This window comes from Pimephales promelas, chromosome 5 (assembly GCF_988280905.1).
Source record: "Pimephales promelas chromosome 5, fPimPro1.hap1.1, whole genome shotgun sequence".
Taxonomy (NCBI): domain Eukaryota; kingdom Metazoa; phylum Chordata; class Actinopteri; order Cypriniformes; family Leuciscidae; genus Pimephales; species Pimephales promelas.
In genome coordinates, this window is record NC_142773.1 from 9,154,463 (window position 1) to 9,220,285 (window position 65,823).

The 65,823-nt window shown below is 38.9% G+C and overlaps 3 protein-coding genes across 10 annotated transcripts in view; all 3 read right to left on the reverse strand.

The window, feature by feature from the left end:
- Positions 1-8,980: 8,980 nt before the first annotated feature.
- On the reverse strand, positions 8,981-48,224 carry LOC120467090 (NACHT, LRR and PYD domains-containing protein 3). 8 transcript variants are annotated; one of them, XM_089130937.1, is made up of 14 exons: positions 48,087-48,224; positions 45,026-45,133; positions 44,641-44,745; positions 43,175-43,279; positions 29,818-29,902; positions 29,434-29,629; positions 27,849-29,339; positions 27,377-27,716; positions 23,825-23,995; positions 20,155-20,328; positions 11,754-11,927; positions 11,348-11,521; positions 10,955-11,116; positions 8,981-10,178 (listed from the first exon to the last, which is right to left on the reverse strand). In XM_089130937.1, the coding sequence occupies exons 1-14, from the start codon at positions 48,143-48,145 to the stop codon at positions 10,169-10,171; spliced, it is 3,354 nt and encodes a 1,117-aa protein (XP_088987063.1). In that variant the 5' UTR covers positions 48,146-48,224; the 3' UTR covers positions 8,981-10,168. The 8 variants fall into 8 exon arrangements, 6 of the variants coding, with proteins under 6 accessions (XP_088987063.1, XP_088987066.1, XP_088987061.1 ...); XM_089130940.1 differs by lacking the exon at positions 43,175-43,279; XM_089130935.1 differs by having other exon boundaries at positions 27,377-29,339.
- Positions 48,225-53,244: 5,020 nt separating this feature from the next.
- LOC148981361 (zinc finger MYM-type protein 1-like) lies at positions 53,245-54,429 on the reverse strand. The gene has a single exon (XM_089131674.1). The coding sequence runs from the start codon at positions 54,427-54,429 to the stop codon at positions 53,245-53,247; it is 1,185 nt and encodes a 394-aa protein (XP_088987800.1).
- An 11,362-nt stretch (positions 54,430-65,791) lies between these two features.
- Positions 65,792-65,823, reverse strand: part of LOC148981362 (uncharacterized) — a 2,724-nt gene continuing 2,692 nt past the window's right edge. Inside the window, exon 1 of the mRNA XM_089131675.1 lies at positions 65,792-65,823. This exon is cut by the window's right edge and continues 2,692 nt beyond it. Coding sequence (XP_088987801.1) covers positions 65,792-65,823 — 32 coding nt within the window.

Sequence of the window (65,823 nt, forward strand, 5' to 3'; positions counted from 1 at the left end):
TGTATCTAATGACAATGTTGTGATTGGTTTCTTATTGTTGCTTGTAATTTTAATCCTGCTATCTGACCCTGTCTTGACTAGGTCTCGCTTGTAAAAGAGGTTTTAACCTCAATGTGATCATGTGTTAGATCAAAGTCAAGAGAAACCGCCCTCTTTCCCAATCTAGCCTGCATGAAGGTCAGTTCATCTGATGGAAGTGGAGTCAGTTTGTCATTGAACGAAAGTAGAAAAAAACTCAAAAGGTTTCCATTTTTTGTAACTCTTTGATGTGAAGCAGCTTGATACACTGGTTGATGGCCGTTTTCTATTATTCCTGAAAAATCCGGGCAAGGACCTGTATAATTGAAACATAATAATTAAAGGTACTTCAGACATTACTGAAAAAACAATAAAAACTGACTTTACCATACACCTACGCTTTCATCGCCAGCATTTTTTTTTTTTGGGGGGGGGGGTATCCTAATATATATACTTTTATGAGATATATAGAGAGAGATCAGATCAGATTCATAACGTTTATGAAAACATAAATGCAGTTAATTAAAATGAATTAAAGTAACACCAAGGAACTTTTCCTTTGCGGTCGCCCTACAGTTCGGAAGTGGAATTGTCATTGGGGTCTGAGGTGGTGTAGCAAAATAATCATCAGGCTTCTGCTGCAACTTTCCTTCAGAGATAAAGGTTAAATTCACAGTCTGGTCAGATACTGCATATGGCAGAAGCTCACAGGGGAAAGGCATATTGGGCAGCCACTCCTGGGGGTGGTTAGGATAATTTTGGCATGAGGCTATTTGGATTGAATGTTTAAATTGTTTTGTGTAGGTTTTGTATAATCGTCGTCAGTGTAACCATTGCCTGGAAAGAAAAGAAATTCCCACGCCAAATCCCGTCCAGATTATGTCACCTAGACTGGTTTCTCAATGTTACTATAACCAATAAGTTAATTCAAAACCATAGATTTAGTTTTCTAATAATAACAATTAGTGTTCTAAATAAATATATGGTGGTAAATTAACTAATTGGATCTAGAACCAACAAGATGTCTGATGGGAGGTCTGTGTCTGTCAGACTTTCTGCAGCCTGGATGAATTGGCCATTTCACTCTGGCTGCCCTGTCGCTGTTCTTGAGGAATTATTGATGAAATCAGGGCAAGTAGTTGCCTTGCCCTCTCCTGTGTATTTAACTGGAAAGGGATTTTAGTTTATACCCAGCCAGCAATGACATGTGGGGCCCATATGAGGGCTTGATGGGCGGCAAATGTGGGCCCCATTATGGGCTTGCACCCGGGATCCACATTGGGGCAAGCTGTGGAAGCCCAGATGTACTAAAATTGGGACCAGTACGGGTACTGTGTGGGTCTTAATTGGGCAATTCATGTCAGACCCATTTGGGCCCCACCTGGCCAAATGGGCCTTAAGTGGGCTTGCACCCGGGATCCAACTATGGTTACCCAGATGGGCTTTAAATGGGCTCTGTAAGAGTCTTATGTGGGTCCTAAGTGGGAAATTCAAGCCAGACCCATTGGGGCCCCACCTACCCCCCAGCCAGCAATGACATGTGGGGCCCATATAAGGGCTTGATGGGCAGCAAATGTGGGCCCCATTATGGGCTTGCACCCGGGATCCACATTGGGGCAAGCTGTGGAAGCCCAGACTTACTAAAATTGGGACCAGTAAGGGTACTGCGTGGGTCTTAATTGGGCAATTCATGTCAGACCCATCTGGGCCCCACATGTCATTGCTGGCTGGGTATGTACAAACATATTTAAAACAACTATCTTGTACTTAAATGTAAGTTTACATGAAATTATAGTGAAATACTAAATCATTCATTTTCAATGCTTTCCTGTGGTCGGGTTTCCATGCTCTGATTTAAAAGAAAAAAATAATTACCAGTACAGGCACACACATATTTGTGGGTTGCTAATGTAAGAGTTAGTCCTACACCTGCAATTTACCTTGTCAGCTCTAGACCTCGGCTAGATGGTAAACATATCTGGAGCCCTGTGTAGCTGAGTTTGCAAGCTCACCGTGTAGTGCAACAACCATATTACAAAGACCATTTTAAACACAACTAGGTCACACTTTCAAACCGTATATCAATCACTGTCTAACTAGTTAGCTTAAGAGTTGCCACCTTCCATGCATACTAACGTTAGGTGAAAGTTGTGCAGGAGGTTGTACATGATTAACAAGCAGTTACTCTTCAGGTGCTTTTAGGCTAGCTAGAGCAAAGGTAGAAACTAGCTCAATACACACTAAATAAGGAGTGAAACTATCTAAATCAAAAAATATATTTGGCATTTCGTTTAAAAATAATGTAAACCAGGTGAGTTTGCAAGTTTACCTAGAATGATCGTTAATTAGCGATTAGCTTTACTAGCTATTTAGCAAGATAATAATATAATACACATTCATGTAATCGGCTCAAAGTTTGCTTAAAGGTGCGCACATTCTCCCGTCAAGTTTTTTATAGATCACTACCTTTACGTGGAAACTGGCGTACGTACGTTTCCAGACCCGTTTAGTGCGTACGCACGCTTTATAAATGAGACCCCAGCTCTTGCCTTTGAAAACACATTTTTGGTTTGTTGAAAACATGTACATTTGTTTCAGACATTATTTTCACCACTTTAATATCTCACATGAACGGTTTACTTTGCACTTACATTTTATTAAACAATAACAAATTGTTAATTTCATATAGTTATTGTCAGGGATGGGCAGTATTTCAGATACATGTATTTAAAATACGTATTTGAAATACAAAATACTATTTTGTATCCTAAATGTATTTAAATACATTTAGGATGAGTATTTTTGTATTTTCAAAATACTCAAAATACTTTGAGCCAGAATCCTAGAAGATCAGAGGAAGGATTTGGACATCTTGAACCAGTATCCACTTATTAGACAGCTGTTTGTGAGGTTCAACACAATCATTCCCTCTTCAGCTCCTGTAGAGCGCTTGTTTTCCTTTGCGGGTCTAATCGGTACATTTTATTTGAAGGGGTGTGCATAAGACTGACATGACACTGTCATAAACATGACATAACACCTGTCAACATGAAGGAGTCTTTATGAATGTTTATGACTTTTGTCATTAAGTGTCATTCGGTAAATTATGACAATTTTAATGCAAAGTTGACATTGTTTAAAATGTCTTTGTTATGACAACTTGACATTAACAAAGACAAAAAATGTCTTGATTATGACAACTTGACAATAACAAAGACAGAAATGTCTTTGTTATGACAACTTGACATTAACCAAGAAATCATAACCTGTCAACCTGCCATGTTTATACCTAGTCCAACGTGTTCCACTTTACTTGAGGTAAGGGGAAATATTAATGACACTGTTGTTAAAACATTTGGCAGTGTAATAACCCTTAATGACATCTTTATAACTAGTACAATGTGTTCCACTTTCCTTGAGGACAAGTAAAATATTCATGTCACAGTTATAATGGTGTCATGACGGCCAAAGTCAAAACCAACCACATATGACAGTAATGTAATGTTAACGCAAAGCTAAATAACTTCTTTAAGTTTGATAATTAGACCTGTTATGACATTTGTGAAAGTTTATGATTTCTTGGTTAATGTCAAGTTTTCATAACAAAGACATTTTAAACAATGTCAACTTTGCATTAAAAGTGTCATGTTTATGACAGTGTCATTTCAGTCTAATGCACACCCCTTCAAATAAAGTGGTACCGTTTAATCAATAGGCCACACAGACGACGTCTTAAACCCAAACTTTTTGAAAAGCTGGTGGTGCTAAAGGGAATCGAATAGATAGATGTCTGAAACACATAGGTACACCACCTGGAGGAGTACACCATCAGTTATTTAAAATATAATTGACTTTGTGTTATTGAGTTCTTGTTCCTGGTGGTGATAAAACATAATAAAAGATGTTAAAAGTTTTGTATTTCCTACAGGGCTGGGGAAGGGAAGAGGTATATAAAATGAAAACGAAAGTTTCTAAGTAGTTGCACACATCTAAATAATTGTTGGCATTCAGAATAGGACCAGATAGATTTCAGCCTAATAGGGATGCCTGCACTGAATTGCCAATTTCACATGTATTTTCTGTATTTTCAAAATACAAAATACTGTATTTGTATTTAAATACATTTTTCCACACAGTATTTTGTATTTGTATTTAAATACATTTTTCCACACAGTATTTTGTATTTGTATTTAAATACATTTCCATGTATTTATGCCCATCCCTGGTTATTGTACAGATTTTTACTTTTGTGTTACCTACATTCTGTGCATGGAAAACTGTGACTTGACAAAGACCAGTTTTGTAATGACTGTTGTAATGTAGAGAGAAGTCATTGCGCCTGTAATGGCAAAAGAAATTGTTAAATGACAAATGTCAATACAGGGCTGTAGACTGCTCTTACAATTCATTAGAAATGTACACTTCACAGTACTCACAGGACAGCAACAACAGTATCATCTGGGTACTCTTTTGTTGGGTTAGGACAATCATGCCCATTACATATATATTGTCTTTTGGTCTGATGTACGTAGTCAAGATGGGAACATTTCCATGGAAAAATTTTGATGTTTCTCGAAGCCAAGATATTTTTTCCCTGGGGCCACTGTTGAAGCATGAAATGCTGATAGACCTTCAATAATAGCTTGAAGCATTTGTCATGGACCTGCTTACACTCAATTTCACCTAAGAGTGAAGGTCTGGTCTTTATTGCTAAGAAAATGAAGTACAGCAGGTTATCAACTGTGCAGGTGTTAGCCAATTGTATAGTTTTTTTTTTTGTTTTTCCTATTTGGCCCTTCCCGCACCAGGGAGAGGAAGTGTAGATGCTTTCCATGCATGTCATATTTGTTGGTGTCTGCCTTTCTGCCATTTCTCTTCTTCACTAAGAGGTAGTTTGATTTTGCTGTCATTTGTTTCTTTCTCATTTACTGTGTTTTGCTGAATTGCATAAACGGTGAGACCACGCATTTTACCACAAATAAATTCCTGGTCTTCTGTGGAGTTTGTTCTTCAGCACGATGCGCTTTGTTGTTCGGAACCAGTTCTCAACCTGTGCATTTGTGTCTTGAGTTTTTCCCAGATGTTTCAACATTATGCCTGTCCATAGTCACACTGTTGCCAAGTACGGCTTGAGAATTTGTATCATGCTTGGACACTTAAATGGATTGGCTTGAGCTGTATCACTGCTTTGTTCGTTTTGTGCATCTACTAGTATTTTTTCAAAGAGTTTTGCAATTGGGGAGTCATAAACAATTGTTTTTGGAGTTGTTTCATTAACTAATCATTCCAGAGGTGTTTCATTGACATCAACATCAGCAAAGACAGGCTGATTGTGTATTTTATTCTGCAGTGTCTTCAGACAATCAAGGATGGACAAAGCATCTCTTTGGGGAAAAACTATGCAAATGTCTTGCAACAAAGATTTGATCTCAGCCAGTGAGGTGGCATTCTGTATTAGTGCAAATGAATGCAGAAACAAGTTCTTTATTTCTTTGGTGCACTTAGCCTTTACAATTTTTGCCTTTAAAAGCAATTTTATCATGTGCACAGCACATACGTGCACAACAGTGAATGCACACCGTTTTCCTTCCAGACATTCCTCAAGACACTGTTGCAGATGCTTGTGTATATTACACTGACAGAACGTATGTAGGGTTGCATGAATGATTGCCCAACTAAAATCGGTTTCCACTTTTTGTGGTTGGAGGCTTTGTTTGTACATGTACATAAAATCACGGGACAGGCAGTTCAACCAGTTCTGAATTGTCGGTGTGCTCTGATCTGATGAGAGCATCTCAGATACAGCAACTATTATTCTACCAGAAAGACTCGGGAGATAAGATACTGTACGATAAAACATTTTATTAACAGCCCAGCAAGTCATATATGCAATAAAGTTCTTTGGCGTAGGCCCCGTCCGTAACTCGCGATCCGAGGGTATGGATTCTGCATATCCTGCCTGAAGATGAAGGCAGGGGCGCAGCCGACCCCCCCTTGGAGTTTTGGAAGGGACCGACCTGGTGGTGGTGGGATGGATGGAGCAAAGACCGTCTTAGTGGAGGTGGGGAGGATGGTGGTAGGTGAAGCGTCAGCATCTGCGAACTCAGACAAGTGTAAGTAAGGGTCTTTTATACTTCGCGTATTAGAACGCGATTGGATAGATGAGAAGTAATAATGACGTGACAATTGAGTCTTCCTGGCAGAACTTGCGCTGCGCTTTCATTTGTTGAAGTGGACTGAACTGGCCAGCAAAGTGCATAATACAATACACTTTTGCATCTTTGTGGTTTTGTCACAACACGTCCTGTGGCATCTAGATACAAAAAAAAGGTTTGTCCTTTTGCAAATCTCGTAAGAGCTGAAGCTGTGTAGTAGTGTACATGTGTAGTGTAAATGGTGGAATAGCCACACACTGGAGGTATTGGTGCTTCAGGGGTGTAAACTGTTGGTTTAAGTCCTGTGCATCTTGTATTTTTTAGACAATCCAAAAATGGATTGAATGGGGGGTGGGGGGGGGGGGGATACATGCACAGGCATGAATTCCCCAAGCATCTTTTTGAGGTCTTCTCTCTCCATATTACTTGTCCACCTCCTAAAAAATGTTGCCTTAGAGTGATCAATTCTTCCAGACACTCTCACAGTAACTGGTAGGCCTACTGTGGGCACATCCTTTGCTGGTTTCTCACGTATACAAAATTTAGAAAAATACACAACCATTAAATTTGCAATGGGCCTTTCCATTCCAAAATGAAGAATGTTTTTTATTTTTTTTTATTTTTGTAGCTTTACTCTGTTGTAATTAAATGAAAGGACACAATGCATTTTTTCATCCATTTTTTATAACACGTGTCCATCCGTGGTTTAGATGCCTGTACCCCTGTCTTACACTGGGTTTTATCTTTGCCCCTTTTCTCTTGTCAATATAAATTGTGAGTGGTCCTTTTTTTACATGTTCATCACTATCTTTCTTGCAGTGTCTTCTTTGACACTTCCAGTTTGTTTCCTCAAGTTTGTCTCGTTCTGTTTGATGTAGGTCATTGTTTGTTTGTGGTTTAAAGGGAAGTTTAGTCTTTTTTGGTCTTGTTTTTTGTCTGTCTTGTTGTGCAGTTTGGACAAAACCAAAGTGAAATCCCAGCTATATCCTTAAATGAGTAGTTCACTTTAAAAAAAAAAAAAACTTTTGCTGATAATTTACTCATCCCCATGTCATCCAAGATGTCCATGTCTTTCTTTCTTCAGTGGAAAAGAAATTAAGGTTTTTGATTAAAACATTCCAGGATTTTCTCCATATAATGGACTTTCCTGGTAACCAAATGGTTCAAGGTCCAAAAGACAGTTTCAGTGCAAACTGTTCAAAGGGCTTTAAACGATTCCAGACGATGAATAAGGTTCTTATCAAGCGAAACGATCGCTCATTTAATAAAAAATTAACAAAGTTTAAGTTTTATAAGCTCAAATGCTCTGTTCTGTGATGTGTGTTCATGACTCTCGTCTCCTGTTTGAACTCGTTTATCAAAATGAACAAATCTTTTTCTGAGTCAATTCGTTCATTTCATTCGTTGAATGAACCAAAAGACTCGGACAATGATTCGTTCATTTTCCTTCATTTTTCGTTTATTAAATTGCGAGTGGTCCTTTTTTTTCATCACTATCTTTCTTCCAGTGTCTTCTTTGACATTTCTGGTTTGTTTCCTCAAGTTTGTCTTGTTCTGTTTGATGTAGATCATTGTTCGTTTGCGGTATAAAGGAAAGCTTAGTCTTTTTTAGTCTTTTTTTTTTTTTTTGTCTGTCTTGTTGTGCAGTTTGGACAAAACCAAGGTGAAATCCCAGCTATATCCTTAAAGGAGTAGTTCACTTTTAAAAAAAAAAATTGCTGATAATTTACTCACCCCCATGTCATCCAAGATGTCAATGTCTTTCTTTCTTCAGTGGAAAAGAAATTAAGATTTTTGATTAAAACATTCCAGGATTTTCTCCATATAATGGACTTTACTGGTAACCAAATGGTTCAAGGTCCAAAAGACAGTTTCAGTGCAAACTGTTCAAAGGGCTTTAAACGATTCCAGACGATGAATAAGGGTCTTATCAAGCGAAACGATCGCTCATTTAATAAAAAATTAACAAAGTTTAAGTTTTATAAGCTCAAATGCTCTGTTCTGTGATGTGTGTTCATGACTCTCGTCTCCTGTTTGAACTCGTTTATCAAAATGAACAAATCTTTTTCTGAGTCAATTCGTTCATTTCATTCGTTGAATGAACCAAAAGACTCGGACAATGATTCGTTCATTTTCCTTCATTTTTCGTTTATTAAATTGCGAGTGGTCCTTTTTTTTCATCACTATCTTTCTTCCAGTGTCTTCTTTGACATTTCTGGTTTGTTTCCTCAAGTTTGTCTTGTTCTGTTTGATGTAGATCATTGTTCGTTTGCGGTATAAAGGAAAGCTTAGTCTTTTTTAGTCTTTTTTTTTTTTTTTTTGTCTGTCTTGTTGTGCAGTTTGGACAAAACCAAGGTGAAATCCCAGCTATATCCTTAAAGGAGTAGTTCACTTTTAAAAAAAAAAATTTGCTGATAATTTACTCACCCCCATGTCATCCAAGATGTCAATGTCTTTCTTTCTTCAGTGGAAAAGAAATTAAGATTTTTGATTAAAACATTCCAGGATTTTCTCCATATAATGGACTTTACTGGTAACCAAATGGTTCAAGGTCCAAAAGACAGTTTCAGTGCAAACTGTTCAAAGGGCTTTAAACGATTCCAGATGATGAATAAGGGTCTTATCAAGCGAAGCGATCGCTCATTTAATAAATAAATAACAAAGTTTAAGTTTTATAAGCTCAAATGCTCATCTTGCTCTGTTCTGTGATGCGTGTTCATGTCTCTCCTGTTTGAACTCGTTTATCAAAATGAACAAATCTTTTTCTCAGTCAATTCGTTCGTTGAATGAACCAAAAGACTCGGACAATGATTCGTTCATTTTTCGTTTATTTGGCCACTTTAGGTTCACACATAGGCAACGGACATCATCACATTTTTGTATACATTTTTATTTATTTACATTAGTAATCTACAGGACATCGTCTTTCAAAACATGACCTGCACGAAAGAGAAAAATAAATGAATGTGTTTCTGTCCCCAGCACATTTCACACTGACATCCATGGGTTCACATTCAGATTCACAGTGATTACTGTCCTTCATCTTTGCCAAAACTGGCCCTGATTTGTTTTTAAGATAATTGGGTCACATTTGATGCAACATATGTGGGTCATGTTTGGTTTACACCCAGATTAGTCATTGTCAATTGTGCAAAATTTTTGTCATAATTTTGGGCCATATTTGCCATTTTACACGTGGGCCACTTCAGACTCACACACATTTTGTCGGGCCATAAGAAGGCCTGCAGTGCCACATCATCGCCTGAAGTGGCCCACATCTGCCATCTGAGGAGCGAGTAAAACACACACAAATGCTGTTAACTGGGGAAAATGTTTAGTCGGTCTGTAGAGGAGAAGAGACTTCATCCACAGAACAGAGACAATATACTGTACATCTGTGCATCAGCAACACACACACACACACACACACACACACACACGCACGCACACACATAACTAACTTCATGTAGAATAAAACAATAACAATAAACATATTCTGTGTATAAAATGTTAGAGAGATACTGTAAATGTTTAAAAGTTACATGTAATCTATATCTTTTGAAACATGTATGTGCTATAGTTGACAATCACGTTCATGATTAGAAATATTTGAATAATTCTGGATGATTTTAGTCTAAACATTATTATATTTGCAGGCCTGATAGTGAAGATTTCTGCTGACACTCATCTGAGCTTCTTCCTCTGTTCCACCTTTAATTACAACTAAACCATCATTTGGCTGAATAATAAACCAACATTAATCATTCAATATCACATGTTTCTAATACGCATGCTAACACACACGCTGCTTTATTTAATAGTGAAGTCTGAGTCTCTTCCACCTGTATGAAACACATTTACACATGTATTTCTCCTCATAGACAGCAGTGAGACTCTTCTGTGGATCACCTGATGGTTTCTGCTCCTCTCATCTCCGTTTCACAGATTTAAACCATGATGTAAGTCCGGTCGATCCGGGCGTTTGCCAGTCGATCTTAATCTACTCTGTAAAGTGGAACAGAATAGAAAACAATCAGTGTTCAGTGGAACAAAGTGCAAATTAATTGAATTTCTGTAATCAGATTAATTACTTTACATTGTCTTGGATAAATATTTGTGTTTTTAAATATAATAGATTTAAATCATGATTCGTGATTTAATTTTTTTTTAAAGATTTCATAATAGAACCTGAATCATGTTCATATGTGTGTCTGTGTGACTCTAATGAGAAACTAATGAGTGTATGACGTATGGAATAAACCACAGCGAGCAAATCCTAATGTTATTTTGAGTTAAACACAAACCTTTAGTTAAAGCCGTTTGTCCTCTAGTTTAAACATGTTTGTAGGCTCTTAGTAAATAATTGAGAGTAAAGTAAGTGTAGAGTAGTGTGACGTGTTGCTTGTCACAGTAAAAACACACTAGAGACAGAGACATTGCTCATGTGAGCTGGACGCTGTGAGCTGAAGCTGGAACTGCACTGATTTTAGCAGGAGTGCAGCGTTTCCTACAATCTGACCAAGTCTGTTTCACACTCAAATGATTCAATTCTACTGACACAGTTCATAAAGCAGGTGTTGATGTATAAAGCTGTGACAGTGAGCTTTTCTTCTCTTTCCTCCTTTGTGTTCAACATTTCAATAACTTCACATTATGTTCTCACAAAAACTTTTGATACAATAAATCTTAATGATAACTTCCTTTCACGAATATTTGAAAGAATTGTTCACATATAAGAGGTAAATGAAGATCTCTTTAGTATCTCAGTGATGTTTCCTCACCTCAGGACACAGTTTGAGTCTCGTAGTTCGTCTCTGAGCCGCTGCTTTGAGTCTCCGATCTTATTGTCACTCAGATCAAGCTCTTTTAAAAACTGCAGAGCTTTTGAGTTCGTCAAAGACTGAGTTAAAGAAGAAACATCTGTAATGCCACAGTACTGTAGACTAGAGAGACAGACAGAGAAAGAGAGATTATCTTACAAATCATGAATGTGAAGAATTTTAGACAAATATCTCACTGACTCAAGACTCACTGTCAGATATTGAGAATAAAGTGTTTTAGTTTAATAAACCCAGAAATTGCACTGCTATAACCAATCAAACATAAACCCTGCTGTCTTCAAATAAATAAACCCCAGTCACACTGTAATTGCTGTACAGTATAATGACACTAACTGTAGTTTCTCCAGCTTGAATTGTGGGTTCATCAGTAGATCACTGAGGTTTTTCACTCCAGAGTCTTCTAGATTATTCACGTTCAGGTCCAACTCTCTCAGGTGTGACGGGTTTGATTTCAGAGCTGAAGTCACATCAGAACAACCTTCATCTGTCATATCACAGCAGCTCAACCTACATTTGTATAGAGAGAGATTGAGAATGAAGAAAATAAGAGACTCTTTATTCTGTCACATCATCTTCATCAGCAAATAAAACAGAGGAAGAGAGATCTTCATCTTTATTTCACCAGATCACAAAATACTGAAGTGAAAATGTCTGTACAAATATAATGTTAATGTGTTTTAGTTTAAACTGTTTTAAGTGATTTTAAGCATTTTGATTCTTGTATGTGAATGTGACTGACCTCAATCTCTCCAGTTTACAGTGTGAATCCTTCAGTACGGCACATAAGTGCTTCACTCCTGAGTTTCCTAGTTCATTCCCGCTCAGGTCCAGCTCTCTCAGGTGTGACGGGTTTGATTTCAGAGCTGAAGTCAGGAAGAGACTCTGTTTCTCTGTAATAATGCAATCACTCAGACTAAAGACAGAGAAATAACAATAGTTCACATCTATGATCAGGGTTTCCTCGGACTCATAAAAAGTAAAAAAAAACCACCTTAGATTTAGCAGATGCATTTACTCTGATTGGCCTCGCTCAGCCTCGCTTTTCCGTCTACTAATTCCCATCATTTACCATGATGATAAAATGAAATGTGGGATATATTTGAATTGTGTTATATTATTAATGTAGACAATGTATGAAAGTACTAATGGAATATAATTACAGTATTTAATGTATTTAGGCTTTATTGTTTTTCATACATTTCTTGAAGATATGTGCCATCCAAGTCAGGCAACACATACCTGTTTCAAGACTTGAAACAATATCCCCCATTAGCACAAGCAGAAACTAAGAAATTTATTTTCCAATTAAGATATTAATTTTGTCTAGGAAAAATGACACGTTTGAATGTTCTATCTCATATTTGTGAAAAGTTCTCGTGTTTGGCAAGTGTTTGTCATGATATGTTCTGACAATAAAGAGTAGTTTAAAACTACAATTAATGCTCTGGCTATAACTTTCAGCTAGGAGCAAAAATCTGCCTTTAAACTTGAAAGAAATGAAGATTTGACATTTATCGTGATAATTATCGATGTTGACTGATATATTAACGTGATAATTGTTAAGTGTTGTTCCTGTGTTATTGATACTTAGGAAAAGGGAGCCTTCAGTTTGTTTCTTTTAAGAAAATAGAACCTTTAAATAATGAAACTCATTACTTTTACTAAAGTCAATAAAAAAGACTTCTGAAAGGAAGTTATTTTTCGTAATTCGTGTCGGTCATAAATTTAAATCATAATGGTCATAAAAAGGTCTTAAAAAGTCTAAACTAAACTAAACCCTGCAGAAACCCACTATGATGATCATCTTATTGAAGAGCTACAGCAGCATTTAGTTTCCAATGGTCTGTTTTAAAACCCAGTCACACTAGTTCTGTGTGCTGGAAGACACTGTTTCTTTATTTTCTGTTTAAAAGGCAGATTTCTGTGTACACAATCAGTACATTGTATCAGATGTTGGGAATTAAACAATTACTATCTAGATAAAAAACACAAAAAATGTGAGTGTTACGAATAAAGGCGATTACACGAGTTTGCGACTTTGGGTGTCTCTGTGTTTCTTCGTGTTTCGGCCGTGTTACTTTCTCTTTCGCAGAGAAGCGCTGATTGGTTGTCTTGGTTACGGTCATTGGCTGATCTGAGGCTTGTCATCAGAGAGGAGGGAAAGAGCGATCCAATCACGGGGCTCATCAGGAGATGCGGGAACTATAAAAGCAGCACCTGAACGCGATTGTGTGGCCAGCCTTTTGTTTTGTGAACTGCAACCGTGTGCTGAGTCCTTTGTTACGTTTTTGTTGACATTCGTTTGATTATTGATTTAGTTCGTTTATATTAAGTTTGTCATGTGAATTAGAGTGTCTTAAACCTGAACTCCTTTACTCATTATCTGAACTTGAGTAAATGCTTTATTAAAAGTGGGATAAAAGAAAAGGGTCAGGTAAGATGTCACGTGACATACATTGCGCACATGTAGTTTTTTTCTTTGTTTAAAAACACTAGATTTAGGGACAAGTGCCACTTTTGTATTTTTGTTTTGGTGAGTTAGTGTAGGGAAGTATACGACGTCTCGGACGTTGAAGATCTTTCTTTTCTACATTTTATTTTTTATTAGTTAGGTTAGATTAAATTCGGGTAAGAAAGATTGTTTTCTTTTTATTAATTTCTTTGAGTTGGCACTGTCCAGTTGCCCTTTTCTTTTCCCAGAATTAATACATAATTTGCTGGTATGTTTATGTTACTTTATTGATTGGTTAATATTTGTTTGAATTGTTTCTTCATGAATATGTGTGCTGTACACATATTTTATGGAGAGCTATTTTGACCGGTTGTGGCCAGCAATAATAAAATAACCTTAAATATTCTACTGCCTTTGTTTCTCTCAGTCACTTCCCAGTGTTTTCTATGGTGGGTGTCGAGGGATGATTAATGTTCCCCTTCTAAATCCCTAGACGGTTAAAAACTAAGAAGGGTCGTAACATTAATGGGGGCTCGTCCGGGATCTTAATTCTTCCTGGAAATTAATTGATATTAGGATTAATTAATTGATTGTCCCGAGACACCCTTGCTATTTTTTTATATACTGGGAATGTGGTGAGAGAATAAATAATTTTTGTAGGTTAGTAGATTTGATCAGCAGGAATAATGGCAACGTTTGATTTGAAAAGTTTTATTAAAAATCCTACTGTAGAATTGTTAGATTGCTGCAGAAAGGATGATTTGTTAGAAATCGCGAAACATTTTCAGATCGTTGTGGTTCGACAGTCTCTTAAGAGGGAAATAAAATCCATTATACGTGAGCAGTTAGTAGAGATGAATGTGCTTGTGGTACCAGACAAAGAGGATATAGAGTGCGATGTGGATATTGAAACATCGAGAGGTGAGGGGTTTACGCCAATAGGGGAAGGAAATAGAACACTACCTCAATTTGAACCGTTCTCTCCTATTTCTATAAATTCAAAGGGAGACGCGAGACTGAAAGTTCGTCTTGCTCGATTGCAGCTGGAAGCACAAGAGAAAGTACAGAATCGTCAGGGTGAGTTGGATTTGCGATTACAAATCCGCAAATTTGAAATTGAGGCAGAGAAACAGATAAAAATGCGAGAGTTGGAGCTCGAGGCAATGAAAATTGTGGGGAGCTCTGCTGCGCAACCGCCTCCACCTCGGGAGATCAATGTTCCTCATGTTCATACTCCACTGTTGGCAACTGTGTCCTCTGTTCATACTCAACCACTAGGGTCATCAGCTTCTCCATCGTTAGCAGCTGGGTCATTCGATGTCAGTAAGCATATTACGCTAGTTCCACATTTTAGAGAGACCGAGGTGGACTCATACTTCAGCGCTTTTGAGCGTATCGCTCTATCACTCGGTTGGCCGAGAGAGGTTTGGGCTATTCTGTTGCAGTGCAGATTGATGGGAAAGGCGCAAGAAGTATTTTCCACTCTTTCTTTAGAGGATGGTTTAGAGTATGAGACTGTGAAATCTGCAATATTACGTGCGTATGAGCTAGTCCCAGAGGCATACAGACAAAAGTTTCGAAGCCATAAAAAGAGTTCTAACCAGACTTTTGTAGAATTCGCAAGGGATAAAAGTAGTCTGTTTGACAAATGGAGTAATGCAAGCAAAGCTGATAACTTTGTTTCGTTGAGAGAATTACTTCTGCTGGAGGAATTTAAATCATGTCTTTCTGAACGTGTGGTTGTGTACTTAAATGAACAAAAAGTTGATTCACTGTCTCGTGCTGCGGTCTTGGCAGATGAATTCGTACTCACGCATAAGACAGCATTTTCAGTAACACGCGCTGAAAAGAGCGTGACTTACTCCCCGCCACCCAGTCAGAGTGTCCGAGTAAAAACTGAAACTTCACAGTCCAAAGAGGTAAGAGAGTGTTTTTACTGCCATAAGCAGGGGCATTTAATTGCGGACTGTGTGGTGCTGAAACGAAAGCAGCAGATGCAACCTCCTAAAAGTGTCGCGTTACTCAAGACTGTGCAAGCATCTGAACTGTCAAATTGTACTGAGATTCCTGATGTGAATTATAAACCGTTTGTGATGAACGGGTTTGTTTCATTATCTGGAAGAATGGAAGATCAGAAAGAAGTTCATATTCTTCGAGATACAGGGGCTATGCAGTCACTCATGGTATGTAAGGTGTTACCTTTTTCTGAGGAATCATATTGTGGCTCGAATATTCTAGTTCGTGGTATTGAAATGCAAATAGTACCAGTTCCTTTGCATCGTGTGTACTTAAACAGTTCACTAGTTTCAGGATTTGTGAAGGTTGGTATTCGTGATTCCCTGCCTGTGAAAGGAATAACCTTTATCTTAGGGAATGATTTGGCCGGAGGCAAAGTCATGCCCGTGCCCGAGGTGACTGATGTTCCAGATGTGTGTGCGATTTCTAACGATGTGGCTAATCTGTATCCTGACGTATTTTCTGCCTGTGCTGTTACACGCGCTCAGTTAGCGAAAGCAGACCAAGTTGCTTTAGCTGACTCGTTGACGGGTCAGATGTTAACTGATGACATGTTAGGTTCTGAGTCTGAAACGAAAGTAACAGGGAAATGTTTACAAAACACCAGTTTAAAAAGGGAAAGTGAAAGTGTTCTGGGGAACGCAAATTCGTTGGATTTGCCCATTACTCGTTCTCAGATTATTGCAGCACAAAAAGAAGATCCATCGTTGCGTAAATGTTTTTCGATTGTTCTTAGTTTCGATGCTACTAAGAAAAGACATACTGCGTATTTTGTGGATGATGGATTATTGATGCGAAAGTGGTGTTCTAGAATTGATGATGATTTGGACTGGAATGTTGTATATCAGGTGGTGGTTCCAGTTACATTTCGTACTCAGGTATTATGTTTGGCTCATGAGCATGTGTTATCTGGACATTTGGGAATAACTAAGACTTACGATCGTGTTCTGCGCCATTTCTTTTGGCCGGGTTTGAAGCGTGATGTTTCTAAGTTCTGTCGTACTTGTCACACCTGCCAAATAATGGGAAAACCGAATCAGATAATTTCTCCCGCTCCACTTTCTCCTATCCCAGTTGTGGGTGAGGCATTTGAGGAAGTGCTGGTAGATTGTGTTGGTCCTTTGCCGAAGACAAAATCAGGCAACCAATACTTGTGCACTATTATGTGTAGAGCGACACGTTTTCCAGAAGCGATACCGCTACGAAAAATAACCGCTCCTGTTATTCTGAAAACGCTGATAAAATTCTTTTCTACATTTGGTCTTCCCAAGGTGATTCAGACAGACCAAGGAACGAATTTTTTGTCGCGTATTTTTGCTCAGACTCTCAAATCTTTATCTATAAAACATAGAGTCTCAAGTGCATACCATCCTGAGAGCCAAGGTGCAATTGAGAGATTTCACCAGACCTTAAAAGCGATGCTTCGAAAATACTGTATGGAAACAGAGAAGGAATGGGACGAAGGAATTCCCTTGGTGTTGTTTGCCATACGTGAAACAGTGCAAGAGTCACTCGGTTTTAGCTCAGCCGAGCTGGTTTTTGGGCACACTGTTCGTGGTCCCTTAAAGGTTCTGAAAGATAAGATGTTGGAGACTAATTCAGAGTCTAAAGTTAACATTTTGGACTATGTCAGTCGATTCAGAAACAGACTTCATGATGCTTGCGATCTTGCTCAGAAAGCTTTGAAAAGTAGTCAGAGTGAAATGAAAAGTCGTTACGACTTTAAGACAGTTGTACGTTCTTTTAAAACTGGTGACCGTGTATTGGTGCTTTTACCTATTCAAGGGTCTGCCTTGTCGGCTCGATTTACTGGTCCCTATGAAGTGGTCAGAAAACTTAGTGAGACAAACTATGTTATACGAACACCAGAGAGAAGACGTAAAACGCGTATTTGTCATGTTAACATGCTCAAAGAGTATTTTGATCGAGAACAAGTGCGATGTGATCCTGAAAAAGTTGTGGAAACTGCGCCTGTTGTTATGACGGAACTTATGTCTGTTGTAGAGAGTGAAGCTGACTCCGATGAAGATGGACTAGTGCTCAGAAATACTCCTCAACAGTGCAATAAGTTGGAAAATTCCGTTATTCTAACTAACTTGTCTTCTCGTTTTTCTCATCTACCTGATGAACAACGACAGGATGTGGTGGATTTGATTACTGCTTTTCCAGCTTTATTTTCGGACGTTCCATCTCAGACTAATGTGTTGCGACATGATATTGAGGTTAGTGGTGCAAGACCTATAAAACAACATGCTTATCGACTTAATGCAATTAAGAGATCTGTTATGAAGGAGGAGACTGAGTATCTGTTGGAAAACGGATTGGCTCGACATAGCTGTAGTCCGTGGAGTTCGCCATGCATTTTGGTAAATAAACCTGACGGTTCGTTTCACTTTTGTACGGACTACCGTAAAGTGAATGCCGTGACAGTGCCTGATTCTTATCCTCTTCCCAGGATGGAAGATTGTGTGGATAATATAGGTTCTGCCAATTTCGTTAGTAAACTTGATTTACTTAAGGGATATTGGCAAGTCCCCTTAACATCGCGTGCATCTGACATCTCTGCGTTCGTAACCCCTGACTGTTTTCTACAGTATAATGTTATGGCTTTCGGGTTGCGAAACGCACCTGCTACGTTTCAAAGGTTGATCCAGATTGTTCTAGCTGGTGTCCCCAACTGTAACGCCTATCTGGATGATTTGGTAATTTTCTCTAAGAGTTGGACAGAACACATGTCCTTACTTTACACAGTGTTTGAGTGGTTAAAGAACGCTTCGTTAACTCTTAATTTGGCGAAGTGTGTGTTTGGCCAAGCCAGTGTTACCTATCTGGGTAAACAGGTGGGACAGGGACAAGTGAAACCTATTGAAACGAAAGTTGTAGCCATTACGGAATTCCCAGTCCCTAAGACACGTCGAGAGTTAAGACGATTTTTGGGCATGGCTGGGTACTATCGTAACTTTTGTAAGAATTTCTCTACGGTAGTGACCCCTCTCACCAATCTTCTTAGTCCAAAACGAGAGTTTGTGTGGACTGATGAATGCCAGATTGCATTCGAGAGTGTTAAGGCTTTATTGTACAGCACTCCAGTTTTAGCAGCTCCGAACTTTGATCGTCCTTTTAAATTGGAAGTTGATGCGAGCGCGGTTGGCGCTGGAGCAGTGTTGCTTCAAGAGGGCGGGGATGGCGTGGATCATCCCATATGTTTTTTCTCTCGTAAGTTTAATCGACATCAAGGAAATTACTCTACAGTGGAGAAGGAAACTTTGGCGTTGTTGTTTGCCCTGCAATTTTTTGAGGTTTATTTAGGCTCTTCCAATCTGCCTACGGTTGTGTATACGGATCATAACCCCCTTGTTTTTCTTTCTCGGATGTACAATGCGAATCAACGTTTGATGCGTTGGGCTCTGTTTGTACAGAGTTATCATCTTGAAATACATCACAAGAAAGGATCTGAGAATGTCCTGGCGGATGCTCTTTCCAGAGTTTGAGAGAACTTATGATGGGTGAGTTATGATTTTATTTAACTAAACATATTAATTTTAACAAACGGTAGACGTTTGTTTTTGATTGTGGGAGTGTTACGAATAAAGGCGATTACACGAGTTTGCGACTTTGGGTGTCTCTGTGTTTCTTCGTGTTTCTGCCGTGTTACTTTCTCTTTCGCAGAGAAGCGCTGATTGGTTGTCTTGGTTACGGTCATTGGCTGATCTGAGGCTTGTCATCAGAGAGGAGGGAAAGAGCGATCCAATCACGGGGCTCATCAGGAGATGCGGGAACTATAAAAGGAGCACCTGAACGCGATTGTGTGGCCAGCCTTTTGTTTTGTGAACTGCAACCGTGTGCTGAGTCCTTTGTTACGTTTTTGTTGACATTCGTTTGATTATTGATTTAGTTCGTTTATATTAAGTTTGTCATGTGAATTAGAGTGTCTTAAACCTGAACTCCTTTACTCATTATCTGAACTTGAGTAAATGCTTTATTAAAAGTGGGATAAAAGAAAAGGGTCAGGTAAGATGTCACGTGACATACATTGCGCACATGTAGTTTTTTTCTTTGTTTAAAAACACTAGATTTAGGGACAAGTGCCACTTTTGTATTTTTGTTTTGGTTAGTTAGTGTAGGGAAGTATACGACGTCTCGGACGTTGAAGATCTTTCTTTTCTACATTTTATTTTTTATTAGTTAGGTTAGATTAAATTCGGGTAAGAAAGATTGTTTTCTTTTTATTAATTTCTTTGAGTTGGCACTGTCCAGTTGCCCTTTTCTTTTCCCAGAATTAATACATAATTTGCTGGTATGTTTATGTTACTTTATTGATTGGTTAATATTTGTTTGAATTGTTTCTTCATGAATATGTGTGCTGTACACATATTTTATGGAGAGCTATTTTGACCGGTTGTGGCCAGCAATAATAAAATAACCTTAAATATTCTACTGCCTACTGTTTCTCTCAGTCACTTCCCAGTGTTTTCTATGGTGGGTGTCGAGGGATGATTAATGTTCCCCTTCTAAATCCCTAGACGGTTAAAAACTAAGAAGGGTCGTAACAGTGAGCAATAGGGAAATTCAGAAAGTGAACTGCTATAACCAATGAAACATAAGCCCTGCTGTCTTCAAATAAATAAACTTCAGTCACACTGTAATTGCTGTACAGTATAATGACACTAACTGTAGTTTCTCCAGCTTGAATTGTGGGTTCATCAGTAGATCACTGAGGTTTTTCACTCCAGAGTCTCCTAGTTTATTCCTGCTCAGGTCCAGCTCTCTCAGGTGTGATGGGTTTGATTTCAGAGCTGATGTCACATCAGAACAACCTTCATCTGTCATATCACAGCAGCTAAACCTACATTAGCAGTGAGAGAGAGAGAGAGAATGAAGACAATAAGAGACTCTTTATTCTGTAGTCACATCATCTTAATCAGCAAATAAAAAAGACAGAGGAAGAGAGATCTTCATCTTTATTTCACCAGATCACAAAATACTAAAGTGAAAACGTTTGCAGAAATATAATCTGAATTTAGACTCATTGTGAGATATTGAGTATAAAGTGGTTTAGCTTACTTTTGATTATTTTATGTATGTCTATATATATATATATATATATATATATATATACACACACACACACACAGTATCTGAGGTAGAAGTGTGCGTTCGGAGTGTGTGATTGGCTAAATGTGAGGTAGAAGCGTGGTTTCGGAGCGTGTGATTGGCTGAATGTGAGGTAGAAGCATGCTTTCGGAACATGTGATTGGCTGAATGTGAGGCTGAATGTGATTGGCTGCCGGAGCTGGTGAAAACGATTCTGTATGCCAGGCGGTTCTGAGTGACTCTCTGCATTTATTCATGAGAAAGAGCTCATTCAATCCAATCCAATCGCTGTAGTACACATGACATCATCACATCACAGTGGAGACAACGCTCGCAATGCGGATCATGGATCATATAGTTCATATACGGATCAGAGCATGCTTTTCAAGTTTTTATGGACCGATTTCATATCCTCTAGTGCTCTAAAGATGAACCAGCACCGCTCTTCTTTAAATAAAATGTATGTGCAAATAAAGACACTGATACAGCTGTATATCTGATCATGAATGCGATGTTACAATGGATTATTCTGATACACAGAACACAATGATGTAGACAACAATTAAAAAAACAACGGACAAAAATTAACGTCTCAGTTACGTATGTAACCATCATTCCCTGAGTAGGAATAATAAAGACAGTTCCCTTTCGTAGTCACTAAAAATATATTTGCCATAGAAGAAGAACTTTGTACTCCTATCTACAACCTTGCTACTATTTGTTAACATCATAAATGCAATACATCAAATAACAAAAACATATGTAGTTTACAACACTCTTCGGGCTTGGCAAGATATAAATAAGTTCTTTGGGAATTTTGGTAAAATATACAGGCTTTTCCCCATATCCTTAAACCCAGATCTGCCACCGTCTATTGGTGGTTCCTTGTTCGCAGAGTGGAGAGGAAATGGCGTACAGCAATTCCAACAATTGTTTGATGGGGATACACTCAAGTCCTTTGCTGTTCTAATGTCAGTGTATGGAATTCCGAAACAGGACTTTTATAAATACTTAGAAATTCGCCATTTAATACACCTTATTCACGGCAGCGCCATCTTTGATTTTTAATGAGAATGAAAGCGAGGCTGTGAGGGATAGACTTGCATCTCTTCAATGGGCTGTACTGTTATTTAATGTGTTTACGGATTGTTCTGCTCATGAAACACTGGAAAAATATCTTTCAAAGAAATGTCAGTTGACAAAAAACTCCCGACAATGTAAGCTGTGGAAAATTGTAAGTAATCTAGCCACTTTATTCAGCTTTTTACAGCGGATGACATTGGAAACACGGTAAGTCTATCCCTCACTTTCATACCCGTCATGGCGCTGCTCTGAATAAGGTCTATAAACACCCTGAAAGGGGAAAAAGGCCTCTGGCCTCATCCGTTCCCTCTCTCCAGAATATTAAGGAACTGCATTTCCTATCTATCCCTCTGATTATTACCAGTCTCCATCCCTGCCTAGTTTATCTGATTATCCCCATCTGCATCACCTGTTCCCTATTATTACCCCTTTATCTGGACTGTGTTTCTCATTGTGACTTTGCAAAGTCTTGATTTGATCTGCTGTCATCACCGAGCGTTTATCCCCGTTTATAGTGATTCTCTGGTACTCTGATCTCTGCCTGGACTCTCGTTTCTGTGAACCTTGCTGCCTGCCCTGACCCTTGCCTGTGTTCAGTTTCGGATTCTGGATTGCCCTGTACCTGCACTGTTTATGTCTGTTTATCTCTGCTTCATTGCATGTTTAAATAAAATTCTACAAATGGATCATAACGCCTCTGACCAGGCATTACAGTCTGTATTAGGGCCTAAAAATATCTTGAGGAGATTTTGGTAAACTCAACATCATTAAAAGGAACAATCTCTGTAATTTATAGTGCTCTGTTGGACCGTTACAACTCTTCCTTGACTCCACTTAGGAACGTATGGCAGAAGGATATGGGACGTGCTTTTGATGAAGCTCAGTGGGAAACAGTATGTCAGAATGTTTTTTCCTCACTGTCCTGTAATAAGATAATCAAACTAAATTATTAATTCATGCACAGGATGTACCTTACTCCGCTTCGCCTAAGTAAAATGTTTTCTAACTCATCCCCCAGATGTCATCGTTGTAAAACATGTAAAGGCCAATTATGCATGTTTTTTTGAGAATGCAAGAAATTTAAACAGTTCTGGAAGGCGATACATGATCTAACTGTTAAGATAGTGAAAACCCTGCTGGACATTACACCAACACGGTACCTCTTTGGTACGGAATTGGATAAGACACTGGACACCACATGCAGGAAGAGGATTATCATAATGTCTTATATCGCAAAGACATGTATCTTGCTCAATTGGAATCAACAAAGATCCCCATCATTTAATCTGTTTAAACAAATCCTCAACAAAACTTTAAGACTGGAACAACGCACATACACCCTAAAAAATAAGGGGGATGCCTTCCGAAGGATATGGGAACCGCTTATGGACCTCTGACATTACCATGTCATGACAGGGTTTGGCATGTTTACATAACATTCACAAAGGATGAACTGTGACCATGGACTGATTTGATTTAATTTACTGTATTTTATTATTATTTTTATTTTATAATTATCTTATGTTAATAAAATGTTAAAAATCAATAAAAAGGACCAGGATCAGTGGCTCTTATTCTGATATATAATGTTAAATCTTTCCTTTTCTTGGAACAAAATGAATGCTTAACCCTCTACTGCAAGCATTATGATAGACCTATAGAAAAAAAATTGCTTTTTCTTTTCTTTTTTTTTATTTTATTCTGAATGGCTTAACTTGAAGTAATGTAAAAAGAAAATTAGATGTGTATGTGATATGGGCTGGTCCTTGTTTGTTCCTGACGTTTTAGTTTGCTTTCAGCAACTACCGTCTATGTCATGCCGTCTAGCATATCATTGGCTAAACTAAGGTCTTCTCATTCCAACAAAAAACACGAGAATGTTTTCTTAAAGAGACAGTGGCAATGACATGAACAAAAAGAGTATGTTGCCAAATGGCAACACCATGCGGTAGAGGGTTAATGTCACTTCAATATTACTAGATGAAAAAACACAACAACAATAACATAGCACAATGACAGGATTGATATGGTATAGCAACGTTGTAACAAATAAATAAAAGATCTTTGAATTTTTCACAAAAGTTATCTTGGGCTTTTGCCTCCGGCATCGTCCTGTCAGTCATTGCACCTCACTCTAGTCATGTGACTCCTGTGGCTCAACTTACCTCAGTATCTCCAATTTGCACTTTATATTCTTCAATCCAGTGCAGAGCAGCTTCACTCCTGAATCCTGCAGCTTATTATTGTTCATGCTCAGCTCTTTCAGATTAGTATCTGATCCAAGAACTGCAGCCAGAGCTGAACAGCTTTTGTCTGTTAAGTTACAATCATTTAACCTACAATAAAGTCACAACACAGAATTAGATGGAACACGTTCAACATATTTTCTATACACAAATATTAAATAATTCCATTTATTTTTTTACATAAACAGCATATACAGCAAAGAGCCCGAGTTAAACTATCATTTATCTTCAAAAACGACTACTTCCTGTATATTAATGTTTTTGATTCAGTGACAAATTTCCTAAATAAAATAAAGCATATTTGAAAATAAATATTTGTGTAAAGCTGTTATAGCCATAGGAGTTTTTTTCTCTATTTATGTCACCTAATGGAGTTTAGGTTCTTGCCAGTGTTGCCTCTGTCTTTCTAAATTGGGGACACTTAATATTAGGGCTGTGAACAAAAATCGATTCACATTTGTATCGCAATTCAAGCTTTACCGATTCAAAATCGATTCGTAGAATTCCAAAAATCTTTCATACATATATATTTTGTAATGGTGTGCAGGGGTGGAGTGGCAATCGGGAGTCGGGACTTTTCCCGGTGGTCTGGTAGTGTTTCGAGGCCGCGAGGGCCTTTCTGATAATAGTGATACATTGCAAGTTCTTAGCAACACCATCCGGTGGACTGGTGTGCGGCCGCTGCCTGCTGGTCAAACTGTGCGGCCTCTCTGCTCAACCCGTAAATAAATGCATCGATCCACATATTTTGTTTGAGTTCTTAAATGTTCTTGTGGTAGATTTTTTGCCAAGTGTGTCAGAAGTTATGGGTTCTAATCTGCACTCATATAGTTTTCTTCTCTCTCTCATCAAGCCCGAATATGTTCATCAGTGGATACAGTCTATATCAAGCAGGGACATGTTTGTGTGCATTTTATTTTGTGATTTCACTGGAATGAATAGAGTCTCCACAATGCCGATAGATTGAAGAGCGCGTGTGAGTGAAGACTGCGCGCACCACAAGAGAACAACTGTATCCATGATTCTGATAGCAGCGGCAACGAGAGCTCAGCATGATTTCAAAAACAACAAATGCTACTGTAGGTCTCTTATTTAATAGCAAACTAAATTAATGCTTTGCTAGTTAACTGGATATGTTTTATTTATTTGTATTAGGTACATCCGTGCAATGTTTCAAAAAGTGGTGGGGGACAATATCGATCCTGTGAAAAAGGGCTGGAGACATGTCCCATCTGTCCCAGCCGCAAATTACGCCTATAATAAGGGCTGGATCTAAACAAATATACACAATATGACGTACTCAGTTACTAACGTAACCTCGGTTTTCTCTAGAAGAGGGAACGAGTACTGCATAATATCTTACGCTAGGGGGAAAACCTCTTTTCCTTGAGATATTGAAGCCAAAAAATTATCCTTAATTTTGAATTATTGAAAAACGTGTAGCAGCAGCATGCAGATATAGGCAAGGCGGCTTAGCGTGCCAATTGGCTGTTCTGCGGCAACTGCATCAGCCTATCAAGAGCGGCTCTTTGGTGACGGTATAATGAGGGCACTTCGCGCCCATTGCGCCATACTCCCGCCGAAGCGGCCGTGGTTTAGCCCAATAAATATAGCTTGATGGGCTGATATCCCTGGTTTTTCATTGCCGAAGCGAACCAGAGCGTGTAGCAGGCACGGCAAGATACGCAGTACTCGTTCTCTCTTCGTAATCGAATTGGGTGCTGAACATTATGAAAAGAGGATATTCGTTACAGTTTGCTCGATGCCCTCACAGCTGCACAGCGTGTGAGCACACCTCTACAAACAAACAACGTTTTCCCGGCGACCCACATAAAGCACAAAAATAGTATGTTTCACAATCACAACACACAGGTTTACGGTCACCCTCCATTAGGCGTGGGTCACGTGCTTCTCACCAAAATACAAAATCTGATGGCAAAAGGTACGATAGAGTGTCTCCCGATAGAGTGTCTCCTGAGTGCCCCCCCACCACACACACACACACACACACACCCCAACCCCCACACACGAAAAAGGACGGCAGCCTTAGACCCATTCTAGATTTGAGACGCTTGAACAAGGCTTTTCAAAATGTTAAATATCGCATCTCTATGCAAGCGCTGGCAGCCTCATTCAAGGCAGGCGAGCGTGCACCCCTGAAGAAATTTCAGAAACTTCTCGGTCTAATGGCAGCAGCATCATCAGTACACCCATAGGCGTAATTTGCGGGTGAGACAGGGGGGACATGTCCCCACCACTTTTTGCCAGGGTTGATTTTGTCCCCACCACTTTTGAAACATCTCGCGGCACAGATCTATCCTTTATTTAACCAGGTAAAAACCCATTGAGATTAAAAATCTCTTTTGCAAGGGAGACCTGGCCAAGATAGGCAGCAAAATTACATCACATCATTACATACATACAAAGACACACAAATAAAAGCCGATTATGCACTTACAAATGAAATCTCAACGAAAACGTTGACATGTGAGGGAGTCCAACTCAAAACTTCTCATTCTCAACTTAAAAACACTTAAAGGATGTAACTAATACAAATAAATAAAACATCTCTAGTTAACTAGCAGAGCATTAATTTCGTTTGTTTGTTAAATAAGAGGCGATCTAGTCTGCTGAAATGTGTTGTTTTTGAAATCAAGTGATCAAAGTGCTCGTTCACTGCAATCAGTGGCACCGATAAAGTGTTCTCTTGTGGCTCGCGCACAGTCTTTACACGGAGGTGTGCTTTAATCCGTTGCGAAGACTCTCTATTCGTTACGGTGAAATCACAAAGTAAAATGCCCACAAACGTGTCCCTGCTTGATATACAACCACTGATAAACATAATCAGTTTTAATGTGGAAAAAAAGAAAAAAAAAAACTATACGATTGAGGATTAGAACGCAGAATCTCTGACATGCTTGGCAAAAATTCTGCCACTGGACCATTGGTGCATGCGTGTATCTGATGGATCTATGTTTTTGTTCAAGTGAAAATTCTCGGCACCAACACATATTAGATCTCATTAAACGACAAATTAAACACAATGTACTATTTAAATCGATTGCTGGTCATTGGTGTGTCATCTGATTTATGATTTAGCATTGTATTAGCCCCCCCACCTGTCCCACCCACTTCTTAAAGCAAACTTACGCCACTGAGTTCTCCTTATTAATAAACGCCTGTTAAAACCCAGGAACGACTTGAGCCTATATTAAAACTCGAGGGGAGTAACAATAATTATATGTAAGTCATAAAAGTCGGGTGTATCATACGACACAAAACAAACATGAAAACATTTTTACATGGTATTTATATTTTGTGTTAAGTTGTGATAAACTGCCCCCCCCCCCCCCACACACACACACAAAAAAGCTTTTTAGATATCGCTTCATGTTTATGATGGGGAATCCTTATAGAGCTCAATGTATTTCAGATGAGAGCTAAACATGACAAAATATATAAAAGACTTACAGAGCTCTTCTGGAGGCTTTAATGACTGGCGATAATCTAATGAGACACTCGTCTGATTTCTTGAATTTCTGAAGCTCAAACTCCTCCAGCTCTTCTTCTGATGTCAACAACACAAAGACTAAAGCAGACCACTGGGCAGGTGAAAGGTCACCAGATGAGAGACTTCCTTTGCTAAGGTGGGTCTGAATCTCGTTCACCAGAGTTTGGTCGTTCAGTTCATTCAGACAGTAGAACAGATTGATGGATCTCTCTGCAGGAAGATTAGCTTCTAATTTTTGCTTGATGTACTGAACTATTTCCTTGTTGCTCCGGTCAGTGTTGTCTCGCTGTGTCAACAGACCTCGTAAGAGTCGTCGAACTATCCTCTTGTTGCTCTGGTCAGTGCCGTCTGTCTTTGTCAACAGACCTCGTAAGAGTCGTTGAACTATCCCCTTGTTGCTCTGGTCAGTGCCGACTCGCTGTGTCAACAAACCTCGTAAGAGTCGTCGATTGGACTGGAGTGACAGACCGAGGAGGAAGCGAAGGAAAAGGTCCAGGTGTCCATTGTCACTCTCCAGCGCCTTGTCCACTGCAGTCTTGAGAAAATCAATCATGGTTTCATTTCTGTTTTCCTGTTCTGTAGACTCATGATCAAACACACTTGTCTTGTTGATGTCTAGAAACAGATGTGCATAAAGGGCTGCAATAAACTCTTGAATGCTCAAGTGAACAAAGCAGTACATGGTACCAAGAACGATCCCTGTTTCCTCCTTAAAGATCTGGGTACACATGCCTGAGTACACTGATGCCTTATAGACGTCAAGACCACAGGCTTCCAGGTCTGTGTCATAGAAGATCAGGTTGTTTCTTTCCAGCTGATGAAATGCCAGTTTCCCCAGTGAAAGGATTGTGTCTTTATCCCAGGAAACATCTGGTGTGTATTCTCCATCATATTTCCGGCGGCTCTGCTGGATCTGAAAGCGGAGAAAGTGTGTGTACATTTGTGTCAGAGTCTTGGGAGTGTCTTCAGTGTTTGATTCCTGCAGTGTTTTAGAGATCTCATCAGCCTGAGTGTTTCTCACATCATTATTTCTCTTCTCCTCCAGAATGTTCTGGAGAACAGTGGCTGAAATCCAGCAGAAGACTGGGATGTGGCACATGATAAAGAGACTCTTTGATTGTTTAACGTGATCTATGATTGTGTTGGCTTGACCTTCATCCTTGAATCTTTTTTTGAAGTACTCTTGCTTTTGTGCGTCGCTGAATCCTCGTATCTCTGTCAGCCGGTCGATACAGTCAGGAGGAATCTTACTGGCAGCTGCTGGTCTGCTGGTGATCCAGACGAGAGCAGAAGGAAGCAGATTTCCCTTCATGAGGTTCGTCAGGAGAACATCCAGAGAGGCTGGTGACGATACATCACGCCACGTCTCATTACTATCAAACTTCAGAGGAAGGCGACATTCGTCCAATCCATCAAGGATGAACAGCACTTTGAACTGATTCCTTCTTGTAAGGTTCAGTCCTTTTGTCTCTGGGAAAAACTGAGTTATAAGGTCCATCAAACTTAGTTTTTCTTTCTCCTTTAAGTTCATCTCTCTGAATGGAAGAGGAAATATGAAGCTGATATCTTGATTTTCTTTTCCTTCAGCCCAGTCCAGAACAAACTTTTGCACAGAGACTGATTTCCCGATGCCAGCGACTCCTTTTGTCAGTACAGTTCGGATCTCCTTGTCTTGTTCAGGCGCTTCAAACAAATGTGTGCATTCAACCTGTATCTCTTGTGCTTTATGACGTCTGGAAGCAACTTCAATCTGTCTCACCTCATGTTCAGTATTGACCTGTTCACTGCCACCCTGAGTGATGTAGAGATCTGTGTAGATGTTATTCAGGAGTGTGGAGTCACCTTGCTTCGCCATTCCTTCAAACACACATTGATACTTCTTCTTTAGGCCACATTTCAGCTGATGAATGAAGAACAGCTCACCTAAACACAGGAACAGGAAATAGATAGTTTTAGTCTTCATTTTCTCTCCTACATTTATAAGAGACAATCAGACAGATGATGATGAGTCTCTTGCCTTCTAGAGCATCAGCAGCTTCATCTTGCTTCATCTCTCTCAGGTAATGTAGTGTGAGATCAAGAGCTGCTGATTTGATACTGGATCTGTTCTCATTAAAGTCCTTCACAAAGTGTTGTGTGTTCTCATGTTGCAATATTTTCTTTAACTTCTCCAGTTCATTCTTCAGAAATGTGATTATTTTGCTCTCAAGATCCTACAAACAAAAGTTAAGAGGCAAACAGTAACATGCTGACCAAGTTGTACTAAAATGTGTTTAAAAGGAAAAATAAGTGATCAAGAAAAATGTAATTACATTTCTTTGTTCAATAACATGTTTGTTTTTTAGAAATATTAAATTTATATAACTTATAATATTAAATTTCTAAAAACGTATTTTCCTACCTGGAAGATCCCAAGAAGATTGTCTTTGAAATTCTCGTGGTTCCTGTGAGTCTGAAGGTCTAAGTCTAATGTCTCATATTGAAGCCTGTAATCACATTAGTAAAATAAAATACTAACTGATATTTTACAGAAAGAGAAATAAGCATTAGCTGTGAATACTCTGACAAGTATTTGATCTAAATATTGTAAAGCCTATGGAATGCCAAAGCTGACTTAATTAAAAATAAATATATACATAAATAAATATACGAAGAAATGTAAAAAAGCAAAAATACAAAAATAAATACATAAATAAATATACGAAGAAATTTAAAAACCAAAAATACAAAAATAAATACATAAATAAATATACAAAGAAATGTAAAAAAGTACAAATAAATGAGCATTTATACTTTTATTTCCATATTTATGTATAATTGTATTTTTTCACACATTTATTTATTTATTTCTACATTTATTCATTTCCACTTTTATTTATTTCCACATTCATTTATGTATTTATGTTTTTATGTCTACTTTTATTTATTTTAACATTTATTTATTTCTACATTTATTTATTCCAACATTTCTTTCTCCGTATGTTAATGAGGGGGGCGTGTTTTAACTCAGACCTCAGCAATCGAGCTCAGAATGGCAGTGCTGAAGCTTTGAGGCCACAGTGACACCTTGTGGTGTGTGACCAAACGAAACGCAAGAGCTGTGCAGGCAATATCACATTTTAAGTCATGTGTATCACCCTAACTGTAGCCTACGTAGGGTAGGCTATATAGGGTGGTTAACACACATAGCACACATGAACAGAAACTGCACTTCAACGGGTCTGATACAACTGATCCACTATTAATAAAATTGTAAATGCGGTGGATAGGGCTGATAGCTTGCGTTTGGCTTGCGTTTATTGTCGATGAGACTCGCACACAAAACACGACTCAAAACGCGGTTTACATTCGTTTCCTCATTTCGTATGCATGCATTTCGTATAACTGCGTAAGGAAACGCGAATGTAAACCGCGTATTGAGTCGCGTTTGTGTGCAAGATGCTGCTCTTAGACACTGATTAATCACAAGGCACCAATTTTGAATTATTCTTAAATTAAAGGTGCTGTATGCGATTTTTAGCAACCTCTAGCGGTGATGTTTCAGAATGCAACAAGAGCGCTCGTGCTCGTGTGCGTGATCAATCTCAAGAGCGAGCAATCACTACCAGCCACACGGAGACTTTCAACGTAACGGCAAAATCATCACACAACATGCTGGAAACTAATGTAAACTCCCACTGCAGGTACAATAATAGCCCAACTTACTTTTATCAGCTTGACATTGAACTAATGCTCTATGCTCGTACCATGATAATATTACAATAAAGTAGTGGTGCACGATATATCGGCCGCCGATATAACATCGGCCGATTTGGTCAATTTTTTACAAATCGGTATCGTTCCGATGTCAAAGTAGGGCCGATGTGAATAGGCCGATGATCAGTAGGTGTGAGTGTGGGGGCGGGGATGTTTGTTTTTGCATGCGTATTAAAAGCGCGAGTGCGTTTAAACATCAAGCACATGAAGACTGGAACTGGTGAGCTGTTTTCTGCCAGCCTTCCTAATGCGTATTTTTGTCCCACCAAAGCCATATTCAGTGTTGGGTGTAACGCGTTACAAAGTAACGCGTTACAGTAATAATATTACTTTTTCCAGTAACTGGTAGTGTAAGGCATTACTCGTCTGAAAATGGTAATATTATTACAGTTATCCCGAGCTAGTTACTTGCGTTACATTTGCCAGTAGCACATCACACACAAGGCACACAACACAGAGAACAGAAGCGAAGGGGGGAGGAGGGCGTGAATGGAACAGTGATTGGTCTGGGTTTGGCACGAGGTATCATTTACCATCACCGATTGGTCGACACACCCGGCAGCCAGCAGCAGAGCGGCACCCTCAAAGACAGATGAGGAAAAATGGAAGCGTCAACAACGGCAAGCTCTTTTTCAGAGGAAGGTTCCCAGCAACAGAAAGCTAGTTTCGACGGGTGGAGATTCAGTCATTATTTTGAATATGTTCAACGGAAGGAAAATAACTTGACGGTGAAGTGCACACTCTGCCCGGGGAGAAAACTGCTCTCCACCGCTTGTAACTCTACCTCCAACTTGAAAAAGCACCTGCAGCGACAGCACGGACACATCAAGCTCGTTGCGAAGCGACAGAGTGACATGAACGAGCAGCCCCACAAGCAGCAAAAACTTTCATTTGAACATAAAGTACTACCAACATCAAAATCCGAGCTAAATAAGCTTGTTGCCTCGTACGTAGTAGAAGAAATGTTACCTCTTTCTACTGTCGAATCGCTGTCTTTAGCAAAATACCGATAGCAGGGACAGACCAGCCGTTTTCTGACAGGAAAACCTTCGCAATGTATTTAGATAAATGTTACGCCATGATGGAAAGTGAGCTGAAGAAAACGTTTGAGTGCACTGAGTATGTGTCAACGACCGCTGACATCTGGACTTGTCACAACAAAAGCTACATAGGCATGACTGCCCATTGGATTGATCCAAGCAACTTCCATCGTGAAAAAGCAGCCCTTGCCTGCAAACGAATCAAAGGACGACACACATATGACATTGTGGCCACTGAAATTGACCAGGTTCACTCATCTTATGGACTGTCAGAGAAGGTCACAGCAACAGTCACAGACAATGGATCGAATTTTGTCAAGGCTTTCAGGTCAGTTGAATAATAGTTTACTTACTTGTACTTATTTGCAAATGTATAGTTAATACATTGTTTAACCCCTTTAACTGTCACCCCCCCCCCCATTTCACATAGACAAAAAAATCACTACAAACTTTGAATATGAAATATTCTTGTTGCAAATTGATAAATTACTGATCCTCTGTAATTTATTTAAAAAAAATATTTTAAAAAAATATGAAAACTAGAGATTGTGAGCTTTCAAATGATATATAGTTTGTCAATATTACTTTAGGTTTTTACTAAGATATTATTGTTTTAAATATATATGGGCAAACATCCCACCTGTGGGACAGTGACAGTTAAGGGTTGATTGCATTAATCAAGAAGACACATGATAAGATTACATTTGAATTGAATAGGCCACACATTATAAATTTTTTTTCTTCTTGCACTTCTCACATTCAGGGAGTATGAGCCCAAGCCAGCAGCAGCAGCATCCGATTCAGAGGACGAGGGATCAGGGGAGGAGGATGAAGAAGTGTCATTTACCGATGTACAAGAAGTGCTCTCCACGGAACAAGAAGACCCAGGACACTTTACTCTCCCCCCTCACTTAAGATGTGCCTCGCACACACTTAATTTGATATCAACTGTTGATATTGAAAAATGGTTGACAGTGACAAACAAAACAATTTACAGAAGTGCCACTGCAAAGTGCTCTGCCCTCTGGAATAAGGCCAGCCGGTCTACAGTAGCTGCAGAGCTAGTGGAAAGCCTTTGTGGAAAAAAGCTCATGGTGCCTTCAGTGACGAGATGGAACTCTTTCCACAATGCAGTTGCACGAATAACTGAGATATCCAGACCACAATTGACAACTCTTTGCAGTCAGTTAGGTGTACGAGCCTTTTCCGAGCGAGAGTACAAATTCCTTGTAGAGTATTGCACAGTCACAAAACCGCTTACAAAAGCTTTGGACCGTTTACAAGGTGAGATAAAGTATAGGTTAATGTAAACCTGTGGCTTCTTGCCTTTCCTTTTTTTGAATGTTAAACATTTGAATCAAACAAGTAATTCATTTATTGATTCACATTCATTAATTCCAGGAGAAAATGATTGTTATTATGGCAATCTATTACCGACACTGGAGTCTCTGATGTCAAAGACCTTGGCACTGCGTCCCGGCCTCTCCGAGATGATGACAAATCTGCCCGATGTCATAGTGCAGGTAGGCTGTGAGTGTGTATTTAAGACTTACTAACTGTAACTTTGTGTGATATGAGAAAAGCCTGTCATATGCACAATTGCACATCCCTCCACTATCACAGATGCTTTCATTATCACAGTCTTCTAAATTTCACACTAAAATAGGCTCTTAGAGAATGTAAGAATTGTTTACTGGTACTTTCTGAAGATCTGGTATAGACCATTTCACAAGATGTAAACAACACTGGTCCAGAAGCACTTCCTGTTTCAGTTTTTTAACGCTACATAAAAGCTGGAATAAAAATACTACCAACAGAACATGTAAAACTGAATCAAAAAGTTAAATAACATCATTAAGATGTTTTCTTTACATGTGAAATAAAGAAAACAGTTACAAACTGAAACAGGAAGTGCTTCTGGACCAGTGTTGTTTACATCTTGTGAAATGGTCTATAGTCAATATGCTTGTTGCATCATTTACATGTCAACTCCTTCCACAGGAAGGTATGTTTTTCCTCTTTAAGAGAAATATCTAATTTTAGAAATCTCTTTCTTACAGGCCATCAAAACCCGCTTTGCTTCTGTTTTGGACAGTAGGGAGGGTCTCCTAGCTGCTGTCACTCTGCCGAAGTTCAAGATGAGGTGGTTGAGGGAAGAGACCAGGAGAGAGGCCCTAAAGACTCTGCTGATAACAGAGTGCCGTGCTTCACCCCTGGCTGCCCCCCACAATGAGGAGCACGAGGTCAGGCCTCCACAGATTAGTCCAGCATCCAGCAGTAGTGAGGATGACTTTTTTGTGTTTGAGGAAGAGCAGGATTCAGGATCTTTTGGCCCAGACAGGGAGGTGATGGAGTACCTGAAGTCTGGGTCAGAGATGGGGGTCCTAGACAACTTTCCCAGAATTAAGAACTTATCTTTAAAATACAATACAGCACCAGCATCCAGTGCTCCAGTGGAAAGGCTATTCAGCCTGGGAAGTCTTGTTCTCACTCCAAGGAGGAACAGGTTAGGAGACAAGCGCTTTGAGAGACTCCTCCTTATGAGGTATAACCACTACTTTGACAAATAAGCTGACCCATTCAGAAGCTCATATTTTGCACCAGAAAAATGCATTACAGTAAATGCCAACTGTATCTTTCCTTTTATTTACTTTGAGTCTTCTGTATCTGCTTTAACTCATTTCAACAACCTACCTCTCCTCTGCACTGTTTTACTTTTGAACAATTTACCTCTCCTCTACACAGTGCTGGTAAGGCCAGTCTTTTTTATTTATGGATATATTTTTTTGAGGAAGTTAAAAAAATTTTGTTTGTACGTACTTGTTAATCGACAATCAAATTGATTTTTGCACTAGATGGTTTTTGTTAAACATTGGGGAAGTTAATATATTCTTGTACTTGTTATAAATTGACAATCAAATTGATTGTTTGCACTAGACAGTGTTTGTTAAACATTGAGGAAGTTAATATATGTTTTGACTTGTTATAAATTGACAATCAAATTTATTGATTGTTTGCACCAGATGGTGTTTGTTAAACACTGAGGAAGTTAATACTTGTACTTGATTGCACAAGTACAGTTGTTTGTAGTTATTTGTGCTAGACAGTGCCAGTCTGTTGTTGGCGTAATAAAGACCCTAAAGAACACTCCTCCTTTGTATGTTCTCCCTCCATCTGATGCATTCTCAGGCAATTATAGAGTAATTAAGAAAAAAAAAATAACTAGTAATATAACTAGTAATATAACTAGTTACTTTCTCCAGTGAGTAATAAAGTAAAGTAAGGCATTACTATTTTTGAGAGTAATATGTAATATGTAATATATTTCTTTTTTGAGTAACTAGCCCCAACACTGGCCATATTTGACCGGTAAGTGATGTAGATGAGTGACTGCTGCGCTTGTTTAACTGAGGGAACAAGAGAGAGTGAAAGCACCGGTCACGCGCGCCGTCTTCAAAATGTCTTGCTCTCTCTCTCGCATGTTTATGAATTGAGTTGACTGAATATCTTTGAGAAAACACGATGGTAAAAGGTCGGAAGACTGAAGTTTTTTTCTTCTGAACTACTGGTTGTGAATTGTGAAACCACATTTTCAATAAACCAAAAAAAAAATCTCTGTTGATGAAATGTTTTCTGTGTCAACTGTCGAGACCATAGACTGTAAAAATAGGTCGAGACAAATCTCGTGCGATGTTCTAAACTGCCTGGATAATCACACAACGTGTGCCATGGTTCCGTTAATGACGCGTCCGATTCGCGAACTAATGACTCCTTTGAACCGATTCACTTTAATGAATATAACTAGCCAGCAGCCATATCACCCTGTAGCCCAAGACTGGTTGCCCATTAAAGCTAAGCAGGGCTGAGCCTGGTTAGTACCTGGATGGGAGACCTTCTGAGAAAGCCAGGTTGCTGCTGGTAGAGGTGTTAGTGAGGCCAGCAGGGGGTGCTCACCCTGTGGTCTGTGTGGGTCCTAACGCCCCAGTAAAGTGATGGGGACACTATGCTGTCAAAAAGAGCACCGTCCTTTGGATGAGACGTTAAACCGAGGTCTTGACTCTCTGTGGTCATAAAAAATCCCAGGATGTCTTTCGAAAGAGTAGGGGTGTAACCCCGGCATCCTGGCCAAATTTGCCCAGTAGCCTCTGTCCATCATGGCCTCCTAATCATCCCCATATACACCAATTGGCTTCATCACGGTCTCCTCTCCACCAGTAAGCTGGTGTGTGGTGAGCGTTCTGGCGCAATATGGCTGCCGTCGCATCATCCAGGTGGATGCTGCACATTGGTGGTGGTTGAGGAGATCCCCCCCCCCTTCTATGTGAAGCGCTTTGAGTGTCCAGAAAAGCGCTACATAAATGTAACGAATTATTATTATTATTATTATTATGAATGGTTAAAACAACTGATCTGTCCAACACTGAGCTCAAGAGACATAAATCGGAAACACTTTACAATAAGGTTCCATTTATTAAAGTGTACATTAAATGTACACTTTAGTAAATGGAACCTTATTGTAAAGTGTAAGGTTAATAGTAGGGCTGCAACTAACGATTATTTTGATAATCGATTAATCGGACGATTATTTTTTCGATTAATCGATTAATCGGATAAAAAATTATATTCCATTTTTTTGTTTATTATAACAAAATAAAACCCTAAAAACCACACTCTTTTGTGTGTTAAACAATCTACTTAATACAGACAACTTCATTATAAAGAAAAACAACAAATAAAAAATATATATATGAAGAGTTCAGATGCAAAAGCCTCTAAATGCCATTTGAAATTTTCTTCTAAAATGACCATTTTTATCAAGCTTGTATATTTAAGTTCAGTAATTTCACTTAAAGGACAATTAATAGGTAATCTTCATTGCCATTTAAGTGAAATTACTGAACTTAAATATACAAGCTTGATAAAAATGATAATTTTAGAAGAAAATTTCAAATGGCACTTAGAGGCTTTTGCATCTGAACTCTTCATATGCAGGGTGCGATTTGCCGGGGGGGGGGGTTTGCCTACGCTAGTGGTGAGACGGATCAGAAAACTTATCACGGATCCGTGCTTTGATTAAAGTTAATTTTAGTTTTAAATGCGCTACTTTGGCTGGCTCTGCTGCTCTGCACGAGTCTGCAGTTTTGGTCAATGTCCCGCCCACGGCGCTATCTGATTGGTTACACCTCGTATAATAGCCTATCAACACTTGCGAGACGGTTGCAGGTCCGTGCTGGGCTGTGGAGCTGCTTGTAGAAATGAAGGCAGCATTCAGAATAAACATCACAATCTGATTTTCTGTTTCTATGATGACAAGCAGAGCTAGTGTCCAGTCACTGAGAATGGCCGAAGTTATACACACGGTGTTTCACTCAACTGAGACTAAAGCAAAGGTTTTTTGATTAGTCACTCACTCTTGAACATCTGGCGCGAGTGATTTCAATGTTAATTCAATGTAAAAAGACGCGTTTACGCGCGTCAAGAGGTTCAGCGGCGCAAATGAGGCGAATTAACAAACATAGATAATGCATCTGTCTTTTCTATCATTTTACTGTAGGTCAGCATCGCGATGTAACGTTAACATTAACGTAACAGCAGCAGTAAAACTGTTTCTATTGTGGTTTAACTTTGCAATCAATCCCTGGTTCAGGAGAGGCTGATATAAATTAGCCTCTACCCTATTAATCTATTGATTTAATTATTGCATGTTTTTTCGTTGTGCATTATCACAGTTCATATATGTGTGGGAAGCTATTAAAAATATTGCGTTAGGATACTTCATGAGTTATTAAGATTTTTTTTTCAAAACATCCCCCCCCTCTGTTTTTTTCACAAATCGCACCCATATGACCATAACCTATGACAAAAATGCTATTGTAAACTAGATTAGTGGATAACTCAGCAAAACTTAGCCTAGAAATATCACAAGTGCACAATAATTTTATAAAATCTGAACATTTAGTGAAAAAAACATTCCTTAGTGGGGAACAAATAAGAGACAATAAGTGTAGCACTAGCTCTGGTAAAACGTTACACATTGCTCTTTGTATTGTTGTTATACATTCATAAAAAACATCGTAAAAATCAGATGCACAACTGTTTTAAATGTAAAGCACAGCTGTTTAGTGAGGAAGCAAAATATAATAGATAGGACAGAACAAGAAAGGCTATTAATAAGCTTTCATTGCGCAAAAGTATTATGACATGATCATGAAAGAGCTGCACAAAGTGCTTATGCACTTCCAAATAGAGCAATTCAAGTAATCTGGTGAAATAGTTTTTATATCACAATATATATCGCAGAAAAATAAAATATCACAATGTCATTTTTTACCAATATCGTGCAGCCCTAATCCTCGCTACGTGTTTTCTATACAGGGATATCGACATCGGTAAATATCGGTATCGGCCATAACAGCAATGTTAATATCGGTTATCGGTATCGGCCACAAATTTTCACATCGGTGTATCACTACAATAAACTACATTTAGCCGACATGTGATGTCATATAGCATAAGCCATTTCTCTAACTATTCGTGTATCTTTCACAATCAGCAATGTCAACATAGGTGAATGTATAATATGATAACGAAAAAGGTTAGTGAACTAAACTGAACAGTTTCAGTGTATCAGTAAGATCGTTGGAAGTAACAATACTGTACTGAACGTGTCTGGAAATGTATAAACAATATGATAGTGGGATGAGTGACGTTAGTCAGTAGATCTAGTAAATAAAATAAGTTACATACTAAATGTTATACTAATGTTATCCTGGAACATTATTTTGTATTCATGTCATGTTTCATGTAGTTTACCTTGCTATTTCACTTGAGTTTACTATGTTGATCCGCGTTTTCGTCCGGAGTCACGAGCAGATAAATCTTTTTTTTGTTTTTTATATTTATGTGGAGTTTGTGTTGGAGTCTGTGTTGTACTGGAGGCAGGACGTTTTGGGGGGTTATCAGACTCCATGTCGTCAGCTGAAGTGCTGTTGGTCGCAAGATAGACTGTAGGATGGAGAGGCTCGGGACTCGGGAGCGCGCATGCACGTCACATCTGATGGATTTCGCAGGAAATCCGACCCGGAGACCTCGCATATAAATAAGAATATTGGCCTTCAGAGGTAATGGCAAAACCCGAAAAGTGGATTGTTGCAATGTATGATTACAACCCCTTCAAACACAGGCAATAAAAAAGGATTCATTTTATTAAAAAAAATAGTTACATATAGAACCTTTAAACAAATGGGCATGTAATCGCAGTGAGCCTCGCATCCCACGCCATGCATTCTGTATTAAGATTTTGACTTTTAATGACTTATTGACTTTTGTTCATTTTATTTTACTGATAACAGCCATAGTGCCTTATTATAAAACAGAGTAGTTTATCGATTAATATTAAGAACTTGACATATATGATGATGTATAGCTATAAGCCTACCTATTTAATAAGGTTTGGGGAGACATAATATCAATTATAGGGGGAAATATCACCACGACCACGGGCACGACCGGTGCTGTTTGAATGGGCATATGATTCTTCTGTGCTCCATGGCGTGAGATGTGGCTCACTGCGTTTACATGAGCCCCTTTTGTTTGATTTAAGAATATTTCAAAATTGATGACTTGTGATTAATCAGTAGCTATCTAAGAGCAGCATCCATGTTATATGGGTTGCGTTTTAAACATTTGAATTGTCACCTGTTCTGCATACAAAATGAAAAGCTATCAGCCCAAATGCAAACTATCAGCCCTATCCACCACATGTTATTAATAATGGATATACTTTCACGCGCTTTCATGTCCATTGTCCAAGTATCTGCTATCAGACCCGTTGAAGACAGTTTCTGTTCATGTGCGCTATGTTAATTAACCCTATATAGCAGAGGTATTCAATTAAAATTCTAAGAGGTCCAGTTAGAGAAAATTCCATCAAGCAAAGGTCCACAACATCACAATGACTAACTTTATCTAATGACTAAGCGTTATCATTCAGTGCCACAGCCTAGTAACATTAGTTGTATGAAAATATGTAAGAAGTCTAGTCAACAGACGACTGTCAAATAAAATAAAAGTCCAATTCAATAATATTTCAACAATATTTATTGTCAGTTTATATATTGAACTGTAGGGATCATAAATAATAAGTACTCTAATAATAAATTATCAATAATAAATGTTATATTATAAATGAAATAAAGGCTGCATTTAAAAATAAATTATAAATAAATAAAACACAACAGAGAGCTTTTGAAAAATGTGCATCTCAAAATAAAGTGCTTAAATTTAGAAAAATAAAATAAAAAGTACAGCTTGAGTTTCCCTTTTAGTTTTTAGTTAACTCCCTTTCACATCTTAAGTTTAAATTAATTTTAACTTAATTTGAACATTTTATAAAGTGGGACCAACGAGGTCAACACATAACAGTCGAACAACTTTAACACTTCCTTTTCTCTTTCTTTGCCTTTTATATCCCACTTCCTCACTTTCTCTTGCTTAGTGAGAAAAGTGAGCCTTTGCTTGTCCTGCCAGCATTTTAAATCTGGGCTGGGTTGGTGTTAGGGCCATTCTCATACACATGTGTAGGTGCTCGTTGGTGAGCCTGGATCTATATTTGCTTTTAATAATGTTCATTGTGGAGAAAGCTGCCTCACAGTTGTATGTAGAGCCAAACATGGTAAAGATGTACAAGGCTACTTTCCTCAGACCCGGGAAAGGGGTCTCTGAGACCATTTGAAGCCAGAAAGTGGCAGGATCAGATTTTCCTAAATGCTCTTTCAAGGCCACATCTGCTTGGAGATCGACAAGTTGCATCTGGAGAGGCCCAGCATCTGCCCACTTGAAGAGTAGTGTGACTTGCTTTGGGAACTCCCTGACATCTGTGATGAGGAATGGGTTCTGAATGAACAGTGTGTGCTGCTGTCCAAGGCTGAAGCAGTCAAAACGCTTGCTGAAATTTACAATCAGCTTGTCAACAAAGTCAACAAAAGAGACACCTCTCTCTCACCCTGAACCTGTTCCTTCACAGTTGGGAAGTGTGCACAGTCTCCCTGCAGGTCTTCCCTAAACAGCACAAGTTTCCTCTGAAAGGAGCGCACAGCTGTCATGAGATCACAAACTGAATTGTCCTTGCCCTGTAGCTTTAAATTCAGTTCATTTAGGTGTGAAGTGATATCAACCAAAAAAGCCACAATATCCATCTTCTTGTCATCCTCCAAAAAGAGAGAAAATGTTTGTGGTGAGCAGGACGGCCGAGGGACGTGAGAGGAAGTCGCGAGGCCGGTGGTGCGATTGCTAATGAGCAGCACCTGTGAAGCACACCGGTCTCGCATCTCTCACGAAGGAGCGGAGCCATAAAGGGGGAGCGACGGAGTGGATGATCGAGAGAGGAACAGGCCTGCTTTTGGTTGTATTTTATATTTTATTTGGTAAGCCAGCAGTCGTCCGTGAGGGGCTGCTGGCCGGTATTTTATATTTTATTTTGGGTAGCCAGCAGTCGTCCGCCAGTGTAACAAGGTTCAGGGAAGAAGGAGGCAGGAACCGGATCATAATAATAAAATAAAACTTTATTTAAACAAAATAAACAAATAAATTACCTGCCAGCAACCCCTCGCGGACGACTGCTGGCTACCCAAAATAAAATATAAAATACCGGCCAGCAGCCCTAACTCAACCCTTCTTAAAATGGCTTCAGGTCAAAACCTGCGATCTGAGAACCACGCACATTTACCCAAAGTAATCATTAACTTAAAACAGTGGATATGGACACACTCAAAGCTAGGTTGATTAAAGCATTTGCTGATTCTAATCGGAAATAGCTTGCCCCCTCATTCAAGTCCACTTAAAATGGTATCGGATATTTAGCCGTCGCTAATCTGACGCGAAAGATGTGGAAATATTCGAATCCGATGATCCAGGAAAAAACAATCGTTCACTCAGAATAAAATCAAACGTTTACAGTTTATTGAACAGGTAATGATGCAATAATTCAAAATCCAATTCAAAAGGATAAAATCGTCAGTTAAGCGTTTCATGACAATAATTCCGAAATCATAGAATTTGTAGAAATTATTACCTGTCAATAGAGTTACACACAGCGATTGTGCGGGCAGTCAACCTACAGACTCACCCCGAAACCTTTCTGTTCCTTTTCCTTATAAACCCAGATAAATCAATTATTACCTAATGGTGATGTCTGTCTTTATAATTAGATTTTGGTTGTGTATTCAGGAGCTCACACTGTGATGTCTGCCTGATTTTACATACAGGATGTAGTTTGAATTAAGGGACACATCACTTCTCATCTTTCATAACTTCTTTTAGCTTTTTATCATAGTTGGGGGAATGAGACCATTTTACCAGGCGCATCATTTTTGTTATACATTATTTGTTTTGGTTGTTTAAAAACACACATAAACAAATTATCTGATTACTCGATTAATCAGCCGATTAAGTGCTAGATTAATTGATTACAAAAAGAATCGATAGCTGCAGCCCTACACTATGCAACTCTCGCCCGTAAAGGTAAGGGCGTAAAGTATCCGGACAACGTGAGCTACCGTTTAGCCAATCACAACACACCGGCCCAAAGTAACCAATCTGAGCCAGTCTTTCAAATGACACAGGAGAGCACGGCTTACAATAAAGGTGAAATTTATGAAAAAATAAGACTTTTTAAAAAGGAAAAAACACGAATACATGTTATATGTTATATTGCACCCCATAAACACATTCATGCAAAAGAAAAAAAGCATTAGCCTGAACCACCCCTTTTAAAATCCAACAATGTGATTTCCTGGATTTTTTTCTCATTTTGTCACTCATAGTTGAAGTGTACCAATGATGAAAATTACAGACTAATTAAGTAGGAGAACTTGCACAATCAGTGGCTGACTAAATACTTTTTGGCTGTACTGTACAACTTTTAAAACTGTCAATGCATGACATTTTTTTGACACAAAATACCTTTTATTAGATGATGGTGTTTTCTCACTGAAGTTTGGTGGAGGATCTTTAGACCAATCACTCTTCAGAGACACAGAGCTGGACACATGTGAGCCTGATCTTACTCTGATGACACAAAGAACATTTGAAAAGGTTTAATGTTGCAAATAGTAATTAAATGCAGTATAGCTGTGCATTTGTTCATTTATAACTACGGTTGGATGGATGAACATGTTTAGTTGCATGATTTATTTTGAATTTATGCCTCCTTGTGTCTGCCTGTGTAACTCTGGTATGTGACTGGCTAAGGACAAATAGTAAATTTTTCCCTATGGAAGTCAATCAGGACCAGCAACTGTCTGGTTACCCACATTCTTCAAAATATCTTCTTTTTTGTTCAGCACAAGAAATAAATTAATACAGGTTTGGAACAACATTACAGTGAATAAATAATGACAGAATTTTTATTTTAATCCCTTTAAGAACAAGCGGCTGCAGTTTTATTATTAGGGCTACTGTCACTTTAAGACCTGTACGCGACACGTCTAATATACACGGAGCATTTGACAAGCAGATTTCTCTCAATTTTCTCGGTTTGCTTTGAATTAATTTTAGACATAACCAAATGTTCTTATGTAAACCTTGTGTGTATTTGAGAGTATTAGCGAAATAATACTACTCGAAAGATAACTTAGTCCAGCAACCAGGCGCTGTTAGACAAGCTTTTAGTGCATGTGTGCGTCGGGTGTTCGCGCTCAGCATCAGCAGTGAATGACATGTTTAACCAGCAAGGCTTTAAAGCACATGCAAATTAACTTTTGTGAACTCGCTGAACTGATGTAACCGTTCCTCTGAGTTAATATTGCGAGTATTTGTCGCGTTGTACACTAATGCTGTTGAGACGGAGGTGTCAGGACTGCAACTGACTGAATGCACGATATACATATTTCTACAAAAGCAGTCAGCAGCTTGCTTGGAGCAAGGATCATAGCGCAAATTTGAAATATATATCGCCCAGCCCCGGTGACCTAACTGTGATGTTCTCGTCAACTGACAACGATACCAGCGCGAGAGCGACTGAGATACGAAATTGAGCAGGTGAACAAGCTGAACCAATTAGACATTCTCTTGCTGAACGCAAATGCGTCCTTGTTGATACTTTAAAAGGAACTTTCTGTACGCACGTCAGCCAGTTATGGGTTATGACCTCATATTCTCTCCTTTTCACTCCGGCTGCAGACACCCGTCCCCCTCTTTTTTTCTTTTTTTTTCCTTCTTTTTTTTTTTACAGATCTGCATGATTCACATAGGTCACATTTTCAGGTCGGAAAATACAGAATTTCGGATTAATCCGGAAAAATCACATCCCTGGTAACTATGTTACTGGAGTGAGTTTCATAAATCCCCTTACACAGTCAAGTTCAATCACATACACCACTGTGGACAAATAATACAACCCTATAATGTAATGTAAACACACACAATACCTTTCATTAGATGATGGTGTTTTCTCACTGAAGTCTGGTGGAGGATTTTTAGACCAATCACTCTTCAGAGACACAGAGCTGGACACATGTGAGCCTGATCTTACACTGATGACACAAAGAACATTTGAAAAGGTTTAATGATGCAAATAGTAATTAAATGCAGTTTAGCTGTGCATTTGTTCATTTATAACTACGGTTGGAGGGATGGACATGTTTAGTTGCATGATTTATTTTCCATAGTGAATTTATGCCTCCTTGTGTCTGCCTGTGTAACTGTGTTACTGGAGTGAGTTTCATAAATCCCCTTACACAGTCAAGTTCAATCACACACACCACTGTGGACAAATAATACAACCCTATAATGTGATGTAAACACACACAATACCTTTCATTAGATGATGGTGTTTTCTCACTAAAGTTTGGTGGAAGTCCACCTTTAGACTGATCACTCTTCAGAGACACAGAGCTGGACACATGTGAGCCTGATCTTACACTGATGACACAAAGAACAGAGAGAGAGAGGAAACACTTTAGTAAAGGAGGATCAACTGTGTCTGAAACACATCTGTGTCTTTATCTAATCCTCCACAGAAACACACACACTCACACAATTTACAGTTTTATAGTTAACCATCACTATATTTACTGGCTCACATTAGTTTAACAATTTCTTTAATATACATGAGTGAGATTAAACATGTTAAAAAATACTTCAATTTAAAAGAACATGTCAAGTGTTTGTTTATTGACAGAAATGGAGAGCAGAAATGTCTGTGCGATAGTTTCGCTTGATAAGACCCTTATTCATCGTCTGGTGTGGTTTAAAGCCCTTTGAACAGTTTGCACTAAAACCAGGCCCGGTTCGATTCTAGAACCAAATCACTGAGGGTGCTTTTGAAAATAATGAGGGTGCTCAAAAGAGGGCCGAGTGATACTTGTCTATGACAATATTGTTGTTATGTTAAATTATATGCGATATCCATGATCGAGTAGCCATGTCCCTGTATGAGTTTTTGTCCTTTACACTTATCATATGATATAAATGTCACACACAGAGTGCTTTTTTCCCCAAATATCAATAGTATTGCAAATGTGTGAAGTAGGCCTATAGAAATTTGAAGTATATGAAGTATTTTATTCTGTAGTTGAATAAAGAAGTTAATATAACCACTTTTGGAAACATTGAGGCACGGATGTACCTACTACAAATAAAACATCTCCAGTTAACTAGCAGAGCATTCAATTAGTTGCTATTAAATTAGAGATCCAGGCATCTAGCGCTTAAATTTGATGTTTTTGAGATCAAGCTGAGCGCTTGATGCCACGCTGCTGTCAGTTGCATGGATACATTGTTCTCTTGTGGCTCGCGCAGTCTTCACTCGGACGTGCGCTTCAATCTATCGCCGTTGCGGGGACTATCTATTCGTTCCGGTGAATGGACAATTACATTTTTTGGCTATCTAAAGGCAGCCCCGCCTCTAACGAATTTCCTGAGCGGGACGCACACACGCAAACAAAGTGGGCAATCAAAGAGTCAGCGTCACCTTTGCGTATCGCGAAAGGACACAACAATCCAATGCATTAAACATGAAAGCTTAATGAAATAATTTCTGATTTGAAAAATCACGTTAATGGATTTAGTTTGTGTAACATATTATATGTATGAGTGTGAAATCTGTCTGTGTTTCTTTTTTCAGCAAAATCTCGTTTACATGTGTGCTGATAAAAATTTAATCTGAGGGTGCTTTCACTTTTGTTTGAGGGTGCTTAGCACCCTCAAGCACCCCCGTAGAACCGGGCCTGACTGAAACGGTCTTTTGGACCTTGAACCGTTTGGTTCCAATTGAAGTCCATTATATGGAGAAAAATCCTGGAATGTTTTCATCAAAAATCTTAATTTCTTTTCGACTGAAGAAAGAAAGACATGGACATCTTGGATGACATGGGAGTGAGAAAATTATCAGCAGACATTTTTTTTAAAAGTGAACTACTCCTTTAAAGGGGGGGGGGGGGGTTGATTGCGATTTCACTTTTTTCATTTTAAATAGTGTGTAATGTTGCTGTTGGTGCATGAACAGTATCTGCAAAGTTGCAGCGCTGAAAGTTCAGTGTAAGCAGAGATATCGTCTTTTAAAAATCAGGAAGTATAATGCCTACAAAAACGACACGATTGGGACTACAGCTGGGTTATGGTACGTCACTAACCCACACATTTGCATCAACCACTCCCTCAGAAAATGCAGAAAATGGCTTGAGGCACGTCGACTCGTTGAGTGTGATGTTCACGCAGCTGTCAGGTCTTCTGTGTTCGGGCTTCACACGGACGCTGTACTTCGTCAACAATGGATACAATTGGCTATATGCACGCATAAGTTCCGCATTTGACGCAAGGATGCTCGTCCATTTCCGGTTGTGGAGATTTAAGCGGAGGCGAACCGAGGAAAACGGGATTATGGCAGAGTCTTCAAAATTTACTGTCCTCCCGTCTTTGAAATGAAACTTACATACGTTTAGATGTAATTTTATATATAGTTATGTTTATTTAATATAATTTTAAAAAGAAGCATAAACACAACGAGGGGTGTCTGTTTTATCTGTTTTTGTGACTAACGTTTCTTTATTATAACCATGGGGTATAAAATTCAATATAAATTCTCGGTATTGCATTGGACTCTACGATCGGCGGAAGATATTGAGCATCCTTACACCTTTACTGGAAATACCGCCGTGCATAGAGCCCATTTATGTTTGATTATGTCCCTGAAAATGACGATTTGATTAAGAACGTAAACCAATGCCAACGCTGTTTGTGTTTAACATTAATAGCCAGTCAGTTGCTATTGTTGCCAGTCAGATGCTATTGTGTTAAACAAACGTGTATAAAGTTAAAAAAATGTAGCAAATTATCATTTAGAAACGTTTATTAAGAGCCGTGTGTGGTGAGGTTATGTTTGATTCTGCCTCAAACTGATACTGCAGTTTGACACATATTTACATCTGGACCGGAGCTCATGACATAAATGTTTCGCCCGTAAAGGTAATGGGGGTTAACCTTCCGAACAACGCGAGCGACAGTTTAGCCAATCACAACACACCGGGCCAAACCAATCTGAGCCCACTGCCTGTTTCTGAGGGAGTGGTTTCATAGACTCAGGAAGTCAACCGCTCGTTCGAGGACAGAGGAGAGCGCGACTGACAATCAAGGAGAAGTTTATGAAAATTAAGACTTTTAAAATAAGAAAAACCATGAATACATGTTATAATCCACCCCATAAACACAATCATGCAAAGAAAAAAAGCAGTCAACCCCCCTTTTGGAAAGTTAAAATTGAAGTTGTTCAAAGCATTTGCAAATCTAGAGCAATGCTTAAAGTTGTGTTATTGACAGGGAAACACAAAGTCCAGTGGAGTTTAAAGTGAGAGTGTGAAAACAGACGCAGTCTCACCTGTGTTTCTCTGAGAGACTCATCTGAGAGAGAGAGTCCTTTCCTCTTTCCTCTGACATACTGCAGCTAAACTGACCCTGAAAACTGATCAGAAAACACTCAATCCTTCAGCATCATCTGCAAATCACAACATTTACACACATCAACAACATCTCATTGAAGAATAAAGAGTTATCATCAACAACAGCAACAGCAAAAACAATCTATCAAATAAAGTGAGTTACAAACAAATATATTGCCATGTAAAATAACCGAATGGTCTTAATCATTTCTGATTGTTTCATGAGTTTAACGGACTCTAAATATTAATTCATTGGGGAACAGAAATGTACACTGTGCTGGAAAACTGAACCGAATTTGTTTATATTGTCTATTACAGTTTAACATCAATTTTATAATCATATTTACCCAATCTTTAATAATTGTTGAATCGTTTGCTATTCAATCATTACTTAAAGTTCACAATAACTGATTGAGTAAAAGCAGAGAATAGACATAATATTACTAATCATAATTGCTATATATGAACTGAAATATTGAGTTTAATAACAGCAGATTGTTGTTGATTGACGTTAGGCTTCATCTGTCTGTCTACTGTAAAAATGTCTACTTCAAAAATACTTTCGATTTCTCATCACAAAAACAACAGCCTAACACGGGAGAGGAAATGGGAGAACACTTTTTAGAAACATATTCGTGTTGAATAAACCTTTCTCAATAAAACATTTTGTATTAAATGTTTTATTTATGTTTAAATGTATTAAACATGTATTAAAACTTAATTGCAGTCTTGTCCACTAGTGATGTTACATATGACACTGAATCTTCAAAGCGCGAGTCGAGTAGGCCTAACTTACGCAGCGAAATTTCTCATGAGCTTTAAAAAGTAGGCGGCTGAAAAAAGCTTTTACTGTTTATGGTGAAGCCGGACAGATCTCGATCTCGTTTCTCGCAGTGGATCAGACACCTGTGAGACCAAACTAGGCTTGTTTGAGATGGGCAAAATCTGCGAGACACCCCTCGCTGCAGCCTGTAGCACGATGACGTAGCTGGATGGTCCAATACGTGTTGGACCCTGTAACGCGCGCATGCGCACTAGTCAAGTCAAGTCATCTTGATTTATATAGCGCTTTTAACAATTTAGATTGTTTCAAAGCAGCTTTAATTTAATGTAACAGATTGTTTTTGCTTTATAGCGGTTCATGAATAATGTTATTTTACAGCTAAAGTTAGTTTTGATTCTGTCGAAATGATAATTTGTAATTATTATGACACCGTTCTCTCTAAACAGACTTTAAACGCGATCCTAAACGCTGATGGCACATGCACATTAAGAATTCATAGGCCTAGTTTAGTATAGAGAGAATTGGTGAACAATCGTTGATCTTCCAAGAATACATTTAAATATGGTCACGAGCGAAGCTCTTATTTTCAGAGCTTTCAGAATAAAACTTTTTTTAAATAATTGCGACTTTTTCCTTACAATTGCAAGTATACTTTTCGCATACTGACTTTATTTCTCAGAATTGTGAGATATAAAGTCAGAATTGCGTGAAATAACCCAGATAGCAAACTGACATTGAATCAACGTGGAAATATGACATCGAAACAACGTTGATCTGACATTGTTTTGCTCATCGAATTAACGTTGAACCAACGTCAGATGCGTCATTCTTTCAAAACTAACGGAAAATCAACTTGAAATCAACGCGTTGTTTCAACGTTATGAAAGCAAACCAATTTTCGATTTTCATTTAGCTTTGAAGAATGCCGCGTCTGACGTTGGTTCAACGTTAATTCGATGAGCAAAATCAACGTTGTTTCAATGTCATGAGAGACGTCGTTTCCACGTTGATTCAATGTCAGTTTGCTGTCTGGGAAAGCCTCAATCGCATGTTATAAAGACATAATTGCTTGAAATAAAGCCTCAATCGCATGTCATAAAGACATAATTGCTTGAAATAAAGCCTCAATCGCATGTTATAAAGACAGAATTAGGTGAAATAAAGCCTCAATCGCATGTTATAAAGACATATTGCGTGAAATAAAGCCTCAATCGCATATGTTATAAAGACAGAATTAGGTGAAATAAAGCCTCAATCGCATGTTATAAAAGACATAATTGCTTGAAATAAGCCTCAATCGCATGTTATAAAGACATTGCGTGAAATAAAGCCTCAATCGCACATGTTATAAAGACAGAATTGGGTGAAATAAAGCCTCAATCGCATGTTATAAAAGACATAATTGCTTGAAATAAGCCTCAATCGCATATGTTATAGAGAAAGAATTAGGTGAAATAAAGCCTCAATCGCATGTTATAAGGACAGAATTAGGTGAAATAAAGTCGCAGTTGTGTGCTATAAAGTCAGAATTCTGACCTTTTTTCTTGCAATTCTGAATGTATAACATAAATGCGAGTTTATTATTACAAGATTTATTTTCCCCATGCTGTTATTATTTTAGCATTTTCCTTACTTATTCATCAATAATTACTTATAATTATTTAACAGTATACTACACAGTTTTAACATCATCTCAGTACAATATTGAGCTTACATATCACTTAAAACCAATGCATTCGAATTATAATCAGAGATCGGCACTGCGCATGCGTAAATGACGTCACCAAAACACACATCCATCCACTACGTATTGGACCATCCAGCTACGTCATCGTGCTACAGACTGCAGCGAGGACCTCTTGAAATCTGCGCAGAATCGATCACTGGTGATCAGCGCGAGATGCATTCTTCTTCTTCTTCTTCTGTTGTTCAAGAACAGCCTTTTTCCACCTTAGAAACATTGCTAAGCTACGTAACATGCTATCTATATCTGATGCAGAAAAATTAGTTCACGCATTCATGACCTCGAGACTAGATTACTGTAATGCTTTATTAGCCGGTTGTCCTGCATCCTCAATAAACAAGCTACAGTTAGTACAAAATGCAGCTGCTAGAGTTCTTACTAGGTCAAGAAAATATGATCATATAACACCGATTTTATCATCTCTACACTGGTTACCTATTAAGTTCCGCATCAACTAATACTACTACTGACCTATAAAGCCCTAAATGGTTTAGCACCTATGTACTTAACGGACCTTCTTTCGCCCTACAATCCACCGCGTTCCTTAAGATCACTAAATTCAAGGCTTCTGGTCATTCCTAGGATATCGAAGTCCAGTAAAGGAGGGAGGGCGTTCTCGCATTTAGCTCCAAAACTCTGGAATGGCCTTCCCGATACGGTCCGAGCCTCTGACTCGCTGACACAGTTCAAAACTAGATTAAAGACGCATCTCTTTAGTCAAGCATTCACATAATGCTTACCTTCTAGTCCTCTGTTATGCCATACGGAACCGTTTGCCACTGAAACTGCTTAACGCACCAGTGGGGCTCGACAGCCTTTTAGACAAACGGGTCGGCGCGTATGGTTGGGTTGCGGAGAGTTCGGGTTACGGAGAGTTTGTGAGTTATAACGGAAATCATTATGAACATCAGCTATGCTAATTATTTCCCATCTGCCTTTCTGCTGTTATCTCGGGACGCTTGTCCCGAGAAAAATGGCGTTCGTCAGGTCCAGTTTTGTGTCCAGCCTCTCACGGGGATTTCGGATGCCCCAACGCCTGTGATGAGACGACTCAACGCCTGCGATATGTTATGGCGCCGTTTGATTCATAAACAATATTTATATTTAATATTTATATTTAAACAATATGAATGTAAGCCAGAGGAGAACTGGCCCCCGACTGAGCCTGGGTTCTCCCAAGGTTTTTTCTCCATCCAATCTGATGGAGTTTGGTTCCTTGCCACTGTCGCCTTGCTTTTGGCTTGCTTTGAGCTTGCTCAGTTGGGGTTATTTAGTGTTTAGCAATGTTGTTGATCTGTGTTGTGCTACTTTCATGTTATCACTGTGAAGCTGCTTTGATACAATCTGTAATGTGAAAAGCGCTATATAAATAAATGTGACTTGACTTGACTTGACTTGTTTAAATGGCGGTTGGCAAACCAACTTCAAGGTGCACTGTCCGCCACCTACTGGATTGGAGTATGGAGCACTACTTGATAGGATACACTTGATATATACATATATATATACACATACACATATAAAAAGAAAAAAAAAATATATCTTTCTTACCAGTTCTGTGTCATAAAATATTTGAATACTTTTTCGTGTATTGTATAATTTGTTCCTTCTAATAATTCCTTAAGTGTATGATTTCTTACACCCCTATCCTTTAACGACTGAATTAATTCACGCCTTTCTCTGCTGTATGCTAGACATTCTAGTAATATATGTTTTACTGTTTCTATATGTCCACATTTATCGCAATTAGCACTTTCATGTTTTCCTATTCTATGTAAGCTTTGATTCAGCGCTGTATGTCCAATACGCAGTCTTGTCATAATTACATCCTTTTTTTCTGTTATTAACGTTTGCTCTTTCCACCCCCCAGGGGCGAAAATTTCATCAAAATGTTGGGGGGGACAATAAACATAACAATTCTCAAGAGCAAATTTTGAAGGGGACACCAATAAAACAAGCAAAAGAATACCGAGGAAACCCTTACTACTTATTAGTTTACCATGGAGACCATTTCATTATACTTCTTAAAATTTCTTTCTGGTTTAATGAATAAACTGACTACATTGACCAAAAAACTTTTCAAAACCATAAATTTTTTTGTAAATAAGTTGTTCAAACAATCAAGCCACCAAAATACAATGGAATTTGAACTTAACTTCAACTTTTATTTATTAATATATCACATTTATTAGCAATGTTGTTGCTTCACAGTTGTAATTAAAACATACATAAAAACATTTACCATGCCTAGCAAATGAAGGCATGACTACACTCTTAGACATACTCACACAACTGTATAGTGAGATCAGTATAGAAAGAGGGGGAGTAATAAATAAAAATAAGTTACTTCAATTAACAAAAACCTTCACCTAAAAGCTAAGTTAAAACGATAATTTTTCAATTTAAATTGAAAAGTAATGAAAAACATCAATATTGTGAAAGTGCCCCCATATAAAATAAATGAATTGATTTTGTAACATGAAAATATTATGTTATAGTCACTGCTCTATATTAAGTAATAAACATTTGATGTAATTAAAATCAAACTTGCATGACAAGAGGACAGGCACTAAACAAAAGAACCAAATGTTTTTTTCCTGGTATCACTGGGCCCCACAAACTCTTGGCATATCTTGTTTGTGTTAAGGCTATCCAACCTGTCTTTGTGAACATTGCAGACTATCAGACTGTTGAGTCTGTCCTGGCCCATTGTAGCCCTTAGCCACGTCTTCAGTCTCCGCAATGCACTGAAGCTCCGCTCAGCTTCACACGAGGACACTGGCACCACCAACAAAATTCTGACAAGAACCTCAACTTGGTCAAACAACCCCCGCACCTCCACTGGCATTCCCCTGAGGACCTCTGCTGCCTCTGCACTGCTGCTACAGGGGTATTTCTGGCGAAAGAGGGGCAACTGTACTGAGAGAGTACCTCTATGCAACTCAGGGTACTCAAATATCGCATCAGTTATTACCCCGGTCAGAAGGACACTCTCTATATTTTGCAGAGTCTTTAGACTGTTTTGATTGAAACGGTCACCAAACTGAACCTCCACACAATCCAACACTTTAAAGAACTCTCCCCTGTAATGATCCACTGCTCTGCCAGCAAAACGCCTTGAATTTGTAGCCTCAATAGAGTCAACTGTTTCAGTGGAGTTAACCATTGCTGTAGCTTTCTCATACAGTTCAAGATAGCTCTTGTCATTTCTCTTTCCCTGAAGAGAGGATCGGACACAATCTACTGCAGCCTTCATACCAGAGACAGTCTGGGTCTTCTTCTGCAGTGAAATGTTTAGGCACTCAAGCTCTCCAACAACAGCAGAAGCGAGTGTGAGGCCCAACACAGTCTTACCTTTGCTGAAGTGCTCAAATAAGCCACTGGCAGTTGAAGCTGTCCTAGATGTACTTTTTGCCATCTCCTCTAGACTGCCAAGTACCCGCTCATACTGCCCTAGCACAGCTATTATAGCAGAATTGCGCACAGTCCACCTGGTTGGACATAGAGGTTTCAGTGTAGTGATGGGTGCATTTTCAGAGGTAACTATGTTTTCAAACATTCTCTTAAATTTTCCTGACTGGCTAAAAAGGATTCCTAACTGATGTACCCAAGAAAGGCAGTCCCGGATCATTGGGGAGGCTGAGCAGCCAGCCTGTGTGATCAGATTGACACAGTGTGCACCACAATGCACATAGAGGGCTAATGGCTGCTGCTCTCTCACTATTGCCTGTGCACCGCTGTACTTTCCTGCCATGTTTGAGGCACCGTCGTAACTCTGACCACGTAAAGCAGATGTGGCACCTAAAGAATGGGTTTCGTTGCTCTGGACTCAACTATAATACAGCACGACTATGCCACCCTGGGAATTTCACCCAAGGAAATGAGGACATTAAGGACACAGGTTCGTTCCCACAAGATAGAGCAGAGACGTGAACTTGAAAAAAATAATAATACTTTATTATACTAAAAATCAAAGCTCCACACACACACACATAGTTCAACACACAGATCAATATGACTTCAAATCAAAATAGAAAACAACAAATCAAAATAAAGAACATCAACAAAAATCAATCAAAGGCGACAGGTCAGATGGCAGCAGAGGTAACAAACCTACTCAATTCTACTTCACTACAAGCACTTCAACCGTATGTTTAATGTACTCATTTCACCACAAGCACACGTGCAATTCAGTGACAAACAAATTCAAAGAATCAAAAATCACTCAGTGAACAAGGGTACCCATTAGTTCGGACCTGAGCAGTCAACACTCCTAGCCAATCTGACAAAGCTCACAGATTAATCACAAATAAACCAAAAAAATAATACAATCACATCATACATGATAAATCAATCAAAAAAAAGAAAAGAAAATATACTCAAATCATTACTAAACAAGAAAAAAAGAAAATACAATCAAATTATACTTCAACTCAAAAGAAAATACAAATCCCAACCAGAGATTTCAAATACAAGTCACATTACTCTCGCTCCGTAAACCACACACACACACACACACACACACACACACACACACACGAATCACTCACTCCTTAAAAGACACACCAGTGTCAGTATGCGTGCGTTTCTCGCAAGGGCATTTACACACGCACAACCGAAAACCACTCACCCAACTCTCACTATTTTATGGGTTCATTCATACACCACCCGAAGTCCACAAACACTCGTCCAGTTCAGTTGAAACAGTGCGGGGCGATCAGCAGCAACCAATGAGAGCGGGCTGCGCGAGTCTCGCGCTCCCCAGCGTCGAGTCCACTGGATACAGGTCGTCACAGGAACAGAAGAAGCGAGGCAAAAGCAGCGCACGGCAGAGAGACGGGGCGAAGAAGAACGAATTCCCAAAGGGAATAATTAAATACGAAACAGAGAAGGGGAAGCCAGGTCACGGTCCCAATCAACTTGCTGCACTCATGGCGATATTACTCGCTCGTCCACTAGAACAGAGGAGGAACACAACGTAAATGATGTCTTTTTCGTAAATATTCTCCCATGAAGTCAATACTAGTTTACCCACCTGATTTTCCGCAAATCAGTCTTCCCACTGTCAAGCCGCGATATGTAAACACAGCCCGTCACGCATACTAAAAGCACAAAGCGCATACATACAGCCAGCAGCTCACCACGAATAACAGTATTACTCTAGTCCTCTCGTATTACTCGATAACGTACCCAAATGGATGCGCGACTCAGCTCCAGAATCCCCATATGAGAACCGCTCAGCAGGAAAGCAGCAACAGAACTTACAACAGCCTACACGCTCTCAATACACAGAACCATTTATGCGTGCTCCCGCACCTATAGCGCACCTGACTCGAATTAGGCAATTACCAGTGCAATCGCCACTCGGGCTGTTACTCCACCTAACTAGGCAACTATGCCTGCTACACAGACATGGGCAGATTAAGCCTCAACAGCACATCAATTATCATCTTGGCAATGCCCTGGCCTGTTGTCTCTGACAAAGTGTATAATCCAATAAATTCCTCATGTGGAACAAGGTCATGGTCCACATAGCGCAGACAGACACTTTCCTGCTCAACACCAGAAATATCCTGGGTACCATCAACCACTACAGAAAACTGAACAAGGGCTGGAGACCTAATCTCACTTGCAATGCCTCGGATTATTGTATTGGCCATAATTTTTAGGATTTCATTCTGTGATTTAGGGCTTGTGTATGCAATGGTACGATCTGTTAACCATTTCAATAAAATGGGATCATCCTCTTCTGCCCTAAGTTTCAGGAGCTGATACAGATTCCCACTTTCATCAGTATGGCCTCTTAAAGATTGTCCCTGCCTTGCTAAATGCCGTACAGAGGTAACAATTCTCTTCAAGCAATGTCTTGCTACCTCCTGCTGTTTACCCCATGCACTGGACAACTGGGCACTGACTGGGTTTGACTGATGTGCACTCACATTCACATAATGTCGGTGGGCTTGGGAGGTCTGGTGTGCTGTAAATTTTTCAATTGCTTTTTTTCCAATTTCTAAAGCCTGTACTAATGAAAGCAGCGTCAGGTCTGTGACCTAAAGAGCACTGATTTGAAACACCTTTGCTGCAGTAAAAACACAAGACCCCTCTCACTGATGGACTGTAATGTAGCCATGGAAAGTCTTGGTACCATTTCTCTTGAAATGCCAATGACTTGTTTGGAAGAATTTGTTTTTCAATACACTGGGAATGTGGTTGGTATGGCGTTGTGCAATCACTGAGATCTGAACTAAACACTGTGCCCCTGTCCCCTGTGCTGGGAATATCATCTGCTTGTGCTGCTTTCTCTGGCTCTCTCCCTGGTTCTGTCCCTTCCGCTACTCTCAGGGTCTCAGGACAGCCTGACTCCTGGAAGAGAAGATATGTTGCATACTCATAATAACCTCAAACAAACCAATAGCAAGACTTCTAAACAAAGACTCTTTTTTGGTGAGCCAGTGGTGCTCATCTGCTAAACAGCCACACCTCCAAAATACATTAACAAAAGCTCAACAGCAACACACTTACCCGAGACTCTAAACCTGACTGTCCCTGGTCTCCCTGTCCCTCAATACTTTCTGTATCCTTTGCCTGTGACACCATGAAATTAGTATTTCAATAAGCACCCAATATTATAAAGATGTTTGCCTGCCTTTATTTTCAACTTACTTTGCGTTTTGGTGCACTGAAAAATGATCTTATGTCCGTTTTTCTTTTCTCTGTCATTTTATCTGGCCAAAAACACCAAAAAAGCAATTGTGGTTTAAATAAGTTAGGTTCATAGGTTCACTACGCTGTAATATAGTAATGATTAAATTATCTTGAGTCCTTCACAGATATTCAACTGCAGCAAGCCCACTGATTTGACACTAAATATTAGGGGTGTGCAATACTGACAAAAATGATCTGTCTCTGTTTTCTAGAATTTTATTGATAACAGTAATTAAAAACCAAAAAAGGTTTTGATATTCTTCATAGTCTGTGTGGCAGTCAGTTCACAGCATTACATTTTTATATTTTATGGGCAATTTTACTTTCATATATTTATTTTTAAACCTAATTATATGCATGCATGATCTTTTGAGTAAATTTCATAAATGTAATCAAATACAACAAAAGGGCCGTTACCAATCAAATTAAATAAGTATCAACAAAATATTTGCAATGGAGGGGAAACACAGAAGCTGCATTTAAAGAAGAATTTAGATGTTTTTACATTTGATTTAAAAAAAATAAATGTTGAAATGACTTAAAACATGAAAAGATACTTTAAATGTAAAATTAAAACCGCCAGTAGGAGGCAGTAAGTCACTGTTAATGAGTGAGTCACTGAAATTCATTCAACTGATTGTTCATTCAGTTATGAAACACCTCTGTGTTTTTCTTATAGACGCAATTACAGTGCTGCTGTGGCTTAGTTTTCAACTATTTTTGTTGGTATAATGGAGCTAAAACAGTTAATATGGTATGGCGGGCCGGAAGGTCCAAAAATAGGACTAATGATGATTTGTCATATGAAGTCACTATACTAAAGCCACTACTGACTTTCCCTCTGATAAGCCAGCGGTGAATCTGTTAACGTACTCTCCTCTCCTCAGCAAGCGACTCACTATCCTCACACAACGGGCGACTCATTTTCCTCAGCGAGATGAAAATAGCTTTGACTGCTGACATGGCATGAAATAAAATAATCAGAATCTTCCTCAGCGAGCGACTCACTCTTTAACTATATTAAATGATATAATCCGACTAAATCACAGTGAAAGCGTTAAAATTTAAATGCACAGCACACCCGGACTAGTCTAATCTACAACTTGCGTTACATTACGTAGTACGTTAGTGTATGTGTTCACACTCTGTGAGTTTGTATGTGGGGATATAGTGTATTAAACAAGCTAGGTAAACGCATAGACTATTAAAAGAAGGGTAACATATAATCGTAGACTGCATCAGTGACAGAAGTACATTGGTTACACAATCATATATTTGTTTTTTTGACATGATTTATTACTCATATTAAAGAGAAAATAATCACTTCATCCGAGGTTGAATAAAATAATTGACTTACTGGAGTTCCACAACTACTCAAAAACGATGTTCTTCTCTCCCCCCACCGGAATGTGTGTGTCTGAGGTAAAAGGGGCGAGGCAGTGGACCAACGCACTGTAAGGCAAGGGAGGGGGGGCTCAAAATGTTTAGAACGCTTTTTTCGTTGTTGCCCCATTTGCATTTGTATTATTTATTTATTATTTTAAGAATATATCATTACATTATTTACAATACACATATTTTAATGTTTTTTTTGGGGGGGTGGGGTGGGGGGGGACAACCCTCAGATAGGGGGGGTCCTGACCCCCCGACCCCCCCGCGATTTCCGCCTATGCCACCCCCACCTTACTTTGTATACTATACAAATGTCTTCCTCTTAATTCATTGTCCCATATCCTCTGCCACCTCTTTTTCACTTCAGTCCCAATAATCAGCCCCTTAGTTTCTGCTTTACTCATCTGTACTCTGATCTCAGGATCTTTCAACGACTCCTTTGCCAGTTTATCAACTTCCTCGTTCCCCTTTACTCCGACATGTGCTGGCAGCCATAAAAAACTCACTCTTATGCCCCTAAGTGTTTTATGTTAAATAACTTCTGCAATATTTCATTTAAGATATCTTGTCTTGTTGCAGAAGTTCCACTCTCTAAACTTTGCAGAGCTGATTGTGAATCTGAACATATCACACTATTTGGCTGTCTTTCTTCAATCCATTGTAAAGCTAATGATATCGCTATCAGTTCTGTTGTAAAAACAGATATATGATCTGTTACTCTTTTTGATATTTTAACACTGTGCTGAGGGATATATACTGCTGCAGCGGCTCTACCTGTTATTGGATCTTTTGATCCATCTGTAAATATTTTTATCATGTTGTTATACTTTTGATTAATGTGTTGTTGAACTATAACTTTTAATGGCAAATTTGGTTCATTCTTGTGTATCTCTTTATGAATTAATAAGTCTATTTCTGGCATTGGGTATAACCATGGAGGTATAGATAGTATTACAACAGAAGGGGCTATCTATCTCTGTTTTACCCATTTCCTGCGCCTCCTTATTTGCTACCCAGCCAAAACTGTTTACATTTCCATAATTATACTCCCAACAGTTTTCTAGTACCTTTTTAACTGGATGTCTTTCATCATGTCCTTTTACATTTATCCAGTATCTCATTCTTAACTTTCTTCTTCTAATTTCAAGAGGGAGGGATAGGGTACCTGCAGGGAACATCTCAAACTCTCAGGATAGGGTACCCCAGGATCATCTACTCCCGCAGAATTTAGCTGTGTTATCAAGTCAAGTGGCATGTCCAACTCACGGCCATATAACAACATTGCCGGCGAATGACCCGTGCTCTCATGGCAAGCAGTTCGAAGAGCAAAACAGAAGATATTTATCCCACGAAGTGTGCTTGTCCTCCACGTAAGCACGTATGGCAGTCTTAAGTGTGCGGTTTATCCTCTCAGTGGCAATCGTTTGTGGGTGGTACGCAGTTGTCAGCCGGTGTTCAGTACCAAGGGCCCCAAGCACATGCTCAAAAAGACTGCTCACAAACGGTGTCCCACGATCCGATATGAGGTAGGTTGGTGCACCATGTCGAGCAAATATCTCACTCAAAAACTTGCTCGCTGCCACTTGAGCTGTCGCTGACCGCACTGCACACACTTCCACCCATTTCGAAAAGTAATCAACAAAGACAATCAGATGTTCATTGCCACTCTGAGTACGTGGAAGCGGACCAACAAAATCCACTCCTGTATATTCCCAGGGTTTCATTGGCCTGATCGGAATCATCAGCCCTGCTGGTTTTCTTTGGCTCGTCTTCGTCAACTGGCACACAGGACAAGATATAACGTGTCTTTTCACATCTGTCCCCATTTTGGGCCAAAAGAACCTTTGTTTCAGCCTGACCAGCGTTTTTGTCACCCCCAGGTGTCCAGCTGTAGGATGGTCATGAAAATATCTGAGTACAGTGGATCGAATTACTGTTGGGACATATAACTTAAGCTGCTTCATTGGGTGGAGACTGCAGGTTATCTTAGGGTCCTTGAAATAGAGCAGACCATCATGGATGACATGTTCTTCGTCCGTACCGCCCATTTCAAGGTTTCGAAGAAGATTGCCAACCACTGGGTCGCCTTTTTGTAACTGCGTCAACTGTTCTCTGTCTGTTATCGGGACTGAGGAGAGACTGCGCAGATCCAACCCAGCGATGACTGCATGCGGAGGAAGAATGTCAATAGGGCCCTCACAATGCAGCAGTGGGTTGCGTGATAGAGCGTCTGGAACTTTATTCTGAACTCCTGGCCTGTGGACAATATTAAAATCAAAATCTTGTAGGCGCAAGGACCATCTCGCCAGTCGTCCAGAGGGGTTGGGACGGTTCATTAGCCACCTCAGGCTGTTGTGGTCTGTATAAATGGTTACTTGAAGGCCCTCGATCTGAAATGTTCCAGATCCCAAATCACTCCCAAACACTCCTTCTCAGGTGTTGAGTAGGGTCTTTCCGCTTTGTGCAACGTCCTGCTCCCGAAAGCTACCACCACATCTCGCCCCATGTCATCCTTCTGTATGGAATTAATATTGAGCCAATAAAAATGAACGTAACTTTTCAAGAAATCAACGAAAATATAAATTGAAACTGAAAAAAATATCTTTGAAACTGAAAAAGAATAACTCACTAGCAAATTTATTGACTTCGTTTTTAGTACACTGCATGTTTTGCTAACTATTTCTCATATTTCTTTCGCTGATCTGAACTTACAAATGGACTTCTAGAGTTTTCATTTACGCTTCTGACATTTTCGCTTACGCTTCTGAAGTTTTCGTTCGCAATTCTGTCCCATACCTACCGTGTGGGCGGGCTTAACAGCGGTTTGCTCTCATTGGCTAGTGAGATTTGGATTGACAGATCCTTGAACCGGAAGGAGAGACTTCAGCGGCGCGAATTTTGGGATCTGCTGCAGACATTCTCTGGATCTGTGTCTAACAACAGTAGCAACACTGTGATATTAAAGCACATCATCGATCAATATTAATAAAACCGAGATGAGTAATAACCAGGAGCGGCACGGAGCGTCATCAACATCCTCAACTGCAGGGCATTCGAGGCAGCCCGAGGTAACGTTACGTTTAATATCAAATCCATAGACAAATCTAGAAACAAGTTTTTTCTGCTCTGTCCAAGTTATGTCTTTATGTCTAGTAGATCGATTTTGACGTGTTTATATTCGTATTATTCACATGTCTGCAGTGCAATTTTTGTAGTTTGAGTACTTTGATTGCTACCCCCAACATTTTTATTACCCCAACATATGTGATGCGTTCAAGGATGTTACATGATGTAATTTAAGCAAAGATCTCAGACTGATCTTTATTCTGCAGCAAGGCTCAAATGGTGGTGCAGCAGATGCTGCATCAGCTATTCAAAACATCATAGAGGTGCTCCACCAGTCGCTGGGTAAAACCAGCACAAGGCAGAGTCAGAATCAGGGGAATCAGAATCAGCGCTCAGGACAGTGCCAGACTGTGGACCAAGAGATGGCCAGGTTTCAGCTTGCAGTCATGATTGCAGTTGCAGATTGCAATGACAGTTACTATTTGCAATGCAATTTTGTTCACATGTAGCCTATGCATTTATCAGATACTTTTATCCAAAGCAACTTGCATAAGCCTACATAGAGTAGCATAAGCAATCTGTCACAGAATGTATGTATGTATGTATGTATGTATGTATATATATATATATATATATATATATATAGTTCTAAATACTTTGAGTTACTAACTTTTTTTATTTAATCATCTCTTGTAGGTCTTTCCCAGGATTTTTTAAGCGGGGGTCCAAAAGGCGTTTACCCAGCTGTAGTAAACCAGCTAAGTTTAGTAAAGCTTGGAAACCATTTGTGTTTTCAGTGTTTCTTTTAAATAAAAATGTAGAAATGACCCCTTCATCAGCGGAGGAGCTGCAACTCATGCAGGCTGGACTGGGGAAACGAAATCTCTCAATGGCTGATGATTTGACGCATTCAGAGGTTATGCATAAAATATTCATTCATAGCTGATGGATACAATAACTTTATTTGTAATAATAATTTGTTGTAATTGTGGATTTTAGGTTTCCAGCTGGTTTTGTGATACCTATCCCAAAATGAAGTCAGCATCTGGAGGATGGCTTCTCTACAAGGCATCTGGTACTATTTGGACACCACTACAAGTTCTATTTGCAAGTTACAGAGATTCAGAGAATCACACAATGCAACTAGTTTCATGTATATTTTATTTGTTTATGTACGTTTAAATAGGTTGGTATAGTCAATATTCATGTTTTCAGCAATTAAACATCAAAGTGAATACCTGAGAATGAACAGCAAAATAATTAAATAGTACAAAAATGCTGATCATGTCCATATAATGAAATACTTTTTTTTTGTTAAAAACAACACAAAAACACATTACTCCTCTCACGCTTTTGCTATTTGGTTAAAAACAAAATCTTATTTTGCATTTGACTATCAAAAAGTCTACGAGGGAGTAAATATGTGTTTTTAACCTCCAGTATCATCAAATGCCTTTATTATTGACTAATATCAGTGCATTACTAGTATGATTATCAGGGTAATTAATTTGATTAATTTCTTTTACAGTTTATTTTCTGTTTGTGAGGGTATATACATTTCTTTTTTCCATAAACCAGTTTGTAAGACTTTTAAAGGATGATATACAGTATATTGATGATGATGTTGTATAAAAGATTTACATAATAGAGTATATATATATATATATATATATATATATGAAGAGTTCAGATGCAAAAGCCTCTAAGTGCCATTTGAAAATTTCTTCTAGAATGATCATTTTTATCAAGCTTGTATATTTAAGTTCAGTGATTTCACTTAAATGGCAATGAAGATTACCTATTAATTGTCATTTAAGTGAAATTACTGAACTTAAATATACAAGTTTGATAAAAATCATCATTAAAGAAGAAAATTTCAAATGGCATTTAGAGGCTTTTGCATCTGAACTCTTCACATATATGTGTGTGTGTGTATGTATGTATGTATGTTTTTATTTTATTCAGGTGGACAGGGAAGGCGGCGTCTTAATCTTGTTCCCCCGGAGTCGGACGGATACAGTGGCAGTACCATCAGATGTGCAACTGGAGGGAGGAAAACCATGCTGTATATTGTACCTTTACAGGATGAGTTCGATTTTTCTCCTCTTCCCTCCGATGCACAGGAATTTTCGCTAATGCCAAAAGCAGAATGCAAGAAATGTTTTAAAATGATGCCACTTCAAATTCTTGCCCTGCATGTGAGGGAATGCGATACTCTGGAATATGAGACACTCTCAGATTCGGAACCAGAGGTAAAAACTTTGTGTTTTTTTAGGTTACCTTTTAAGTAACTTATGTAGGCTGTTAGGGCTGTTACGATTCCCTCATGTTACGACTCGATACATATCACAATACGATATTATTGCGATACTCCAAAACGTATGGTAAAAGTTTAACAATAAATTAACAGTTGATTAAAATTCTAAATTTGGTATTACATTTTGAATGAATATCTTGGACTTGGTGCTAGAAACCCAATGAACAGGACAAAAGTGACAATGCTCCTGAAAATACAGAATTAAATTAAACGAATATGCTTGCACTCTTTCACTGATTAACTATCCACGATACAAATTGTTGTATTTTTGTTTTGCGATACATTGTGACACCCCTATTGCATATGGAAATGTTTTTTTTACATATATATTTTTGTCTATAACCAGGTACCTGATTCACCTCGTGCCTTTGAGGAAAAGGTAATTTACTTCTGGCATGGGATGACATCCTTCTGAGTGCTTTTAGTATTTTACATAATCACTTGCTTTTTAGTCGACAGATGCAGAGTGTCCTGTGTGCATGAAAACGTTTCCTCTGATGGAATTGGAGATCCATGCAAGTGTTTGTGGTGACTTGGAAAGGTAATGCAATACACATAGCAGTTTAGAAACTGCAGTCTAATTTTATGGTGTGTGATTTATATTTTGACAGTTCTTGATAGATTAGACTTTAATAGAAAGTTGTAACGGTGGGCCACCCTTGCCAAAGGAGTTTTTAACTTTGAAATTAATTAGTTCGGGCGCCAGGTAGGTTTAAGCCTACCACATTTAATGATTTAGCCAGATAGCTCAAAAACCACCAATTACACACAAAACCCCAAGGTAATAATCAATCCTAAAAAAAAACATTCCACCAAAGTGATTCAAAGTAAATGTTTATATTTATCTTTTACCAAAACAACCAGAAAAATAAACATTTCACACACATTTCACAATGGATGACAGCTGTTTGGGGTAACGCACTCGCGTTTAAACCGCGATTTCAAGTCCACAAATGCAAATTAGTATCGCACGACCACACTCATTTACATTTAAATGCAGATCGTGATATAATCACGTAACAAAATAACAACAAAACAAAAGCGCTCACTCTGAGCGTGGATTGAATGGTCTCGTATATATGTGGGTGTGTGTGCGTAGTCCTGTGCAAGTGTATGGGTGTGTGAGTTAAGTTCGTCGGTCACTGTCAGGAAAGCACAACACCTCAGTAATGTATTGCAGGCTTAGTTTGATGCGAGTACCTGAGACGATAGGCTTTGGGGACGATCACCGAGTTGCAGTTGGTATCCGAAAGTTTCCAAAGATGCACGGCACGAAACCCACTTTGCTTGTTCACTCTCTCATCCAACGTGGAAATGACGCCGCTGCAGACGCTCCATGCTCCGAGTCTAACACACCCGTGCAGTTCACTTCCACACGATTCCTTAATATCCAGAGTCAAGTGTGAACGAAGAGAACTGGAACCTGTGACTGCTGACTGTTCCACTGCTGCTTTCTCGTTTACCGACCTTCCTCCATTCCTTTTCCGCTTCCTTTTTATACTCACTGCGTCATCCTCGCCCTGTCTCCTGATTGGTTAATCATATTTCATTCATAAAAAAGTGCGGGTTCGCCCCGAAATCGTCACATTCCCCCCCTCTGGAAAAAACGACCTCAAGGTTTGTGGGAGCATATGCTTTAAAATCCCCGGAATTCTGTGTCTTCATCTG

Excerpts from the sequence above, each read along its gene's own strand:
- LOC120467090 (XM_089130935.1), bottom strand. The coding sequence starts at position 48,145 with ATGTCAGAGGAAAGAGGAAAGGACTCTCTCTCTCAGATGAGTCTCTCA. Across the intron at positions 45,134-48,086 it reads AGTCTCTCAGAGAAACACAG|TGTAAGATCAGGCTCACATG; the intron begins GTGAGACTGCGT and ends TTGTGTCATCAG. Across the intron at positions 20,329-23,824 it reads TGCAAATTGGAGATACTGAG|GTTTAGCTGCTGTGATATGA; the intron begins GTAAGTTGAGCC and ends CTGCTAATGTAG.
- LOC148981361 (XM_089131674.1), bottom strand. The coding sequence starts at position 54,429 with ATGGCAGGAAAGTACAGCGGTGCACAGGCAATAGTGAGAGAGCAGCAG.